The sequence below is a fragment of the Anabrus simplex genome, chromosome 4 (genome assembly GCF_040414725.1).
Source record: "Anabrus simplex isolate iqAnaSimp1 chromosome 4, ASM4041472v1, whole genome shotgun sequence".
In the NCBI taxonomy this organism is placed as follows: domain Eukaryota; kingdom Metazoa; phylum Arthropoda; class Insecta; order Orthoptera; family Tettigoniidae; genus Anabrus; species Anabrus simplex.
Window position 1 is genome coordinate 12,209,983 of NC_090268.1, and position 72,089 is coordinate 12,282,071.

The window sequence follows — 72,089 nt, forward strand, 5'->3', positions numbered from 1 at the left end:
TATTAAGGGTTCTGCTTGCATAGGCAATTAGAAGGTCTTTCCCGACAAGTCCTTGTGACAGTATTGCGCCAACCGCTGCGTTGCTTGCGTCAGTGGCAACAACGAAAGGTTTTTCGAAGTCCGGATACTGTAGTATATTTTCCTCAATTACCTTTTGTTTCAATGTTTGGAACGCTTGTTCCTGATCGTCTCCCCTTCTTCACTAACTGATATAGTGGTTTCGCGATTTTGCTGTAGTTAGATATGAATTTCCTATAGTACCCACTCAGTCCGCAGAACTGCTTGATCTGACGGCTAGTGTTCGGCCTCGGAATGTCCTTAACGGCCTGTACATTTCGCGGGTCTGGTAAGACTCCTTCGTCAGTAATCACATATCCTAGGAACGCTACCTCCGTTCGTAGTAATACACACTTGTCCGGCTGGAGTTTCAACGTGTTCTCTCTCAGCCTTTGAAATACGTCTCTTAACTTCGCGTTGTTCTCCTGGATTGAACTACCGTCACAATGACGTCATCCAGGTAACACAAACATTTTATACCTGTTAGCCCTGTGAGCACAGAGTTCATCAGCCTCATAAACGTGGCTGGCGCATCTTTAAAGCCCATGGGCATTTTCTTGAATTCGTACTTGCGCCCTACCGCAGAGAATGCCGTCTTTGGCCTGTCTTCAGGTTTTATGAACAACTGGTGATAGCCACGCGCGAGATCAAAAGTTGAAAAATATCTCGCCTTGCCAAGGGCATCTAACAGTTCCGAAATTAATGGAAGGGGATAACTGGTTCCTATCTTTATCTCGTTCAATTTTCTAAAATCGATCACGACCCTCCATTTCTGTTTCCCTGAGGCGTCTAATTTCTTTGGTACTAAGAGCAAAGGTGCGTTCCAACCTGATATGCTAGGTGTGATTATCTCATCACTTAGCATCTGGTCTATCTGAGCTTGTATCTCTCCCTTCTGTGCATCGGGAAGTCTATATGGTCGTACATTAATTGGAGGTTGATCTTGGGGTGTAGGGATCTTATGCTGTAGTACGTCAGTGTGAGTCAGTTTGTCTCCCTCAAGATGGAAGATATCATTGTACTCAGCACAAATGGCGTATATCCCTTCTTTATCTGCCTGCGTGAGGTGATCAACTCGCAGACAGTCTATTACCCGCTGTGATCGGGGCTTCTGGATGGCCGGTTCTCCGTTCGCCACTCTACTCTTCTGCTCTACCTTCCGTACTTGTGCTAGGCAGGTTTTATCTACCTGCTGTATGTGCACTCGTGGGCTGCGTAAAGTCACCTCGTTTTCAATGGTATTCATCATGCTAACCACTGCTTCGTTGTGCTCTGATTTGGTCAGGCACCCTGCGAGGTGCACACCTGGTATCACTTCTTCCTTCTCAATAATTCCCAAAGGTAGATTTTGATCTACTTATATGACAACGACCTTTTGGGTCCTTGGTTCGAGACGGATCCGCTTCGGCTCTCGCGCCCCAATAGGGTATTCTCGCCCTCTTATGGTGACATGGCCCCCCATATAATTAATTACGCTATCTGTCAGGATGCCTCGTCCAACTATACCATCCTGCGTCAATTGAAAATCACTTCCTACGACTGAAATTTGTGACTTGTATTTCCAAAGGAAAATCGCACAGTACCCTGGGTGTAAATTATACCTTTACTTACACCCATTAATTAAGTTGGTTCGCTCCTGTCGATCAGGCTTTCCTTGGGTACCGATTGCCTCTTTATTAAGCTGACATCCGACCCAGTATCTATCAAAAATCTTCACGGTCTTCGTTGGTTTGTGACCTGGATCAGCACTGTGCCTTCTATATCGGATTTCTTGGGACCTTTTCGTTTGCGGCCCTCCGTAACTGTCCCCTTGCTACGGGCCAGTTCTAGTTTGCCGCCTCCGTGGTTTTTGTGGGGTGCGTACTGCTGCCCCCTTTCTGAACCAACAGTCTTGGGTTCGGTGTGACTACCTATCACAATGTCCGCATTGGGCTCAATTTCTTACGGCCCTGTCCCTTATGCGATCACCCTGAGCTTAGCCTTTCATGGCCTTGTTACCTGTGCGTTTGTCTTGGACATTCCGGCAATTTCCGTGAATATGGCCCTGTTGACCACACGAATAACACCTACGGTTATCCATTCGCATCACAGGAGTGCGTGCACCGTGTCGACAATTCACTTGTATATGCCCTTTCTGGCCGCAACGATAACAAGTTTTGTTTTCACTGTCACTGTGTTTGGTTGTGTGTGTACTATTTGCACTGTCTGTCGTACCTCTGTTTCCTTATCCATTTGTTTCTTCCTACATTCAATTTCAATGTGCCCTGTCATCCCACAAGAGCGACATTTTAATTTACTGGTTGTGCCCCCTGCAGCTGTGTTGGAATTAGCGGTCTGTGTGGTGTAAGCCCCTTGCGTTCCTGTGTTCTTACAATTCTTTGCTATGTGGCCTTCTTTATTACAATTGTAGCAGACCACCCTAACACTAGCATATGTTGGCTTAGTACGCCACTCTGGTGCTGCACTACGCTCCTGTTCTGGTCTGCGCTTGCTAAACCCTGAGCTATGTTTGTGTTGTAGGCCCTCTCGGGCATTCTTTGACATTACTACGGTTTCTTCCTGTTGTGCAAGTGCAACTGCCTTCTCGAAAATAATGCCCTTTTGTGACTGTACTCTGGCTTGTATTCTAAAAACCCGTATACACCTCTACAGCTCTCTCGTCAGACCCAAAGTAGAATACGCAAGCGTTATATGGAATCCAGCAAACAAAATATATATTGCACGGAACGAAAAAATCCAAAAGAGATATTTAAAATACTTACATTTTAAGAAATTGGTAATTATCCACACATAGCATACAACGAACTTCTCCTAAATTTTGAAATAGAAAGCTTGGAACTGAGGGGACAAAAGGATGACATGAAGTTTCTGAGAAAAACTGTAAACTCTATTATTGACAACCATGACTTTCTATGCCTCTTCCACGTGCCTCGCTTTAATGCAAGGACAAATGTAACTTATTATAATAAAAAAGTCAGAACAACCGCTCACAAAAATTCCCCACTCTACAGGCTATGCAATGTCTACAACAGTGCAGTTCAGAAAAATAATACTTTAGACTTCTTTGTACCTCTAGACCTGTTTTTACAACAATTCACCATCTCCGTGAAAACTCGGTAATGCTGATTTGAACCAAAAAATGTATTTTAAACATTCTACATTAAGCCTTATCCCATAAATGTAACGTGTTAGAACTAGAAGAAAATAATAGTTTAGATATGAAATTAAGATTTTAATTTTTTATTTTCCTCTTTTAGGTAAAGATTAAATTCTATTAGATGTGAAATACTGTTCCTTTCTCGTTGTAAATATAATATTAGAACAGTTTAGATACTAGGCTATTAGACTGATTGAATCATTAAAGGAAAACATGTGTAAACATTTGCGGTATCATCCCAGTAATGAGGCATTGTGAATTGGATCCACAGATTTTTTGTTTTACGATCAATTTTTCATCATAATTCGTTTTAGATTTGAATGTCGGATTGGTGATACAAAGCTAGAACAGGTCGATAATTTCAAGTATTTAGGTTGTGTGTTCTCCCAGGATGGTAATATAAAGTGAGATTGAACCAAGGTGTAGTAAAGCTAATGCAGTGAGCTCGCAGTTGCGATCAGCAGTATTCTGTAAGAAGGAAGTCAGCTCCCAGACGAAACTATCTTTACATCGGTCTGTTTTCAGACCAACTTTGCTTTACGGGAGCGAAAGCTGGGTGGACTCAGGATATCTTATTCATAAGTTAGAAATAACAGACATGAAAGTAGCAAGAATGATTGCTGGTACAAACAGGTGGGAACAATGGCAGGATGGTACTCGGAATGAGGAGATAAAGGCTAATTTAGGAATGAACTCGATGGATGAAGCTGTGCGCGTAAACCGCCTTCGGTGGTGGGGTCATGTGAGGGGAATGGAGGAGGATAGGTTACCTAGGAGAATAATGGACTCTGCTATGGAGGGTAAGAGAAGTAGAGGGAGACCAAGACGACGATGGTTAGACTCGGTTTCTAACGACTTAAAGATAAGAGGTAAAGAACTAAACGAGGCCACAACACTAGTTGCAAATTGAGGATTGTGGCGACGTTTAGTAAATTCTCAGAGGCTTGCAGACTGAACGCTGAAAGGCATAACAGTCTATAATGATAATGTATGAATGTAATAAATAAATAAATAAATAATACGTATCATCCCAGTAATGAGGCATTGTGAATTGGATCCACAGATTTTTTGTTTCACGATCAATTTTTCATCATAATTCGTTTTAGATTGTATTCAGTGGATACACTTTGAAGTTTAAATTTTCATGTCGTTCACCTCGTACCATTAGGGTCCTATGAGTTAGCTGTAAGGCCCCTTTAAACAACAATCACTACCATCACGAGTGATTGTGTTGTTAACGAACTTCCGCATTATAGACCAGGGCTAATACCATGTGGTTTCCAATCTCACCCATGTTTCACGGTGGATGTAGTTATCACCAGTAACATTGGACACCTTAATTGTAAGTTAATTTTACTAATATTCAGAGACATTGAACAGTGCCATTGGAATTTGTGTGTCGTTATCATTCGGTAATTCCGACGTATTTCCTCTCCAACACCTGCCATTTCTCCAGGTTATTGTCATATTTATTAATATCACGGTAATATACTCTAAATACGTTGAGAAAAATTCAAGTAGCGTGTGTTGGTCCTTAGTGAGCTAACATTGTTTTAAAGATTACGACTGCAGACTGCTTATCTTAGGCGTCTGATTCCACTTGCATTTGCTGCCACAAGACTCCTCTTGAGGCCAATTGGCCATAGGTTTCAGTTCTATAGCTCTACGAATAAACTCGGGATATTCTGTGGGTAGTCGTCTCAGCTCTCCATGTTCCAACGACGTCGTGAGCCACAACTCGCTACGAACAAGCGTCGGCTGAAGCACAGCGCTCGTTTAAACATCAAGACGCTCCTCGGCGTCGGAACTAAATCTAGAACGTTCTCGTTATGTTGGAACCAACTAATTATTTATATTGTGAGTTTCTTTGGACTCTTTAGTATATGGTGAAATCGATCTATATTAAAAATCAACTACAAGAATTTAGAAAAGTGGAAAATATATAGCAAGTACATTGTACCTACTTCGGATGAATTTTCAGCTACTGCAGTTGCGAGGGAAGGAGACTGGAGGCACACTGAACGTTGTTCATCGAATAAGCTATTGTTTATAATCGGGAGTACTGAAAAATACAAGTATAGATTCGTATTCAGTGTGTTTGTATAATTCACCGTCGTACATAACAGACATGACTTGATGATTATGAAGGTCATGCATGTTGTTTAAAGAGGCCTAATATCTAGGACATCAGCCCCTGATGTAACGAAGTGTAATGACATATTAAAAGTGCAAAACTCATCCACTAACCAGAATTTTAAACGTGATGATGAAAAATGAATGGATGAATATGAATTTAAAACAATCAGGGGATCCAGCTTACAATACTGAAAGTTAAAAATAATTCCAAAATTAATCCACCGACTAGAATTAAAAAGGGACGGTGAACAATGATTATGGACTTAAAACAATCACTGCATTCGACCCGCAATGCCGCACCTTCCCAGAAACTACCTTAAAACAAACCTATGTATTGACCAAGGGGCTGCTTCCAAAACACAATCCTGAATAGATGATGCTTGTTGTCTAAATGGATCCAAAATCCAGGTCAACCGCCCCTCACAGTGGTGCTTATTTCTAGGAAAGTAAGAACCATGGTGTTTCTCATGTAGCGGAACTAATTATGAGTAACGTAGACTTACGGTGTTGCGCACCGTCTGGTTCTACAAACAGGTAATGTAATACGCACAGGTAACGAAGACCTGTGATGTTTCTCACATTAGGGGGCCACTCATAGCCAATGCAAACCCGTGGTGTTCCTCACATAGTGGGTACTAATCACAGGCAACACCCAGGCTCATGGTGTTTCTTACAATGGTATTTTTATTTTTAAAATCTTCCTCCACTCGGAGGCTGCCTAAGACAAAGAATACACATACAATTTCATTCAAAAATTATTTTAAAAAGTAAGGAATTAATGTCTCAGTCCGGTGAATACAACTGGTGTCTGAGTATCAAAAGAGAACCCCTGAGTGCTTTCAGCCCCCAGTCGATGGACTCCTTGGTACTGATGTTGAAGACCTTCATCAACTTTATCGTCTTCTTAGGGACTGTCCCTCTCGCACCGATCATGAGACCCCTCACTTCGTATTTGTTCTTATAGTACGGCACTGTAGGCAGGTAGATAGACCTCTTTTCTCGGTCCACTTCGTCTGGTTGGTCGGAGTGTCTTACTGTGGGGTCTAATATATATCCTTTCTTCCCTTTGATTGCGATCATATCAGTCCTTCTCGTGCTGCCATTTACTCCAATGCCATGGACTTCCTCATGCACTTGAAATCCTTCATCACGGAGCGTCTGTGCTATGGATGACCTGATGTTGTGATGTCTGGTGTTTCGAAGAGCTTCACCGAAGGCACAGGAACCCAAGACGTGAGGTAATGTTTCAGTCTCACTACATCTTCTGCAGCGGTTACCGTCAAGGGACCTTCCCCGTACAGCTCTTACAGGTGCAACGTTACATGCCATTTTCAGCGCATCTCTCCACTCCGTGCTAGAAAGGCCATCGTGGTTTCTAACCCAGCGGTTTGCAGGAAGGAACTCCTTGTACAGACACACTCCCTGACCTTTACTTCTCAACTGGCACCATTTCTCAAATTCAGATTCTCGCAACTTATTTCTGAGATTCTTGGTGTCATACTCACCGTGCCTGTTCTTCATATCCTCAGTTTTATCATTTACGTTTAACTCAGTTAAGCAGGAAGGAACTCCTTGTACAGACACACTCCCTGACCTTTGCTTTCTTCGTCTAGATTTCTAGTGGCTTCAATATATTGGTTCCCCTCCCGTTTCAGAATGTTGCAGCTGTTTATATTCTGAAGCAAGGCTTCCCAGCTTGTCCTAAAACCACCTAACACTTTGTACCGTTTATCTGAGTAAATCATAGAATCAGGAGTGTCAGTAGGAAAGGATAAGATCTCTTTTAGTGTACTCTTAACAAGTTTATCAGCATCTTCCAAAAACCGCTGTGGTATTTTACTTGCAGGAACGCAGAGGAACTGGTAAGTCAACGTAGGGCAAACTGAACAATTGAGAATTTCTGACCCGGATGAAGCCAGGGACAGGATGATAACGAGGTGAGTTTCTCCTGAAGGAGTGTTATTGATTCCTTGGAATCAAATAACATAGTATCTGCATAATTTACCCCTAAGTATCTGACACATTCGTTCCTCGAAATACATTTAATCTCCATACCTTCTTCGACTGTAATGAGCCCTTCGTTTATTTCTCCTCTACTGATTTAGATTTTTCGGGGTTTATTGTTATACCAAGTTCACGAAACCTTTGTAAAGCTACTTTCGTCAGTTCTACTGCAGAATCTCTGTTTTTTCCTACAATAACCGTATCATCTGCGCCTAATATTGTTAGAGGTTGAAGTCCGTTGGCATGAGAATAACCATGCATGTCACATAGTTCTTTTCACCGATTTCTCGAAAAATGTGATCTGTTGTGAGATTGTATAAAACTGGTGACAATGGGGATCCTTGCACTACACCACGGCGTAATTTAATGGGATTAGTTTTCTTGAAATTGGCCTGGATCTGAGTTGTATTATTCTCCTGAAGCTTGCAAATTATGTTACTCAGCTTACTTGGCACAGTTGACGTAGCCACTGTTTCCCTTAAATGTAAATGACCCACGTTGTCGAAAGTTACTTAAGTATGGTTCGTCCATTATTGGAATATGCAAACAGTGTTTGGGATCCTCACCAAGAATACCTAATAAAAGAACTAGATGGTGTGCAGAGGAAAGCAGCAAGGTTTGTAACAGGGGATTTCAGGAGAAAGTAGTGTATCAGAAATGATAAAGGAACTTGGTTGGGAAACTTTAAGTAAGAGAAGGGAGAAAACTAGACTTATAGGATTATATAGAGCCTATACAGGAGAAGAAGCATGGAGAGATATCCGTGAGAGGCTTCAGTTGGAAAATAATTATATTGGTAGAACTGACCACAAGTACAAAATTAGAAGGAATTTTAGCAGAAGCGATTGGGGTAAATTTTCATTCATTTGGAAGGGCGTGAAGGAGTGGAACAGTTTACCAGGGGTAGTGTTTGATCCTTTTCCAAAATCTGTACAGATATTCAAGAAGAGAATAAACAACAACAGAGAAAATAAATGAAATGTTAGAGGGCATTCGACCAGTGCAGGATATTGTAAATAAAAAATATGTGTGATTAAATTAATTCCATCCCCTGGTCTATGGAGTTTGGACAGCCCAAGTAGGAGACTGCCTGTAGGGGTGAAGTACAGTGGGGACTTCGAGGGCCCTGGGACCGCTACGGTAGCTGTGAAGGCCCTTCAGGAACTCTGAAAAGTGGTGGCAAAAGGGGCTCTGGCTAAGACGCAGCAGGTCGTTATGCTACTTAGGTTCCAAAATGGGTAAAATATAAATATGTAAATAAATTCAATGTTAATTTTAATCTTATACCAGTTGTATATTATTATTAGAAGTAATTTCACATACTGTATATGAGTTGACTATGTTTGTAAGATATTATAAGTAGAATTTTGTAAACAATATAAATTTATTAAGGATGATGTGTGTGTTTAATAGAACAAATTATTAGCATAAATTGTATAATATTGTATTCTAGGAAAATTTTCTTCGTCTCTTGTTAATTTAAAATGTAGTGCTTGACAATAATGTATTTTAGTGTACCATTTGCCACCGAGGTAGACACCTCATTTGCAAATAAAGAGATTTTGATGTCTAGGAAGACCAGAGTAACATCTTGTTTGTTGTGTTTTGCTGAGTTAAGCACAGATCTGAGTAAAGCGGTGTTTATGATGGTGCCAGGTGATTTGGTGAATCCTCTTTGATGTTCGCTAAATTGGATGTAACTCCTTAATCTTACGTCAAAGACCTTTTCGATGACACGACGAAGGACTGAACATATAGTGATTGGCCTCCAGTCTGACAGTTCTGTTGGATCTCCACTTTTAGGTAACAAAATGGTACGCGCCTTTGTAACAGTAATGGAACATGTCCAGTCTGTAACATTATCGTAGCAATTTTAGCTATGATAGTTGATGCCATATCATCTTTGATAGCTCTAACTAGAACTCTGTCGGGCCCGGCTGACGTGTCGACAGCCATTCTTTTCATAGCCAGGATTACCTCGTCCTTGTGCACCGTTACGTCGAAGGTTTCGTCTTGTACAGCACGTTCCCTTTCAGTCAGCAGGTCGTCGTAATGTTCGCGTTCACAGTTGTTAGGTGTGGCAAAAATAGATGAAAAATGGTTCTCAATATCCTCGATATCAGCCGTACAGTGAGTTGTTTGGTCGTTCAGGGCGTTCCTGATGGCTTCTCTTCGCTGGTTGTAAGAGAAATACTGCATTTCTTGATAGCGGTACTTATTACGTCTCTTTTCTTTATCTCTGTTTGTTGCCCTCTGCGGATTTGAGTGTCGCTTGTAAGTTGTCTGTAGCTTTGCATCTCTCTTCATTTTTCTTGCCTCAAAGTATTTTTTGCTGGGTGTTTAGGCCCTGGTAAGAGATATATGGCTTCGGCTAAAAACGCAGCGAATTCGTCGACAGACTTGTCGAACTGATCTGTGCTCATTTCATAAGAAAACTTAGAATTCCACTGATATAAGCTCTTTTTATATTCATCTATAGGTCCCACTGGTTTTTACACTCATTTTGAGAGCGAAATTCTTCCTTATTGTATGTTTCGTCACCTTGTGAAGCGGCAGAGTGGTTTATGGTAGGCTGTCTCTGTACTATTATCATCAGGATGAGATCGACTTATTTGCGTATTGAGTTTTATGTAGTGCTTGCCGCAGTGGGGACAGGGTAATCGTGGTTTTCCATTAAGTTGTTTTGGGAGCTTCCAATATGATCTACAACACTTGAAGAATCTGCTGCTTCATTACTGGTTTTCGCGAATTCCGCCTCCATGACATAGAAATGTAATACGATGTTATTAACAAGCTTGCGATTTGCTAATTTGAGTTTCATTATCAGGTTATGCTCTTATAATGTGTTAACTATGAAGTCAGTACGATTAAACTGAGATTAATAACACTATACGTAGACTGTGTAATACAACCACTGGACATACAGACAATGCGCGTTCCCTAGCCTTAAGATTTCTAACTATAAAATGATATCAACACTTCTCTGTAAAATCACAGGTTAGAAAAACAGAACCAAAACCGCTTCGGCATTTAGATTAATAACAACGAACGAACGAACGAACGAACGCCAAAAACTGATCAAAAATACTGTTACAGAAAGCTTCACATAAAAAACGTCAAATAATATCTCGCTACTCACTCCGCAGAAACCATATAAACAAATATCATAAGCACCAAGTGAAAGATAGTACTACAAATTAATTACCATAACATCGTAAAGCAGCAGAAAGAACCTTAATATATATATATATAAACTACAAACAAACCGTGCAAATAAATCCGTACCACACATTAGCGTCGGCTATATACCAATAACATAACCTTTTAGCACACGGTCACGCGTAGTAACGCAACATATGGTTGCCATGCTTGTAAACAAAAATTACAGGCAACCCATACCCACGGTTTCACTGATATAATCGTACTAATCACAGGCAACGCCAAGATCCGTGTTGTTTCTCACAATGGTACTTATCACAGGCAACGTAAGCTCGCAGTGGTCCGCATATAGTGGAACTAATCACGGGTACTATGAAACTCATCCTGATTCACCCTCTGTTGCTACTAATCACAAACCTATTGTGTACAGTGGTATTGCTCGCAAATATAGGTGCTGCGTGGTGTTCCTCGCCTGATGGTACAAATTACGACTAGTCTCATTGTTCTGATACAATCATCCCTTGGTCGCCCCTTTTAGTCGCCTCTTAAGACAGACAGGGGATACTTTGGTTGTATTTTTCATCTACGTGCCCCACGCACAGAACTAAGAAGAGACCTGATGCATTAAAGTGTGGGTTAGTGAAGGAAAGAGCAATGAAAGGTATTAAAGTGAAGGAGTATCAGGTCTCCCGAACCTATTGATGCCCTCAGTGTCTGAATAGGACAACCATTTTTCAATGAAGGTAGGATTCAAAAATTGGGAGTAGAATGATTGGCACAACTGTGTAGAATGCCTGAAACTGGAGCTCAACTCCTGTGAGTGGGGGACGCAGACGAAAAATACACCCACAGTATGCCCTGTCTGTCGCATGAGGCGACCAGAACGGGCGACCAAGGGATCGTGAAATTAGAACCATGAGACTACTTGAAAATAGTGGCATTACGTGAGGAACACCATGGATCGACGTTACTTGCGATTAGTACCACCATGTGAGGAACATCATGGATCGACGTTACTTGCGATTAGTACCACCATGTGAGGAACACCATGGATCGACGTTACTTGCGATTAGTACCACCATGTGAGGAACACCATGGATCGACGTTACTTGCGATTAGTACCTCCATGTGAGGAACACCATGGATCGACGTTACTTGCGATTAGTACCACCGTGTGAGGAACACCATGGATCGACGTTACTTGCGATTAGTACCTCCATGTGAGGAACACCATGGATCGACGTTACTTGCGATTAGTACCACCGTGTGAGGAACACCATGGATCGACGTTACTTGCGATTAGTACCACCGTGTGAGGAACACCATGGATCGACGTTACTTGCGATTAGTACCACCATGTGAGGAACACCATGGATCGACGTTACTTGCGATTAGTACCACCATGTGAGGAACACCATGGATCGACGTTACTTGCGATTAGTACCACCATGTGAGGAACACCATGGATCGACGTTACTTGCGATTAGTACCACCATGTGAGGAACACCTTACCTGTGATGAATATCACGGGTCTGTGTTGGCTGTGAGTGGTGCCATAATGTGTGATAGTACCATCGTGTGTATCCACCGAAGCGGGGAGGGGTGATTGCCTAAGAGTAGTACCACTATACAGGGTATTTCCGTAAGAGCGTGCAAACATTTAACAGGACATAGGCAATTTGAGGCAGGGAACCTGGGATCGGAGATAATAGGAATACAATTACATCACTGTGTACTTGTTTTTTTTAGTTCCGTTTGGGCCTGCTATGGACCACGTGGTTCTTATCTCTAGCAGCTTTCTTCTTTGACCAGTACTCCTTCATTCTTGCACTGTGAATGTCTTTTCGCTCCTGAGTCCATTTCACACCTCCTCCCGGACGTACTGTTTTTTTCTGTTAGTGACTGGAGAGAGTTTGATGTTCTGGTCAACGTTCTGTACCTATTCCTGTCATAAATTTCACTGGGAGCAATGTCCAATCCTTGAAGGTCTTTTCTGACGAGTCTTGCCCACTTGGCATTAGTCGCTTTCCCTCTAGAGATGGTGTGGAAGATTCTGGAGGTGAGCCTCTGATTGTCCATTCTCATGACATGACCGTAGAAGTTCAATCTCCTCTTCCTCATAGATCTTGTAATGCTCTCCAATCGTTGGTACAGTTCGTTGTTGTGCCTGATTCTGTGCTTGCCTTCTTCTTTAATGGGGCCCATGATTTTTCTCAGGATCTTCCTTTCCTTCAGCTCCAGTTTTCTAAGTTGCCCTTTTCTTACCAAGTTTAGGCATTCTGAGGCGTATAGTACTGACGGTCTCACTACAGTAGTGTAATGCCTGATTTTGAGGTTAAGGGAGAGGGATTTGGATTTGTACATACTCTTTCATAGGTGGTAGGCATTTTCCAATTTGATGCATCTGCTGTTCACGGCCTGATCTTCATTCATGTTTGGGGTTATCCATTCTCCTAGGTATTTGAAGGAGTTAGTCCTTTGTACTGTTTTGTCCCCCAGTGGGATTGATTTGGGTGCATCTTTGATGTTGGTGATAAACTGTGTTTTGTTGATGGCGATCTTCAGCCCTACTTTAGCTGCTATGTGGTCGAGAGAGGATAGTTGATGGATAGCTTCCTCCATACTGGATGCCAGGAGTGTAAGTTCGTCTGCGGAGGCTAAACAGTTGACTGTTAACTTGTCTTTCTTGTAGAAAATTCTCAATCCAGAGTCATCCTGTAGCATTTTCGTCCACTCACGAATGAGTTTTTCATGTGTACTTGTTTATTTATATTCGTTACAGTTAACTGCAAATATCATCATCGACACCATGAACTGCACTGTATCTTACTGAATGTACTGAAAATGACGGTCATCAACCTCAATGCAAGCATGACATTGGCGAACGCACCCTCACAAATATCCTTGGTGTGTTTCGAATCACGTCACAAGCATCTACAATTCTGGCCACTAATTCCCTCTGCGTATCCACTTTGGTCTCTTACACAAGTGACTTTAGATATCCCCATAGGAAATAGTCAAGGGGATTCAGGTGAGGTGACCTCGCAGGCCATGCAATACGACCTCCTCTTCCAATCCAGTGACCAGGAAATGCAGCATTGGGATGGTTGCGGATATCTACAAGGAAGCGAGGCGGTGTACCGTCGTGTTGTATGCACATCCTCGCACGAACAGCCAAGGGTACGTCCTCCAACAACTCGGGTAGAACTCTGCAAGAACCTGCAGTACAGGTGGCCATTCAGACGGACAGGTAGAATATATGCCCCAATGAGACTCTAGCCTACAATGCAGGCCCAGATGATGGTGTGACTCTACTACAGCGTGAGGGCTTTCCACAGCCCACACATGGTCGCTCAACCCAACAACTGACACAATGTGACCCTTGGTGCAAAATCAGTCACAAGCATTGCATTGACGCGTTGTTGGTGACATGGGTGTAATTGTTGTTCCCGGAGCACTCGCCACACGCAGAGCCCACTTCACGTGCAATATGACGAGTACTCGTAGTGGGGTCCACACCTCCTCTTCAAAATCGGGTGTGTGAGTAGTCCTCCTGTTGCCAGGTCCCTCGTTTCTTCTTTCCAATGAACCAGTCTCCCACATTCGTCGATCGAGAGAAATAAACACTCGTCGTGACGGATGATGCCTGTTAGAAAATCGTTCCCTGTACAGCCTTTGAGCAGCGAGAGCATTGTAGCGCACTTCCCTATACACAAGGTGCATGTCAGTGAGTTCTGCGAAACTGTATGTACCGCTCCGTTGTATTGTACTGCACTACTGTAAATAGCAATGAGTAATGAATGGGTCCGTTGGCGATTCATAGAACGTTCTATCATGTGACAATGTAAATAGGGTACAAGAGAGCGACCTTATGGGCAGGTGAAGTAAACAAAAGCTGCATCAGGCTTGTCTTTCTTGTTTCCTTGCAGGAAATAAAGAATGTAGATGTAAATAAACAGCACAGTGCGTGTAAACTTGTTCGCATGTTAGTTGTAAATAAGTTGGAAAACAGTAATGCGAGACAAAGCAGTAGACAAGTTTACTTCCACATTTCCTTAAGCCGGCTTCTCTGACCCCAGGTTCCTTACCTCAAATTGTTCAGTGGAGCATTCTCCTGTTCAACTTTTGCACGCTCCTACGGGAACACCCTGCATGAAGAACACCACGGATGTACGTTGCCTCTGGTTGGTAGCACTATGTGAGGTACACTACGGGTTTGGCTGTTGCCCGTGATTAGTACCACCATGCGAGGAACACCATGGACCTGCGTTGCTTGCGAATGGTGCCCTTATGTGAGAAACACCATGAGTTTGGGTTACCTGTGAGTGGTGCCATTGTGCGTGACATGTCATGTGTCTACGTTGCTTGTGATTGCTACCACCAAGCGAGAAACACCGTGAGTCTACATTACATGTGATTAGCACCACTGTAGGAGGCACACCATGGTTCTATGTTACCAGTGATTATTACCATTATAAGGGGGCGGTACTTCCTCTTGAAACGATAATTAACACCACCTGACCTGGATTTTGGAGCCCTTTAGATAATAAGTGTCATCCCAGGAATTGTGAATTGGATCCACTGATTGGTTTCTTTCCACGATCAATTATTCATCATCATTCGTTTCAGATTCTAGACAGTGGGAACGTTTTAAGTTTGAATTTCCGTTTCCTTCACCTCGTACCATTAGCGGCCGATTACCCATTACCCATCATCATTACCCTTTCAGGTAAATATGACTCTGGTTAAAATAGCAGAAGAGTGAACAGTGGCTTTTTAATTGAGATTTGTTTATTGTTGACGTGTGCGTAGCCTGCGGAAAAATATACATCCCTTAAGATTTTGTCACTTACTCTATGCTAATTTCTTGTAAATATGTTCTTATATCGTTTGTTGTCTACAAAAACAACAAGGTTTAGTTTTTTGTAATTGCAGTATTTACCCTCCTGAGAAGCTCTGCGGCTCTGGAAGCTACATTAGTTACTGATATTCAGAAAAATAATGCCGTATGTGTCATCCCATTTAGATGTGAGCCTGTTACCTTCGCATGCTGTTATGGCGTGCTGGTGGTGTAACCCACGGGAGTACGTGACAGCAACTCTGTCTTTCTTAATATGTTACGCGGAGAAGGTATTTGAAGCTGATATCATTGAAAGGCACAGTAACGAATTCTATCTTACTGAAATATAGTATGCCATAATGAAAGATATACTTGTCTTTAGATATCCTAATATCACTGCCGTCGAGAAGGGACAAGAGATGTTCAACAGGGGGGAGGTGATCATAATAATTATGATTGTGATGAATTCATAGTCTAGTGTTCTTCAATTATTCAATAGACCTCTCAAAATCGCAATCTTGAACACAGAGAAGAACTGCCAATGTGATGTTAATTATTTATAGTTGTTTTAACAAAATTAATAGTTTGGTCCACGTTATGAATATTTCATTAAAAAATTCTTATAAAAACCAGTGAATGATGAAGTGAAAATAGGGCATATTTACTTTCCTTCCTTTCCTTCATTACGAAAATACAGTTACGAAGACCTTGTTCAATTGAAGCGCGCTGCCTTATCTGGGTATGAGATCCCTACAGTAACCCTTAATTCTAATGACATATATCTCCTTATTGTCTCCATATCTTCCTAATAGAGCGGATTAACTTCACGGAGACGTCGTTACAAAACAAGTGATTTAACGCCCTTGGGCTTGTGGCTCATAGCGGTGATAGTCTGCTTTAACGACGACAGTAAGGAAAGCCCAGTCCTCGGCTCTAGTTTACGACACACGAGACATGAAAGAGCTACGTGCTATTGTGTGATGCATCTCCGTTTTGAATTTGGGTAATTTAATTTCTAGATTGTAACATACTGTCCGCAGTTACAGGACCTGGCCATATTGCCGTATCATTGAAACCATCGCTCATTGTTGGATATAAATACACATATTTTTAAAGTATACATTGTAAGGCTGAATACTAGAATAATGTTATCCTTGAAATACATTTCCCCTTTCACTATCACAAAATTTCTGAACTTGTAAGGTCCCTAATAGAAATTAATGGTTATTTAGCAATGACATCAACTACGTGAAAAATGTTTCATTTATTTTAATTGAATCATGTCTTGTTAAAAGGGCGTAAGTCCATAGAACCTACTTTAAGAGATATAAAAACCGGGCGAGTTGGCCGTGCTCGTAGAGGCGCGCGGCTGTGAGCTTGCATCCGGGAGATAGTAGGTTCGAATCCCACTATCGGCAGCCCTGAAGATGGTTTTCCGTGGTTTCCCATTTTCACACCAGGCAAATGCTGGGGCTGTACCTTAATTGAGGCCACGGCCGCTTCCTTCCAACTCCTAGGCCTTTCCTATCCCATCGTCGCCATAAGACCTATCTGTGTCGGTGCGACGTAAAGCCCCTAGCAAAAAAAAAAAAAAAGAGATATAAAAGACGTTATTTATCAACCGATTAATATTGCTCTTGTAAATTGCACTATTCTCAGGATTCAACCTGTAATGTACAACGTGTAGGATATATGTTATATCATTTTAATGCAATTTTACATACAGATTAACGTCTAAAGTCCTTTTAACAATTCATTCTTGATTATATGAAATAGTTAGAAACCATACAGATGTAAATATTTCATTACTCCGGTTTTTTAAATATTAATACCACTGAAGTGACGTAGATACACTTTTTACAGACCTAATGCTACGAAATAAGTTGAAAGGTAATTTCAATTTAAAGGTCCAAAATTTATCCACTGACCATAATACAAAATGCGATGATGAAGAATGACATAAGTTGTTGTCATTTGCCAGGTATTACGATATCCCAGGCTAGGGTAGTCTTCGTCACTAACATCACCTCCTCTGTCTACATTGTTCCACCACGAGTCTCCTGGTAACAGGTATCTTCTTCTGTACCACAAGGAATGTAGTATCAGCTACTTTTCTTGTGTTGATGGAAACAACATTCTGCAGGTTTGCGAAAGTCTTGGGAAGAACTATTACCTGTATTCCTGGCTTTGCAAGTCTGAATGTACGACAAACAGTACTGCTGATGTACACTGCCTTTCATATCTGCAGAGTATTTGAACTCCATGTACTTTATACGATTGAAGCTTATCTTCGCAGAATGTGGGACAGAACGTTTCATGGTTTCTGTACCGCGAGGTACACCCGCCCCGTTCATCCAAATGAAGCTCCTTGAAGAATGCCATCTGCAATATAAACTTGCAACAAATTGTGTAAGAAATTTGGACTTTTCTCCACAGATGTCTCTACCAAAAGGACGTATCTTATGCCCTCTAGTGTGAAGAGGAACTATTAACATTCTTAAGTAATTTGTTATTTTAACGTTCCCGAAACTGAGTTGATTTGTCTTTGTTTTTGAGGTATCACAGTTGTCAACAGTTCGATCACTCTCCACCGACCTCAAAATTAACCAATAGGAAATTTTGGGTATTTAATTTTCAACCAATCAGAGTTTCCTTCTACATATTTAATTATCTAATAAAATTGGGTGGGGAGTGTCGGGCCTTAAACCAGATCTCTCTCGAACCTTCCTCTCGCGTATAAAATCTGACAATATTTCGAGCTGCCTTGTCTTCTTGATCGTCCAGTATGCTGAGTGTGTGCTAATAGTGGAGGCGGGGGCGTGTCGCCCTTCATCGAGCAGTCCAGCGCAGTAAGGTAATCGCAGCCATTTAATAACTAGGCGATAGCCTCTGAAAGTTAGCTCGAGGAAAAGGTTTCCTGTCTTTAATTATGTAACCTTTAATCTCCAATCTTCAATAATGCGAACTTAATCTCAAAACTAGCCTAGTAACTTGGCCGAAATTCGGGAATAGAGAGTGTGACACCCTCTCGAGTTCCCTATCAACTTGTATTTGAGATGAATGTGTTTTTATAACCGTTTTCTATCTGTAGCCTTGTAACTTAACTTTTCTACATCTAGTCTCCTCAGTAGAATAGGATTAGCCTCTGTAACTGTAAATAGGGTATTCATGTGTGCAAATTTCAAGGAGAGCAAATGTCTGCCTCAGCATCATTTTGATTTTTGCGCCAGTAACTTTAACCTGTGTTTTCTTCTTCCCACTAAGGCCCGGTAGAATGAGTATTCGATACTCCTGTAAAATTCAATCATTTATGTTAAGTGCTTAGACTGTTGAGAGTTTAAGACACTGAATTATTAAATGTAGGTTGTGCCTCGAGAGGCCTGGAAAATATTAATTTCAATGAGCAAAGATGCTCTGGTTGCTGGAGATGGCCTCGATAAGGCAGTAACGGTATTAGGTTCCGAACTCGGTCTTCTAGGCAATACATAGATCATAGATGCTCTGGTTGGCCTCGATAAGGCAGTAACGGTATTAGGTTCCGAACTCGGTCTTCTAGGCAATTCATAGAGCATAGATGCTCTTTCTATTCTTGTAGATATACTCTGTAAATGAAATGGAGAGACCTGTCTCCTTGACGTTTGGGTGTATGGAGCAGTAGTGCTCAAACAACATGTGTAAAATTGCGAGCTTCAAGTTCAGATGATTAATTAACCAATTCTGTTGATTTTCTGATTTCTCCTGCTTGTATGTAACCTACTGTACCTGAAATCTTGTTCCGTCGTTTAGCGACTTGCTTTGTTAACATTTTGCATTTAAAAAAGGAGAAAATAAATATAACTTTAATTTTAAAACTTTATATAATCTTTGATTGTAGTAGATAGACCCGTTCATGCCCGCACATTCTTTCGCCTCTGTGATCCACGAAAACACGGTAACAGTTTGTTGTTTTCAGAAATCCTACTAACACTTCATCTCAGAAAATCATCTTCAATATTATGCTGCAGAATTCCAGGACCAGTTGTTTTAACATAACATTGTGTATTGAGGTCTGTAGAATTTAACTGATACTTAACTCAAAATCGCTAAAAACTGGACTTAACCCGTTTTAACAACTCATTTTTTCAACGTGAATCTATGCAGAAGTGCTGGTTCCATACCGAGGTGTTCTACTTTGTCCGCAGCCCCACTTGTTATTCCTCATCATGTGTTAATTTTTCATGATGTGTATTGACTTTAGCTCATTCTGTAGTCATTCATGCACGATGTGGCGTAATTTAGCCTCAAACGTCTTTGAATTGATCTGGAAATTCATGGTGATGATGCTTGTTGTTTAAACGGGGCTAACATTTAGGCCATCGGCCCCTAATCACAAGAAATGTAATTACAATTTAAAAGTCCAAAATTTATCGATCGACAAGAATTCAAGGCGTGATGATGAAGAATGGAAGGGTGAATGAGTATTTAAAATGAACAGCGGATCCCACTCATAATATTCATAGTTAAAAATAATTCCAAAATCATTCCACTGACTAACATTCAAAACGATGACGATGAACCATGAATATGAACTTAAAACAGGAGGCGGATTCGACCTTCCCAGAAACCATAGCATATACTGTCAAAAGGGCTGCTTCGAAAGATTATGCTTGTTGCCTAAAGGAGTCCAAAATGCAGGTTAGCGGCTCCTCATAATGGTACTTATCGCTAGTAAGCTAGAAGCAGTGAATTTTTTCATTTAGCAGTACTAATCACAAGTAACGTTGACTCACCGTGTTCCACACATTATGGTACTACTCACAAGTAATGTACACGGCACAGACAACGCAGACCTATGGTGTTTCGCACAAAGTGGCACCACTAACAGGCAACAAAACCCGTGGTATTCCTCAGATAGGTACACTCGTACTATCCCGTGGTGTTCCTCACATAGTGGGTACTAATCACAGGCAACGCCCAGACCCGTGGTGTTTCTCACATAGGCAGCGTAAGCCCGTGGTGTTCCTCATATAGTGGGTACTAATATCACAGGCAACGCCCAGACCCGTGGTGTTTCTCACATAGGCAGCGTAAGCCCGTGGTGTTTCTCGCGTAATGGTACTAATTACAAGTAGCCTTATGGTTGTAACTTAAACATCACTTGGCGGCCCCTTTCAGTCCCCTTTTACGACAGGCAGGGAATACCGTGGGTGTAATTGTAATTGTAATTAGAATTGTTCTTGCGAATTCATTATTACATCATCAACAGGAGACACAGGATTGTCTCAAATACAATACTCGTAAATCCTACCAGTAGTATAATACAAGGATTCGGGCGCCACCACCTCCTCCGGGCTCCCAGGGGTCCCTCCACCACCACCACCACCACAGGCTCCCATGGGCCTCCTCCACCACCACCACAGCCAGAGGCCTCCCAGAGGCCTCGTCCACCACCACCACAGCCAGAGGCCTCCTAGAGGCCTCCTCCACCACCACCACAGCCAGAGGCCTCCCAGAGGTCTCCTCCACCACCCGCGGGAAATTTGAATTTGTAAAGAAAGCCACGTGCTTTTTGACAGCTATCATCGACAACAACACATCGCTAACCTCAGTACTGCCATCTTGAGGGGCCTAAACCTCAGTAGTACCAACTTAACCTAACTAGCGCGAGATAAACAAATCCACGTGTTTTTTGACAGCCACGTGCTTTTTGACAGACAACAACGCATCGCTAACCTCAGTACTGCCATCTTGACAGGCCTAAACCTCAGTAGTACCAACTTAACCTAACTAGCGTGAGATAAACAAATCCACGTGTTTTTTGACAGCTGTCATCCGCCATCTTTAAACTACAGAGCACCGTGCTGCCCTCTTTATCGCAGTAGCTGCAAATTCGTCACCTGTCATCGGCAGTGCTGCCATCCCAGGCCTAAACCTTAGTGCTACCAACTTAACCTCACTAGCGTGAGGTAAACAAATCCACGTGCTTTTTTGACAGCTGTCATCAGCCATCTTTAATCTATAGAGCACCGTGCTGCCCTCTTTAGCTACTTACCTTTGAAATGTGGTACGTCACAGCTGTCATCCGCCATCTTGCATCGCAAACCTCAGTGCTGCACTCTTTAGCTAGATACCTTTGAAATGTAGTGGCGACAATTTGAGAAATTCTTTATGCTCTTGTTTGGAAACAAAGCCACGTGCTTTTTTGACAGCTGTCTTCCGCCATCTTTAATCCAGAGAGCACCGTGCTGCCCTCTTTAGCTACTTACCTTTGAAATGTAGTACGTCACAGCTGTCATCCGCCATCTTGCATCGCAAATTTCAGTGCTGCACTCTTTACTAGATACCTTTGAAATGTAGTGGGGGGGGGGGCAATTTGAGAAATTCTTTATGCTCTTGTTTGGAAACAAAGCCACGTGCTTTTTTGACAGCTGTCATCCGCCATCTTTAATCCAGAGAGCACCGTGCTGCCCTCTATGTGGTGAAAGTAAATTCTACACGCTCTTGTTTGGAAACAAACCCATGTGCTTTTCTGACAGCTGTCAACCGCTAGAGAGCACCGTGCTGCCCTCTTTGTGCCGGTGGCAAATTCCATGTGCTTTACAAACTTACGTGCTTTTTGACAGCTGTCATCCGCCATCTTGCATCACAAACCTCAGTGCTGTACTCTTTAGCTAGATACCTTTGAAATGTGGTGGCGGCAAATTCCACGTGCTCTTGTTTGGAAACAAAGCCACGTGCTTCTTTGATAGCTATCATCCGCCATCTTTAATCAATAGAGCACTGTGCTGCTATCATGCGGGTAATTTCGACAGCTGTCATCCGCCATCTTTAATCTACAGAGAGCCGTGTTGCTCTCTGTAGTAGCGAGCAATTTGAAAAGTTCTGTTAGCTGTCATCCGCCATCTTTAATCAAGAGAGCACCGTGCTGCCATTTTTAGCTAGATACCTTTGAAATGTAGTGGTGGCAAATTGAAAAATTCCACGTGCTCTTGTTTAGTAAACAAACTCACGCGCTTTTTTGTCAGCTGTCATCCACCATCTTACATCGCAAACCTCAGTGCTACACTCTTTAGTTGAAATATGGTGGCGGCTAATTTAAAAAGAAAACTCCTATAGCAGCCATCTCTCGACGCTTAATTCACAAGATGGTGGCTATACATGACTCCTTAAAGGTGCTTATACAAGATGATCGCTATACATAGGTTCTTATGAGACTCCCTTGGGATGCTTGCGCAAGATGGTGGTTATACAAGGATCGTTATGAGACACCCTAGGGATGCTTGTGCAAGATGGTGGTTGCTCTTATGAGGCGGCTTAAGGATCCTTGCACAAGATGGTCCACCATCTTTAAACTACAGAGCACCGTGCTACCCTCATGCGGGGCAATTTCGTTAGCTCTCATCCGCTATCTTTAATGAACAGAGCACCGTGCCACCCTCATGCGGGACAATTTCGCTAGCTGTCATCCGTCACCTTTAATGAACAGAGCACCGTGCTGCCCTCATGTGGGGCAATTTCGTTGGCTGTCATCCGCTCGCATACCCGCAGTGACGCATGTTTAGACTTGAACACACACATACTACTGTTCAAAACTTATTACAACTTGAACTGCATACTAGTGTTCGATGTTGTTGAACACTGCATTGTATAACTCGAATCGAGCTCTGTTTAGAAAGAAAAACAAAATATCTTCTCAACATACTTACTAACTGCTCTTCTTCCTCTATCAAGCTACATCTCTATCGAACGTACATTGCAAAAGCAAGAGTATTGCAAGTTTAGACTTGAACACATACTACCGTTTATAGTTCGATGTTGTTGAACACTGCATTGCAATCAAACACTGTTTAGAAAAAGAATTCTCCTCTCAACATGAGCTAGACAATAACATACTTACGAATCTGCTCAACACCTTCTTTCTTGCTTTTCTTCTTTGAGTAATAAACAAAAATTCTATCTTGCGAATAAGGAGCGGGAGGAAGGTAATACCTAACCTAAAATAAAAGAATATGCCAATTCTACATTATTTATTTACATCTTGTATGTACAAGTTTTATCTCGAATCATTTTACCCTAGTGATGTTTGCGTACTTCTCGATCCAATTCTTGTATGTACAAGTTTAAACTTACCGTACTACGCTCTCAGCGTACCTCTCCCTACAATATGTACAGTGAATTGTGATGTAAGACAGCGTAACGTAAGTACACACCTCTAGCATAATGTTTACACACACATCTGCTTTATGTAAAGTAGTACCGATCAATACTACTATGCCCCCCAGGCTAGAGTGTTGGTAGAATTTGGAATGACAAACCGTTTGCAATCATCGCTATTAAGGGCTACCTTACTAATTAAATGAGTGTACAACTGGTGCTTCTTGCTTCTAATGACAGACATTTGCTTATGCAAAACAGGTTGATTACTTTTAGTGCAATTGTTATAGTTTTCAAAACTTAGCTGATTCTGAACGACATTCTTTTTAACCCCCTTCAATCTCTTTATTTGTAATTCATTTAAGAGTTTTATGCAATATGACTTGGATTTAGTACCTAAAAATGAATCGATAATATTCCCAGCACATTCATCTTTCATTTTACCTAGAACCTTTTTGTTCACTAGCGGTAGATGATATTGATTATTTGCAGGATAGTTACTTGTATCAAACCTACCCAAGTCTGGCTTTATATCATTGTAATAGTCATCAGTTTTGATTTGATAAATAAACGAATCGATATCTGTGTAGAGCAATTGCGCATTATGCACGTACTTCTTCATCATATAATCGTAATGGAATTCATACATGAGTGTTTTAGCCAATTCAAGTACTGCAAAGCCGACGTAGGTAGGTTTGTCATACTTAACCTTAACACGATTCATCTGTATAATAACTAAATTCTCATGTATGATGGTGCAGCTGTGGAAATTTGGTTTACTTATTAAATAGTTAGCACCATACCTTTTCTTAATATTATCCCAGTTTGTAATCAATTTTACATCAACGCGTTTGTCAACATTTTCCATAGTCTTACCAAACACACTGTTATTCATGAGCTTGTAGAAATCTTTTTCAAACTCGTTAACCGCATTCGTTCTTAAATTATTGTTCAGATCGATATATGGCTTTAGCCACGGTGACTGATTACATTCTATTACGCGATGAATTTTGGATAACTTCAAACCATGCTGCAAACACTGTTTTAAATTTCGGTAATGAATGATATACTTAGATTTATCGCATAAATTAGCAATTAGCATTTTCGTCGTTGATGCGATGTACGGGGGCTTCATATTTTCAGGGCAGAACGGTAGGTCATTATGAGAAGTGTGTAACTCTTTAGGATACTGTAAGTCAACTTCGAGGAAATAGCCTTTATCAGCTTCATCGCCTAGGGCGTGCAGCTGTAAAGCATCAATTTCGCACAGCGTTAGCCAGCGGAAACCACTCACCGGTAGATGCTGACTCATCGCCCACCCATACTGATTATTAGCATCGAGATAAACGATTCCTGACTAGAATCGAAACTTGGCATGTACTTATTATTTGCCTTGGAATTCCGCCCGCTGCACTGAGTTAGACCACCTCGAATGGATGATTTTATAAAGTGCACCATATCAATATCAGTTAGCAGTTCCAAATTCACCTGCGTGTATTTTAACATCACGTCCCAAAAAACCCAGGCGCAGTAAAATACTGACATGGGTCAAGGCTGTAGGTTTTCTTGCAAACACAGCGAAAATTTTCAAAAACATCAGCTAACAAAAGTACATCTGTCTTTAAATATAAATCGGAGTATTCACCCAGCGTTTGAATGTGGAACTGCTCCCAGATATGTTGTGCATGTAAATAGTCATCATCACTAATATCTGCTGAATTCAGCGAGCTGTAAAAGGATTGTTTCGATGGTAAGGCACGTTCTTCGAGGCGTTCTAAGCAGTCGAGATATTCATAACAAAAACACCCTTACGCCGAAGTAAATTAAACTGCGCTTCTTCGGGAAAAACGCGTCGAATTTCCGTAAATTGTTCAGGCTGTAAATGACTAGAAAGTTTATCGAGGCTACTCGCCATAAAGCGAAACGAGTCAAGGAATCTCAGCTTTATAGAATGCTCGGCATCTACTTTTACAGACTTTGCAAACGCAATGTACCGCTCTTTATTCTGAGGGATTATATCTACTTTTTCATCTGAAGCTCCAAATTGTGAAATGATGAAATGAGAGTCGTAACCAGAGAAGTTATGAAAAATTACAGGGATAAGTTTAGGAACTCTATACTTAAGATTACAGCTATAATGAGCGGTACATCTGTAGAAACCAGTTAAATGATCATGATCAAAAACTTTAGGGTCATTTTCGGAAAATCCCCCATCACAAATGCTACACTTTGTAGCACGTTCATGATCATTTAACTGAATTTCGGTGAGTGGCTTCATAGGAATATTACTATTTAGAATATGACCAAGACGAACTGCACCACTTTCAAGTCTTTCTAAAAATACTTTAGCAGCATCCTGTCCTCGATACAGCTCTAACTTGTTAAGCGTACTATCGTAACTACACTTGATGTAATACAAGAAGCTATACGGGACTTGCATGTGCGTAGTATTAGTGAAAGAGTTGTCAGGATTAGGTGAGCATGTGTTGCATGGCGTGAGGATGGCTTCAAAGTCTGCATAAATCACGAACGGTACCCACATCTGCTTGTGAAAATTTGTAAATTTTAAAACATTATTGCCTGTAGTAGGTATCTCTGTACGTACATGATTGCAGTCATTCTTGGAATGCTTCGTTAACTGATCTTCAGTTCTAAAATACTGCAAGCATCCATCACATAGCCACTTTTTACACCTTTCTTTGGATAACTGACTACCAACAAGTCTACTCAGATTTTTAATCCAGCAAAAGTGGTTATTTTCACTGTTTTCAATATAGAGTAAGTTAACATGAGTACTCTTCTTATGACATGTATAATACAGAGGACCTAATGCAGACTTTTTCTCTACACCTTACACATTAATGCTAATGCTATTTAGTTCCTCAAAGCGCTTAATATCTTTTAACTGCACAGGAAATTCTATACTATCGAAATTTAGTTGCGTTGAATAGTGTGGATACGATGATATTCTCTTAGCTACGTCTGATTTCGCAGGATTTAAAGCCGACATCACCGCCCATGCAAAACATGCTTCGTCATTGTTTTGGATGTTTACAACAGCTTTTCTTTGCTGAATCCATGTCGGCAGCTCAATGTGCGAAGATCCACGCATAGGATTGTACTTATTGATGTTAACTTCTAGATACATTATTTCAACTAAAGCCCACCCTGATTCCTTTTCCTGAAATTCCTCGCTCTTAGTTGAAATAATGTTAGAGACATCCCTAAGTACATCACCAAAATTAGTCGACTGACTTATGACAAAATTCTTCGTATTAAATGATTTAATGTCCGTTATTTCGGATTCATCCGTGCTTTTAATGTACAAGGCGAAAAGTTCAAAATTAACTTTAAATAAATTATGATTGGACAAAGATTTAGCAAGAAGCTGTTGTACATCCGGTTGAACGCAATGTAAAAATTTTGAAGTGCTCTGAAACTTTTGACTAGTGCGAATTCTGTAACTAGCAATCCTACTTTTAAATGCTGTATTAATTTCCTCGATGTTTGCGTTACTACCACTTCTGCATGCATTATTTTTATGTGCATTACTCCGTAAGTGTGCCTGAAAATGCGAAGATGGTACATCAGTGTTACAGTGCTCGCAGTGAATAGTTTGAAGTTCATTTTTCCTAGGTTTTTTACTACTAGTACTTTCTACAGCTATATCAGTAGCTGCACGCTTTTTCCCTACTACTACCTGAGGGCAAGTAGATATTTGATGTACCTCTACTAAGTGAGCCTCGTATCGCTCTACGTTAGCGAAATACACACTACAAACTTTACATAAAGCAGATGTTATGCTAGGGTGTTTTGATTTCATACGGCGCATGAAGTTATCTCGCATTGTAAACGTTACATTACATTCCTCGCAGCAGGGGAACTTCTGAAAAGAGAACGACCGATAGAGATTAGGCGAAAGTTACGATGTTCGGAAGAAACCAAGTTTCAACGTATAGAGGTCGGACATGGCTGTGAGTTTGAAATTATAAGATTAACCTCTTCTATAGCATGAGGATTGAAGAGAACGACTATTTATGAATAGACTAAAGTTACGATGTTTTAGAAGAAACCAAGTTTCAGCCTGTTGAGGTCAGACGTACCTATGTGTGTGTTTGGAATTATAAAATTAACCTAGCCTATAGCATGAGGATTGAAGAGAACGACTATTTATCAATAGACTAAAGTTACGATGTTCGGAAGAAACCAAGTTTCAATGTATAGAGGTCGGACATTGCTGTGAGTTTGAAATTATAAGATTAACCTCGTCTATAGCATGAGGATTGAAGAGAACAACTATTTATGATTAGCTTAAAGTTAAGATATTCGGAAGAAACCAAGTTTCAACGTATAGAGGTCGGACATTGCTGTGAGTTTGAAATTATAAGATTAACCTCTTCTATGACATGCAGATTAAAGAAAATAACTATTTATCAATAGACTTAAGTTACGATGTTTTAGAAGAAACCAAGTTTCAGCCTGTTGAGGTCAGACATAGCTATGTGTGTGTGTTTGAAATTATAAAATTAACCTCGTCAATAGCATGAGGATTGAAGAGAACAACTATTTATGATTAGCTTAAAGTTACGATGTTCGGAAGAAACCAAGTTTCGGCCTGTTGAGAACAGACATAGCTATGTGTGTGTTTGAAATTATAAAATTAACCTCGTCTATAGTATGCGGATTGAAGAGACCGACTATTTATCAATAGTCTAAAGTTACGATGTTTTAGAAGAAACCAAGCTTCAGCTTGTTGAGAACAGACATAGCTATGTGTGCGTGTTTGAAATTATAAGATTAACCTCGTCTATAGCATGAGGATTGAAGAGAACAACTATTTATGATTAGCTTAAAGTTACGATGTTTTAGAAGAAACCAAGTTCCAGCCTGTTGAGGACAGACATAGCTATGTGTGCGTGTTTGAAATTATAAGATTAACCTCGTCTATAGCATGAGGATTGAAGAGAACAACTATTTCTGATTCGCTTCAAGTTACGATGTTTTAGAAGAAACCAAGTTTCAGCCTGTTGAGGACAGACATAGCTATGTGTGCGTGTTTGAAATTATAAGATTAACCTCGTCTATAGTTTGAATTGAAGAGAACAACTATTTATGATTAGCTTAAAGTTACGATGTTTTAGAAGAAACCAAGTTTCAGCCTGTTGAGGACAGACATAGCTATGTGTGCGTGTTTGAAATTATAAGATTAACCTCGTCTATAGCATGAGGATTGAAGAGAACAACTGTTTATGATTAGCTTAAAGTTACGATGTTCGGAAGAAACCAAGTTTCAACGAATAGAGGTCAGACATACCTTAAAATCTTCGCACTGCAGACTGTTACTCGGATGAATAAAATGCGTACTTTCAAGCCTGTAACTCGAATGATAATATTCTGGTCGTGCCTAAAAGAAAAGGACAAACATATATGAATGTAGTGTAGGGTACATCAGTTAGCCTAGCTATCTTTACAACTCAAAGTTCGAAAACATACCTTAAAAATGCACGTGCTGCAGACTGTTACTCGGATAAATAAAATGCGTACGTTCAAGCCTGAAACTCGAATGATAATATTCCGGTCGTACCTAAAAAGAACAAACATATGTGAATGTAGTGTAGGGTACATCAGTTAACCTAGCTATCTTTACAACTCAAAGTTCGAAAACATACCTTTAAAATGCATGTGCTGCAGACTGTTACTCGGATGAATAATATGCGTACTTTCAAGCCTGTAACTCGAACGGTACCTAAAAAAGAAAAGAACAAACATATATGAATGTAGATGTCTATTACCTAGCGTAGAAGTTGCTTTGCAAACAGTAACTAACAGTTCTAGCTTACCTTAAGATAAAGGCTGAAGAATAATATTCACAGCAGACAGTACTTAGACGGGAGATGTGTACGTAATAAACGCATACAGAGAACTGTGAGCGCTTCACGCAGACTGCAGTGAGTAAATATGCTGCTTGTTACCAAGCGGATGTGAAAATCGCTGACAACTGCAGTACAGTCGGAACGAAGTGTTTATGCAACAAGAGCTCTCCTGAGGGTCTTACACTGAGTCCAACAGGCTGACGTATTTAAGCCGGAATCGAACCTCCTGTTGATGCCGAGGTGTCAGAATTTAAGAGTTCTGCAGCGGATCGAGCCTTGGAAAGTTAGCGCGCGATCCTCGACTTCTGGAGTTAAACGGGAGGGTACTAAGCTACATCCGCGGTATTCCTTACCTGTAGGCACTTAAAGGTATTGAGCTAAAACTACATTTAGCTAGATCATGTAATTACACGTTATGACGATCGCGCAGGCCCCTCGCCTAGCATTTGCTATTTTTTACGGCTTCCAACAGTAGGATTTCGAACCCGCTATATTCCGAAGTAGCGAGAATTATTGAAGATTGTTGAGGGTGATTCATTTGTCGGATGGAGGCGTTAAGCTGTGTGCAGGCTTCCTCGGTAGGAGTAGGCTATGTACCGGTACCGGGACATCTAGTTATAAAACCCGCTACAACAAATTTATCGCGTATACTGCGATTTAAAATCCTAGTCAGGAAGGGTAACCGGTCGTAAAACTATGGTGTATGATCTAAGAGGCGGGGTGTGCAAAAAGCCAGCAATAAGTAAGGGCTGTTGATGGGGACGTTAAACCTTGTGCAGACTCCTTCGAAAATGATTGTGAGTACAAGACGTTGATGTCATTCATCCGTCGGATGGAGGTAATAAGCCTTGTGCAGGCTTCTTCGGTAGGAGTAGGCTATGTGCCGGTACCGGTACATCTAGTTATAAAACCCGCCACAACAAATTTATCGCGCATACTGCGATTTAAAATCCTAGTCAGGAAGGGTAACCGGTCGTAAAACTATGGTGTATGATCTAAGAGGCGGGTGTGTAAAAAAGCCAGCATTAAGTAAGGGCTGTTGATAGGGGCGTTAAACCTTGTGCAGACTCCTTCGAAAATGATTTTGAGTACAAGACGTTGAGGGTGATTCATTTGTCGGATGGAGGCAATAAGCTGTGTGCAGGCTTCTTCGGTAAGAGTAGGCTATGTGCCGGTACCGGGACATCTATTTATAAAACCCAATACAACAAATTTATCGCGTATACTGAGATTTAAAATCCTAGTCAGGAAGGGTAACCGGTCGTAAAACTATGGTGTATGATCTAAGAGGCGGGGTGTGCAAAAAAGCTAGCGTTAAGTAAGAGCTGTTGATAGAGGGGTGTTAAACCTTGTACAGGCTCCTTCAACAGGAGTAGCCTACATGCTGGCGCCGTGCAGGCTCTTTCGATAGGAGGGGGCTATATGGTAGCACTGTGTGTTTTAACCTCTCCGTACAATCATGATAATTTGTGTTAGGAGCTTACACGGGCTACGCGAGTTACAAGTCGCTCATCAGCATGCAGTGTCTTCGTTCAAGGTTACTACAGCCGGAAGCCGAGTATACAATTTCAGCCAACACATGCATTCCATACGTCGCTCTGAATGACTGCGCCGATACAACTTCAAAGATAGTGTTCTATGCAGTAGAACAAAAACTGTAACCCATAACCCGTTCCTAAAGCTTAAAACTGTAAATGTTTGAAGCTCCTGTTTTTACAGCTAGATGTGGTTCCTAACGTAGCAGGGCCGGGATTAAAAATATGTTTAAAGCCGAGTGCCTCCTCCTGACGCATGAGTTTAAATCGCAAGAAATCGTTTTACGACCGGTTGCCCTTCCTGACGCGAGATTTTAAATCACAAGAATCCGTTTTACAACAGGATGCCCTTCTAGGATTTTAAAAAGCAGTATCTAGCCTCTTACATCATACACTATTGTTTTCGAACGGTTGCCCTTCCTGACGCGAGATTTTAAATCACAAGAATCTGTCTTACAACTGGATACCCTCCTAGGATTTTAAATAGCAGTATCTAACCTCTTACATCATACAGTATTGTTTTCGACCGGTTGCCCTTCCTGACGTCAAAGAACTGGGATTAAGAATCTGTTTTACAACTAGATGATCTTTTTAACATGAGAATCGGGGTTTTACAGCTAGATGCTCTTCTTAGATTTTAAATCGCTGTATCACGAACTATTGTTTTACAGCCGGATGCCCTTCCTGACGCAAAACTAAGATTTTTAAATCGCAAGAATTTGTTTTAAGACTAGTTGCCCTTCCTGACGCAAAACTGGCAGTATCTAACCTCTTACATCATACACTATTGTTTTCGACCGGTTGCCCTTCTTGACGTCAAAGAACTCGGATTAAGAATCTGTTTTACCACTAGATGCTCTTTTTAACACGAGAATCGTGGATTTACAGCTAGATGCTCTTCTTAGATTTTAAATCGTTGTATCACGAACTATTGTTTTACAGCCGGATGCCCTTCCTGGCGCAAAACTAAGATTTAAAATCGCAAAAATTTGTTTTAAGAGTAGTTGCCCTTCCTGATACAAAACTAGCAGTATCTTGCCTCTTACATCATACACTATTGTTTTCGACCGGTTGCCCTTCCTGACGTCAAATAACTGGGATTAAGAATCTGTTTTACAACTAGATGCTCTTTTAAACACGAGAATCGGGGTTTTACAGCTAGATGCTCAAAGCAGTATCTAGCCTCTTACATCATACACTATTGTTTCACGGTATGGCTGGTTGCCCTTCATGACGCTGAAAGACCGGGATTTAGCCAGTTACCCTTCCTGACACAACAAGACTAGGAATTTTTTTTCTAGACTGCACTTGGCTAGAAATAGCCACACGAAATTATTATATAGAAAGAGAATTGCTAGGCGGATGACAGCTGTCAGAAAATCACATGGGTTTGTAAAGCACGTGGAATTTACCGCCACCACATTTCAAAGGTAAGTAGCTAAAGAGGGCAGCACGGTGATTAAAGATGGCGGTTGACAACTGTCAAAAAAAAAGCATGTTGATTTGTTTCCAAACAAGAGCACGTGGAATTTGCCGCTACTACATGGAGGGCAGCACTGTTCTCTCTGGATTAAAGATTGCGGATGACAGCTGTCAGAAAAGCATATAGGTTTCTAAAGCACGTGGAATTTACCGCCACCACATTTCAAAGGTAAGTAGCTAAAGAGGGCAGCACGGTGATTAAAGATGGCAGTTGACAGCTGTCAAAAAAAGCATGTTGATTTGTTTCCAAACAAGAGCACGTGGAATTTGCCGCTACTACATAGAGGGCAGCACTGTTCTTCTCTCGGGATTAAAGATGGCGGATAACAGCTGTCAGAAAAGCATATAGGTTTGTAAAGCACGTGGAATTTACCGCCACCACATTTCAAAGGTGAGTAGCTAAAGAGGGCAGCACGGTGATTAAAGATGGCGGTTGACAGCTGTCAAAAAAGCACGTGGCTGTCAAAAAGCTCGTGGCTTTGTTTACCACACGCTAGTTAGGTTAAGTTGGTACCACAGAGGTTTAGGCCCGTCAAGATGGCAGTACTGAGGTTAGCGATGCGTTGTTGTCTGTCAAAAAGCACGTAGCTGTCAAAAACACGTGGATTTGTTTACCTCGCGCTAGTTAGGTTAAGTTGGCACTACTGAGGTTTAGGCCCGTCGAGATGGCAGCAGTGAGGTTAGCGATGCGTTATTGTCGATGACAGCTGTCAAAAAGCACGTGGCTTTGTTTACAAATTCAAATCACGCGCCAAAATTCAAATCTCCCGCCAAAATTCAAATCTCCCGCCAAAATTCAAATCTCCCGCCAAAATTCAAATTTCCCGCCAGAATTCAAATTTCCCGCTGGAGGAGGAGGAGGCCACCGAATCCCTGCATTATACTACTGGTAAGTATGTTGAGAACATAATTTTGTTCCCCCAAAAGTGTTTGATTCTAGTCTTGCAATGCAGTGTTCTACAATATCGCACTATAAACGGTAGTATGTATTCAAGTCTAAACCTGAACACTCTGGCTTTTGCGATGCATGTTCGATAAAAATGTACCTTCGCAGAGTAAGGAAGAGTTGCAAGCTGTTCAGAATTCTACTCTAATTTTTTTTCTTAGAACAAAGGTATACCCCAGACATGTTGTAAACACATCCACCGATGTTCTGATCATATGTAGTATCGAGTGCAGTGTTCGATTCTAGTTTTGATCACTTATCTAGTGTTTTGAATACATCAATTAATCTTCTGTTCACATGTTAAGGTTAACAACATCGAGTGCAGTGTTCGATTCTACTTGTTTAGTGATCTGAGCACATCAATCAATGTTCTGATCTCATGTTAAGGTTAACGACATCGAGTGCAGTGTTCGATTCTAGTCTTGTTATGTTTCAATCTAATTTTCTTAGAACAAAGGTATCCCCTAACATGTTGTATTGAGTACAGTGTTCAGTTCTACTTGTTTAGTGATCTGAACACATCAATCAATGTTCTGATCACATGTTAAGGTTAACGACATCGAGTGCAGTGTTCAATTCTAGTCTTGTTATGTATCAATCTGATCTTCTTAGAACAAAGGTATCCCCTAACATGTTGTACAGCGTTCGATTCTACTTATGTAGTGTTCTGAACACACCAAACAATGTTTTAATCACATGTTGAAGTTAATGGCATCGAGTACAGTGTTCGATTCAAGTCTTGTTATGTTTCAATCTGATCTTCTTAGAACAAGGGTATCCCCTGACATGTTGTATCGAGTACAGTGTTCGGTTCTGCTTATTTTGTGTTCTGAACACATCAATCAATGTTCTGATCACATGTTGTATCGAGTACAGCGTTTAATTCTACTCTTCTTATGTTTCGCAAGTCTAAACATGTACAATAATGTTAGCGTTGTATACGCTTGCCTTCGCGATGCAGGTTTAAACTTGTTCGATATAAAGCTATGCCTTGACATAAGAGGCGGAGGAGAAGGAGGAGGAGGAAGAGGCGAATGACAAGGTCTTAACAGCCTATGTATAGTCGTCATTGTTTAAAGATGACACCTGTCAACAGAATTTTTCTAATTATCCACCACCACATTTCAGCTAAAGAGGGCAGCACGGTGCTCTCTAGCGGTTGACAGCTGTCAGAAAAGCACATGGGTTTGTTTCCAAACAAGAGCGTGTAGAATTTACTACCACCACATAGAGGGCAGCACGGTGCTCTCTGGATTAAAGATGGCGGATGATAGCTGACAAAAAAGCGCATAGGTTTATTTCCAAACAAGAGCATAAAGAATTTTTTCAAATTGCCGCCACTACATTTCAAAGGTATCTAGCTAAAGAGTGCACCACTGAGGTTTTCGATGCAAGATGGCGGATGACAGCTGTGACGTACCACCGATGACAGGTGATGAATTTGCAGCTACTGCGATAAAGAGGGCAGCACGGTGCTCTGTAGTTTAAAGATGGCGGATGACAGCTGTCAAAAAACACGTGGATTTCTTTATCTCACGCTAGTTAGGTTAAGTTGGTACTACTGAGGTTTAGGCCTGTCAAGATGGCAGTACTGAGGTTAGCGACGCGTTGTTGTCTGTCAAAAAGCACGTGGCTGTCAAAAAACACGTGGATTTGTTTATCTCGCGCTAGTTAGGTTAAGTTGGTACTACTGAGGTTTAGGCCCCTCAAGATGGCAGTACTGAGGTTAGCGATGTGTTGTTGTCGATGATAGCTGTCAAAAAGCACGTGGCTTTCTTTACAAATTCAAATTTCCCGCGGGTGGTGGAGAAGACCTCTGGGAGGCCTCTGGCTGTGGTGGTGGTGGAGGAGGCCTCTGGGAGGCCTCTGGCTGTGGTGGTGGTGGAGGAGACCCCTGGGAGCCTGTGGTGGTGGTGGTGGTGGTGGAGGGACCCCTGGGAGCCCGGAGGAGGTGGTGGTGCCCGAATCCTTGTATTATACTACTCCTACCAACATAAAGCTCATTTGAGTCCACTAACTTGAGAGTAGAAGACTGTGTTACTGCTCACTCGAAATAAAAATACAAAAGATTATGTTTTGTTTTGTTTCTTTTTTTGTTTTGCTTTGCTTTGCTTTCTTTGTAGAACTGAAACAGGTAGTGTACCCTACGGGGCACATTAATACTGCAGGATGATACCTACCTGCTCTTCTTGTTCTTGCATATGGGCACCAGCTCAGCTACCATCGGCAGAAAAGGGTCGTTAATTTTGGGTTCTTATGACGAGAGGATCATGGGGAACTCAATACTACATTAAACTACGAAATGAGGAACACAAACGCACCTACTGACATTTTGAGCACAAGTTGTGTATTCTTAACTCAACATTTCTTTTCTTTTATATTACAATTTATTGCACTAATCGTGCTAAAATGGATGCCCAACAGGCTCATATCATAAATAAGATAAACATCAAACAAAAAAAAATTATTCGCTATCTGGTTGGTTTGTCGTGCTGAGAATCGATAAGTGAATCCAAGAAACAAATGTGTCCTTACTCGGAACAGCCACGCTGTACCTGCACATAACGTATATGATGCTAGGGTGAGAATTTGTCATGCAGAAATAACGCCACTAAAAGATCCCCACACATATTTGGGAAAATGCGCACACAAGATAATAAGTTTGAACCTACAACTACAGACATAACCTTTCTAGCCTCGCATGAAATATCACTCCTTTATGGATATGAACCAAGGTCCATTCAAACAAACGTTATATTTACAAAATTTACTGCTTAAGCAAGTTTTCTTAGTGCCTCGTTCCATCTACCGCCCTACCATTTATAAACAAAGTTAATAAAGTATGAGAGAAAGCAAGGATGAATGAATGAAACCCTCGTCACATGCTTGTCTCGCCTGCGGGAAGGAATTCCAGCCCTCGTCTTGTATTTTAAAAATGTCTGCGAGACTCCCTGCGGTGCAGGCAAGGGAAACGACCTCCAAGACATAGGCCGTGAAGCACCCCTCGCACAAACAAAACAAAAACATAACCTAGTTTCCAAACATGCGGAGCTCAGCTCTACCTTGACCTTGTCTCAACACATGACGAAACTCGCCACAATAAATAAGTGAGGAAATCAACATACATGTCTGCACTATCCAATGTCCGTGACAGACCGCCCTGGGTCTCGATTCTACCACCTGGAGTATTACCCATAGTTATACATATCCATCTCGCCGTCCGCCTAATGCGACGTGTTCCAATTGACCCTCAAGTCTTGGGTTCAATCCCTTACTTGGCATAGTACAAAGGGTCGCAAATATATGAGACATAGCCTACGGGTTATATTCATTACCCTCACATTCAATCCAACACACTCTAAACATGGAGTAGACACTTAAATTCTGGCCACATGCGTGCTCTACATTTTGCAGACGGATTCCCTTCCCAATATAAGGTACCCTATCATGATTAACCTATAAATACAAGCAGATATCGTCTGATGCCGGGCACTAAGAAACGTTGATTTAAGCTCGTACATAAGCTTCCCTACGACTATGTGTACCGTCATACTATCATAAACTACCTTAATTCTTGCTTACTATAGACAATAAAATAAAAATGTGTATGCCTTAACCTAAATTATATAAAGGAAATACCTTAATAAATGGCCTAATGGGCCGTAATCCTACTCCTTACTATATTTACAAATTAATCACCGTATTTCTGCATAACAACCCCCAACCCTACACATATATTAATTACTGTTCACTTATCTATCATCTTGGAGACCTCTTTCTCCCTCCGTCGGGGTTAAGCTGCCTGCTCAGCCCATCATGGTAGCGATGTGGTCCTGGGTCGATTCTCTGCGTCCAGTCTCCATGGGTTGCTCGTTCATGAAGCCGTCTTCTTGAGGGGTGGCTCGTTCATGAGGCCTTCTTCTTGAGGTTGTGGTCGGCAGGTCTCGTATCACACGTCTCTCGAAACACAGCACGAGTCTTCACTGGAATGAAATGCCTAACTTATTAACAGCACAACATTCCCAGTACTTTTACTTAATTTTCGATGCAAAAATCAGTACTGGCGATCTGCGACGTTGAAGTCAATGTTCCCCTTTAACTACTTAACCGCGCACGAATGTATATAGGCAATATCTACTATCTGAAATCAGCAACCTAATCGGTCGAACAAATTGTCATTATCTCATGCTCGACTGATTCATACCCATACGTATAGCAGGAATAACACAGATGACTTTAGTTTATACTTGCACTTCTCCCGCACTTCACACTATGTTTACGTGGTTACCCGTACCTCTTCATGATGAAGTCTACACGTACGGCATTGTCTACAGTCGGTTAATTAGGCTCTTGCGACCTCACTGTGAAACTTCTAAATACACTCGTATGATTGAATAATTACTGAAAGGTTTATGGATCACCGATTCATTGAATGAACATTAGCGCAACTGCATTAAAGTAATCACCGTCTTTGTCATAAACAAAGGTTTCTGGCGCGAGTATCAGCAGAACGCGACATACACGGACAGCGGTCTTATCATGGACTGATCACCTCCTTCCACCTTTCTCTGCTCTTATAGCATCCAGGAACCCACGCGACTCGCTGGGAAGTCCCGGGAAACAACTTGAGATTGGCATGTGGCCTCGAAACATTTTCTCACGGCAGTCGGCCTCCCACGTAGTTATTTATTCAACTATATATTAATAGACTTTGATGTATCTATGGCTTCAGAAAATTCTGGCACCGATTCCCAACTTATTACTTTCTTGTAAAACCTTCAAATATAGGAGTTATGACTCAATTTCCATAGCGTGGTGAGCCTGTCGGTTCCCGCTGAAATTCTCTGTTAAGGTGGCATGTCTCTCCCCCAGACAACTCCCATCTCTCTTTCTTTCTTCCTCACATATTCTTTCTTCGTCGCACCTGACCACGCCTTGCCTTGGGAATCCCCTTCTCGATTCCCGCTCTCCATATAGCATCACGCCCTCACAGTTAGCGTCCTGTTGCGCATTATTTTATCAGCGTTAAATATCCATTCTTATAACTAACAGAATGGTACATTTGCTTCCCCACACACTAAAGAAAAATATGAAAAAATCTTATTTTTTTGTATTTTTCTTTGCGTCTGATATTTAACGCTCGCGTGGCTTTTTCATTCATTCCGAGCCATCCTGTGGCGTTTTCCGAACTTGTTCCAGTAGCTCCTCACGCTCCTTTCGAATTCTATAGTATGTATCCAACAACGCCAAGAATTTTCTATTATTTCCCGAGCATTCAGTGCACTCCACTGCAGCCCTTCCTGTTATTGCGCTGCTCTGCGGTGAAACATTTTCTATCTTTCCTACGTTTAGGGATACTTCATTCGGATTGTGGTCAAGGCTTTCATTTTCCTCGTCGTGTGTCTCCGGTACTTCGTCTGCACATACCACGTCTTCTTCTTCTTCTTATTCATCATCTTCCACCACATCGTCCTCTTCTCCCTCCATCTCTTCATTCTCGATGCTGTCCTCGATTGGCATTTGTCCTCTGGGAACATAAATTTTAATATTGGCTGCATTGAATACCTTCTCAGTCCTACCGTCCAAGCTTCGTACCCTGTATGCATTGTTATCGTAACACTGAATTATACGATAAGGTCCCACATATAATTCGGCAAACTTGTGATAAAATCTAGCTGACGGTTGACTGGGAGCAGGGCGACGAATGAGCACTAATTCATTCACTCGCAATGGGCGGTGGAAACGCCTCTTTCTGGTTCGCCTCATTCTACGTTTCGCCTGTGCCTTCAGCTGTTCGGCCGCCCTCCTCACACATATCTCTTGTGACATTCTTGTGTCGGTGGGGCACGGAATAACACTTTGCCACGGGCGACAAGGGAAGGTGTTGTGATGTAAAACTGAAGGAATTTGTGCCGTGGATTCGTGTCGTGTCGAATTGATGGACTCGGTTATGATAGGTATCACGCTTAACCATTTATAATGTTCTCGCGGACAGTAGATACGACAGTACTTAGCAATTTCTCGCATTATTCTTTCACTTGGGTTTGCTTCAGGATGCCGTATGCTGGATAGCACGTGTTTGATTCCCAGGCGTTCCAATTCCCTTTTAAAAGTCTCAGAGGTGAACTGTGCACCATGGTCCGATAACAAATTCTCAGGTTTCCCCATGGAAGGAATTATCTTGTTTTTCAGCTGATTTAGCGCCGTCCGGGTATTCGCCTTCCGTACTGGACACAGCGTTACGTACTTACTGAAAACATCCATGCATACTAATATGTATTTCAAGCCTCTGCTCGCTGCAGGAATTGGCCCATACCAATCTATTGCGAAAAGTTTTCTTGGTTCCGTAGGGAGTAACGGTTTCGGTCTTTGCTTTAATAGGTAGGGGTTTGGTTTCACCCGCTGGCATATATCGCAGGTCTTAAGTAACTGTTGAACTGTAGTTCTCAACTTAGGCCAAACGAAGGTTTCTTGTAGCGTCGCAGTAACTTTATCAATACCGGCATGTCCTGTGGCATGATGTGTAAGCCAAATTAATCCTGTCTGTAAATTCGAAGGTACCACTATCCGTAGCCGGGTGTGCTCTTCGTCCACAAATTTGTGCAACATGCCATTAAGGAAATGGTAGGATGCAGCCTTCTTCTCTGCCTCAAAGTATTCTGGGTTCCCTTGTTGCAATTCTTTCTTAAAATGCTTCACCATGAGACTAGTGGCAGGGTCTTCTAATTGCTCATGCCCTATGTTTCGCAGCTGGTCTAAGACTTCCTGATCTTCCTGTCCCAGTGTTGTCAAGTTTATTGAGACTTCTTGCATCCAATTATAAAGTATTTACAGGTAATTATATCTATGGTAACCTTTCATTTACATATGATACACGTTAGCCTCGATCCCAGTACTCTTGGTCTAGTTTATCTTCCATTTATCCTTTATCAATTCATGACAAGGGCTATAATTTAACCTCCGTGGCTTCCTTTTCTTGAGCTTAGAGTTTAAAGTTTCCATTCTCTTCTTCCGCTTTCTACCGGAATTCCCATAATAATATCGGCCTTTCTTGTTCCGTAATTTGGTCCTATGTTTCGCGCACGGTACCAGTAACCATCTCCTTCTTCTTCTATAGAGCCGCCTTCCTCTTCTCTGCCGTCTCATCTTCTTACTTGACCATCGGTATGATTTAGAGTAACATCCTTTCAATGTAAGTTGCAGACCTTTCTTCCTTTTCTTCCGTCGGCTAGCGTTTTTGTGTGGTGTGGGTTGTTTTGGATTCACTTTACAGCCTGCCGTCATCTGTTTAGTGCGCTGTTCAGCTGGACTTCTTTCACGCCTTAAATTAACTCTGTCGGCCTTGAACTTCCCTTCCAATTCTGTTCCGTAGAGGCTGTTACCTTCATCTGTCATCGTTGCAGCATTAGTCGTCTCAGACATACTGGCGCTGTTCTCCCCCTCGTTGGTTAACTGAGAAGCTAGGGTCGCTTCGCCTTGCCTTTCTACATTAACTGTGTCCTCAACATTCCTCACACTTGCTATGTAGCTGGGGTGTGTATTTTCAACTTTCTGACCTGCTTCTACCACACTAACGAGTGTCTGCTGATTACCGACCGTTATCGAGTCTAATTGTTCTACCCGAGCTTTCAAACTATCCACCTCTGCTTTAGTCCCTTCAATTGCACTCTCATTATTCATCGTCCTTTCTTCTAGCACTTCAACTGCCTTCTTCAGTGCAACGACTTGCTCTTCAGTTTCCTCTTTCAAGTTTGACACTTGCCTTTTCAACTCCTCTGTATTTTTCCGACAGCAAATGCGTACATTCTCTAATTTCTCATCTAATTCCCCGAGCCGCGTCTGCGTCTGCTGATTGTCCGCCATTAACCGGTCTAATTTAGCATTCGTGTGTTCTTCTAAAGCCGTTAATTGTTCTTTCGTACGAGTTTCTAGTCCTATTAACTGCTCCTCAGTTTTATTTATCTGTTTTTCACTTACGTCAGTAACCTGTGATTTTATCGCAGCTACCTGAGTCTCTAACTCGACTTTCTGCTCCTCAATTTTACTCATCTGTTTTTCACTCACATCATTAACCTGTGATTTTACGGCAGCTATCTGCGTCTCTAACTCGACCTTTTGCTCCTCAATTTTACTCATCTGTTTTTCACTCACATCATTAACCTGTGATTTTACGGCAGCTATCTCCACCTTCTGCTCTTCCCTGACTTCAGCGATCTGCGCTTTGACTTGTCCTAACTCCTCCATCAATAACTCCCGAAAACTTTCAAATGTCAGCGACATTTCTATTACAATGAGAATACGCCAACCCTTCCGGAGAGAAATCTGAGGTCTTTCTCCGCACGACACCATAACTCCAAGTTTCATTAAATTTCTATCCATCAACTTATGCTCTGTCATTATACACATGAACCACAAATTGACAAATTTTGAATAAATGCAAATAACAATTATAGTTTAAAATCTACATAACAGTGTGTTGCATAGCAATGGTTAATTACCAGATCACAGTCCTGAAAAAAAAATCATTCTCACTATGATTACGAAATATAAGACAGAATATCGACACCAAGACATGTACAATATTCACTGTTAAAAAAATACCGCACTGAAAATTTGAACAGATTTATTGCCAAACTACTGGCTTCTCTGTTTCCGTTCCTCATTTATCAAAGAAAAATTCCTACCTAATAGTCCACCTTCATTCAGACACGTTTTTGTATCCTATCTTGGATATTCATAGCGTCTGCATCTATACTCATCATACACAATTAAAGGCAGATTACTACATTATGGTGGATATTATTATCCTTCCCCCATGGACACTCTCGCCACACGCCTTTGGGGGCCATTTTATATGTACCCTACGGGGCACATTAATACTGCAGGATGATACCTACCTGCTCTTCTTGTTCTTGCATATGGGCACCAGCTCAGCTACCATCGGCAGAAAAGGGTCGTTAATTTTGGGTTCTTATGACGAGAGGATCATGGGGAACTCAATACTACATTAAACTACGAAATGAGGAACACAAACGCACCTACTGACATTTTGAGCACAAGTTGTGTATTCTTAACTCAACATTTCTTTTCTTTTATATTACAATTTATTGCACTAATCGTGCTAAAATGGATGCCCAACAGGCTCATATCATAAATAAGATAAACATCAAACAAAAAAAAATTATTCGCTATCTGGTTGGTTTGTCGTGCTGAGAATCGATAAGTGAATCCAAGAAACAAATGTGTCCTTACTCGGAACAGCCACGCTGTACCTGCACATAACGTATATGATGCTAGGGTGAGAATTTGTCATGCAGAAATAACGCCACTAAAAGATCCCCACACATATTTGGGAAAATGCGCACACAAGATAATAAGTTTGAACCTACAACTACAGACATAACCTTTCTAGCCTCGCATGAAATATCACTCCTTTATGGATATGAACCAAGGTCCATTCAAACAAACGTTATATTTACAAAATTTACTGCTTAAGCAAGTTTTCTTAGTGCCTCGTTCCATCTACCGCCCTACCATTTATAAACAAAGTTAATAAAGTATGAGAGAAAGCAAGGATGAATGAATGAAACCCTCGTCACATGCTTGTCTCGCCTGCGGGAAGGAATTCCAGCCCTCGTCTTGTATTTTAAAAATGTCTGCGAGACTCCCTGCGGTGCAGGCAAGGGAAACGACCTCCAAGACATAGGCCGTGAAGCACCCCTCGCACAAACAAAACAAAAACATAACCTAGTTTCCAAACATGCGGAGCTCAGCTCTACCTTGACCTTGTCTCAACACATGACGAAACTCGCCACAATAAATAAGTGAGGAAATCAACATACATGTCTGCACTATCCAATGTCCGTGACAGACCGCCCTGGGTCTCGATTCTACCACCTGGAGTATTACCCATAGTTATACATATCCATCTCGCCGTCCGCCTAATGCGACGTGTTCCAATTGACCCTCAAGTCTTGGGTTCAATCCCTTACTTGGCATAGTACAAAGGGTCACAAATATATGAGACATAGCCTACGGGTTATATTCATTACCCTCACATTCAATCCAACACACTCTAAACATGGAGTAGACACTTAAATTCTGGCCACATGCGTGCTCTACATTTTGCAGACGGATTCCCTTCCCAATATAAGGTACCCTATCATGATTAACCTATAAATACAAGCAAATATCGTCTGATGCCGGGCACTAAGAAACGTTGATTTAAGCTCGTACATAAGCTTCCCTACGACTATGTGTACCGTCATACTATCATAAACTACCTTAATTCTTGCTTACTATAGACAATAAAATAAAAATGTGTATGCCTTAACCTAAATTATATAAAGGAAATACCTTAATAAATGGCCTAATGGGCCGTAATCCTACTCCTTACTATATTTACAAATTAATCACCGTATTTCTGCATAACAACCCCCCAACCCTACACATATATTAATTACTGTTCACTTATCTATCATCTTGGAGACCTCTTTCTCCCTCCGTCGGGGTTAAGCTGCCTGCTCAGCCCATCATGGTAGCGATGTGGTCCTGGGTCGATTCTCTGCGTCCAGTCTCCATGGGTTGCTCGTTCATGAAGCCGTCTTCTTGAGGGGTGGCTCGTTCATGAGGCCTTCTTCTTGAGGTTGTGGTCGGCAGGTCTCGTATCACACGTCTCTCGAAACACAGCACGAGTCTTCACTGGAATGAAATGCCTAACTTATTAACAGCACAACATTCCCAGTACTTTTACTTAATTTTCGATGCAAAAATCAGTACTGGCGATCTGCGACGTTGAAGTCAATGTTCCCCTTTAACTACTTAACCGCGCACGAATGTATATAGGCAATATCTACTATCTGAAATCAGCAACCTAATCGGTCGAACAAATTGTCATTATCTCATGCTCGACTGATTCATACCCATACGTATAGCAGGAATAACACAGATGACTTTAGTTTATACTTGCACTTCTCCCGCACTTCACACTATGTTTACGTGGTTACCCGTACCTCTTCATGATGAAGTCTACACGTACGGCATTGTCTACAGTCGGTTAATTAGGCTCTTGCGACCTCACTGTGAAACTTCTAAATACACTCGTATGATTGAATAATTACTGAAAGGTTTACGGATCACCGATTCATTGAATGAACATTAGCGCAACTGCATTAAAGTAATCACCGTCTTTGTCATAAACAAAGGTTTCTGGCGCGAGTATCAGCAGAACGCGACATACACGGACAGCGGTCTTATCATGGACTGATCACCTCCTTCCACCTTTCTCTGCTCTTATAGCATCCAGGAACCCACGCGACTCGCTGGGAAGTCCCGGGAAACAACTTGAGATTGGCATGTGGCCTCGAAACATTTTCTCACGGCAGTCGGCCTCCCACGTAGTTATTTATTCAACTATATATTAATAGACTTTGATGTATCTATGGCTTCAGAAAATTCTGGCACCGATTCCCAACTTATTACTTTCTTGTAAAACCTTCAAATATAGGAGTTATGACTCAATTTCCATAGCGTGGTGAGCCTGTCGGTTCCCGCTGAAATTCTCTGTTAAGGTGGCATGTCTCTCCCCCAGACAACTCCCATCTCTCTTTCTTTCTTCCTCACATATTCTTTCTTCGTCGCACCTGACCACGCCTTGCCTTGGGAATCCCCTTCTCGATTCCCGCTCTCCATATAGCATCACGCCCTCACAGTTAGCGTCCTGTTGCGCATTATTTTATCAGCGTTAAATATCCATTCTTATAACTAACAGAATGGTACAGTAGGCCAAATCATTTCAAATACTTAGGTAGTGTATTCTACAAGAATCATAGTATACTAAGTGACATGCAATTTGGGTGTAGCAATACTAATACACTGAGCTCACAATTAGTGGCATTCTGTATGAATCGCTCTGTTCTCAGGCCGACAAGTTGGGTGGACTCAATGATATGTTATCAGACATGAAGGTAAGGAAAATATTTGCCGGTATGAACATAATAATTATTGTTTTATTTAGCGTATGGCTTTTCGTGCCGGGAGTGTCCGATGACTTCTTCGGCTTCCGTGGCAGGTCTTAGTATTTAACGAACTACGCGTCTGGGTTTCTGGAGGTGATGAACGAGGGAGAGAGTAAAGCCCGCTATTCCTGTCGAACAACACCAAGGCTTAACTTTTCCATCCACAGGGCGAAACATTAACTATAGTGTCAAATTCCCTCCTTCCATTTGAATACTGTGGATACATTTGGAATCGACTCCAGGCTTTTGACACGGAATCAAATCATTACAAATTGCATAGCCTACCACCACCTCTCCTACCTGACGGTCAACATTCTGATGGTAATTTTTTCCACCAGCGGGTTTAAAAACCAGCTAATCACAGTGCGAAATCATTAACGTTTTGATGCCTTAACGATTATACAAACACAATTGCAGGGGGCCGATTCACAAGGCGGATTTCGGAATAAATTCGATGGATGAAGCTGCGGGTATGACCATGTTACCACGAACCTACTACAATGGCGTAGCAGTGGGAGAGGTGATACTCCAACGTAGTGCGTCCCAGGTGGCAGCTTGCCGACGGACTTGAGGGAAATAAAATACCTCGCGCGGACCAAACACACAACCCCCTGTGGGTGAGTGACGCAGATGAATAATACACCCACGGTACCCCTTCCTGTCGTAAGAGGCGACTAAAAGGGGCGACCAAAGGATTATCAAGTTAGAACCATGATACTACTTGTAATTAGTACCACCACGCAGGGAACACCATGGGTCCCTTTTACTTGGGCGTTGTACTACTGTGTTAGGTACACAATAGGTTTTTCATTAGTAGCGACAGTGCGTGCTCAGGATGCATTTTACAGTACCTGTGATTCGTACCGCTATATGAGCGACACCGTTGGTGAGCGACACCATGGTTCTGCCTTGCCTATGATTTGTACCCAATATGTGAGGAATACCACGGGATAGTGCGAGTCCCTGTGGTTAGTCCACTTATGTGAAGAACACCATAGGTTCCCGTTGCCTATAAATAGCGATACAATGTGCGAAACACCATAGGTCTGCGTTACATGTGCGCAGTACATTACCTGTGAGTAGTACGCTACTTTTGTTTAGTACCGCAACATGACAAATGCCATGGTTCTACTTTCCTAGCGATAAGTACCATTATGAGGGGCCGATGACCTGGATTTTGGACCCATTCAGACTACGAGCATCGTAGATTCAGGATTGTGCTTTAGAATCAGTCTCTTGGTCAGTAATACTATCGTTTAAGGCTAGTTTCTGGGTATGTGGGACATTGCGGGTCGGATCCACTGAAAAAAAATGAAATGTCGTATGGCTTTTAGTGCCGGGATATCCCAGGACGGGTTCGGCTCGCCAGGTGCAGGTCTTTCTATTTGACTCCCGTAGGCAACCTGCGCGTCTTGATGAGGATGAAATGATGATGAAGACAACACATACACCCAGCCCCCGTGCCATTGGAATTAACCAATTAAGGTTAAAATCCCCGACCCGGCCGAGAATCGAATCCGGGACCCTCTGAACCGAAGGCCAGTACGCTGACCGTTCAGCCAACGAGTCGGAAGGATCCACTGATTGTCTTAAATTCATATCCATCCATTCATTTTTCGTCCTCACGTTTTGAATTCTGGTCAGTGGAGTATTATGGATGTTTAATTGTCCTTACATTTTGTCTCATTTCGTGCTTTTTGGGGCCGATGACATAGATGTTTGGGCCCTTGAAATAGCAAGTATCATCATCATCATCATCATAACCAAGTTAGGTGGTGGAGTAATGTGAGACGAATGGAGAAGGATAGATTATTTAGGAGAATAATATGTAAGATTATGGAGGGTAAGAGAAGCAGAAGGGGACCAGTTGAGTGTGGTTAGATTCATATTTTTATGATTTAATTATGCGAGCTCTGGAAATAAACTAGTGGCAAATATAGCTATGGAGGCGCTTAATTAATTCACTGAGACTTACAGACTGAACTTGAAAAGACATAATAGTCAAAAATGAAGATGAAGATGGAAGGCATTTATTTAAATTAGCTGTGGGAGGGAATCCAAACCTCAAGTTTAAGGCACGTTTCGGTGCTTGTGATACTTTTCCTACACCTGGAGCACAAAAAATTCAAAACTTAACAGAGCTAATGATCGCGATTTCCATACGTGGTAAGATGACTACGTCATCAGTTGGTTTCATATCGCAGACGGTTGACCACTTTTACATGGAAATTGCTCACGTGACACAATTTAACATTACAGAAAACTTTGATTAATACAACATACTAATCCAACCAATTAGTTTCCATTTGTGGACATTTCGCAAATAGAATTCATCTGGAATCCAAATTAATGGTTCTAATTAGGAGATACATAAAGTGGCATTGTTTGAATTGTCACGTCCCCGCAGTCAAGCTGTGCTGATGGAACATTCACTGATCCGTCAGGGAGTATTGATGAGAACAAGTGAACATTTGTTCCACTTTACAGATCGACTTTCCTGTACCGAGCGTGTTTAGTAAACAACTATGTTACATTAATTCGAACAAAGAAAGTTGGCAACTTCAGTCCTTGGACGTACTAAGTGATATACAATTAGAAAATGCATTATTTATCTCATTCATTAAACCAACAGGGCATCCCTGTGGGTGGGGGCCACCGACCAGCAATACACCCACGGTATCCTCTGGCTGTCGTAAGAGACGACTAAAAGGAGAGATCAAGGGATTATGAAATTAGAACCATGACACTACTTGTGATTAGTACCCTTACGTGAGGAACATCACGGGTCGACGTTACCTAGGCGTCTTGGCGTTGTCTGTGGTTGGTAGCATCGTGTTTACCCCATTGAGGCGGGGGCAGAAAAGGTGCCGTACTCTGCGCTGGAAGGTGTCTGTTCCCCAGTGCTCAAAATCGGTCTGCGTTATCTGAAACTAGTTCCATTATGTAGGGAACACCATGGATCTGTGTTACCTACGGATGGTACCATAATGTGTAATACGCCGTGGGTTTGCATTACCTATGATTAGGATCACTAGGTGAGTGTCACCAACAGTAATTGATGATGATGATGATGATGATGATGCTTGTTGTTTAAAGAGTCCTAACATCTAGGTCATCGGGCCCCAATGGTACGAAATGGGACGAAATATAATGACAATTTAAAAGTCTAAAACTCATCCATTGACCAGAATTCTAAACGTGATGATCAAGAATAAATTGATGAATATGAATTTAAAGTAATCAGCGGATTCAACTCACAATATTGAAAGTTAAAAATAATTACAAAACTAATCCACTGACTAGAACTCAACAGAGAGACGATAAACAATGATTATGAACTTGAAGCAATCAGTGGATTCGACCCGCAATGCCCCGCCTTCCCAGAAATTACCTTAAAATAATGGTTCATACTGATCAAGTGGCTGCTTACAAAGCACAATCCTGAACCGATGATTCTTGTCCAAAGAGATCCAAATCCAGGTCAACGGCCCCTCAAAATGGTACTTATGGCTAGGAAGGTAGAATCATAGTATTTGTCATGTTGCGGTAGTAATTATGAGTAAACTCACGATGGGGACTGGGAAGTAAACACTCGTGGCCTTAATTAAGGTACGACCCCAGCATTTGCCCGGTGTGAAAATGGGAAACTAAGGGAAACCATATCCAGAGCTGCCGAGAGTGGGGTTCAACCCATCAGCTCCTGAATACCAGCTGACTTAAACCGTGTAGCCACTCGCTTGGTGAAGTACGTTAAGACAAGGAATAAAGGAAACTTAAGAATTAGAAATGACACGACTGGTGTAACATAATAGTTCAAAACAATCGCAAAATTAATTTAACGCAAAATAGTCCCTTACATCCACAGCGTGTTTACAGTTTTTAGCAGCGATGAGAGGAACTGTGCCGGCTGCCGAAGCCTGTCCCACTCCCTTGGGGCAATGATTTAATGACTGGCAGATGAAATGAAGTCGTATCGAGAGTGTTGTTGGAATTAAAAATGAGAGAGGAAATCGGAGTATCCGGAGGAAAACCAGTCGCGCCTGCACTTTGTCCAGAACAAAACTCACATGGCGTTACCGGGATGTGAACTACAGAACTACAGAGCCCGGCATGCTGCCGCCTGAACCACGGAAGTGAACGCTTAAAAATTCGCCGAAGATGTATGAAATAGTACAAGACGCTGATGCAAATTCACACACAGTATTAAAGAAAGTCGGTTCCGGTTTGTCTGTCTGTTTCAAATCGCTAACCTCAGGAAGTACTGGATGGATTTTATTCAAATTTTCACCAATAGATAGAGTGTTTTTCGAGGAACATTTTTGTGTATAATTAATACGTATTATATGTTGTACATTCTGAGATGTCACTGATTTTGTCAAGCAAGGAAGCAAGCAAGCAAGTCGTATAGTTTAAAAGTTGACCGCTGGTGCTGCCTGTAATACGAGATCGCATCATGAGAGTTTTGTATCTTGAACTGAATGGTCGCGCTGAGCAATGATGTAGATTGTGATAAAGTACGAAGTTGGTTTTGTTTCCTTTGCGATTTCATCCTGCCTCGACAACGTGCTAATACAGGACGGCAAATGCTCAGAGACCGCGAAATAATGAATGTTGTAATGAAAGAGAATAGACAGAGAGGTAGGGAAACATCCCTTGAACGAAACGGTAGGTTATCTCAATATCATGAAAAACATAGGTCTCAAAGGGAGGTGTATGTTGATAGAGGACAGAGATCGCTCCTGACAAGCACAACAATAGCATAATGTGGTTAGAACACGTAATTCTAATCATTTATGATTATAACGTTCAGCGATGAATTACGACTCTACCTTAAATTTAAAAAAATATCCTATAGTTTCGATAGGAATTGTCTGTCAATACTGTTCAGCGTGAAATGACCTCGAAAGAAATTTGTTCGTGTTGGTCGCAGATGGAACTTCACGTAAGGTAGTATATACGGAGATATTAAATATGAAATGCCACCCGTGCGATGCCAAGGCGGGTCTTTTAATATGACCAATGCCTCAACACTTTGACTTTAACTTAATAATGTCTGTCTGTTAGGTCATCAGCCCAGAGGCTGGTTGGATCCTCAAATAGCACCACCAAGGGTTATGCGGTTATAAGGAGACCGCAAAAACCAATGGCAGCACCAAAATGAGGCGTACTAGGCAAGACGAGGAGTGAGGTAGTTTGCCATTGCTTTCCTCACTGGGTCAGAAAGTGCTATTGCAGCACGACTGACCCTATGAACAACACCTTTCATAACACTGATGCACTAGTCGTGCTCTGAATGTCATTACTCAGCACCACTATACCCCAGCAGCTTCCATATTGCCACAGCCATGGATGAGACTGGGACTTCGGTAGAAGCTACACTTTACTCTGGCCCATGCCAAGAGATGGATACAAAAGTACTGTATCCATCAAATTTAATCAGAGAGAGTTTCAGGCGGAGTGTCCCCAGTAGTTACTGCAAGTTTGTTTCCCTGATTATTGAGCATATATTTCTGTAAACAGCTTGGTCTGAATAATTACACGTCACGATTTTTGCGTTGTTGGTTCTTCGTTGAGGGTTAGTACATCTGTCGAAACCGTAGTATGCAAGGAAGCAAGCAGTGTTGTTCCATCAGTATCCACTGTTTCCACAGTATTTCATTAGACAACCACGAGTGCTGTGTTATTTTCTTTCAGGTCGAATACGTTGAGCAGCACAGTGCACATTACTTGGCATCGTACCGAGCGGAGTATTTTTTTTTTTTTTTTTTTTTTTGCAAGTTGCTTTACGTCGCACTGACACAGATAGGTCTTATGGCGACGATGGGACAGGAAAGGGCTAGGAGTGGGAAGGAAGCAGTGGTGGCCTTAATTAAGGTGCAGCCCCAGCATTTGCCTGGTGTGAAAATGGGAAACCACGGAAAACCATCTTCAGGGCTGCCGACAGTGGGGTTCGAACCCACTACCTTCCGAGTACTGGACACTGGACGCACTTAAGCGACTGCAGCTATCGAGCTCGGTACCGAGCCGGGTGGTCGTGCGTTTAATGCGCTAAGGCATTCGGGAGACGAGTGGGTTCGATCCCCTGAGAATGGTTGTCGGTGGTTTTCCATGTTCACTTCCAGGCAAAGGCCGGGACAATTGATATTCATAGACCGCAGCGATTCATTCGTTCCTTCGCCTTAACTAATACCGTTCACCATCACTAATGTCATCTTCATTAGCTCCTGTCGGTAAAGGACGCAGATGAAGAATACCCCACGGTATCCCCTGCCTGTCGTAAGAGGCGACTAAAAGGGGCTAGCAAGGGATGATTGAAATAGAAACATGAGACTATTTTAATTAGTACCATCACGCGAGGAAAACCATGGGTCGACTTCACTTGCGATCAGTAGGCTACTAAATTTGCCTGGTTGTGCTCCTCTTAGAGTAATAATCACTACTACTTGAGGAACTCGTACCGCTACTGCTTCCAGCTGAGCCTGTGATTAGTATCATCGGAGGAGGATCACTATGGCAAGAACAGCACGGGTCTCTGTTGCCTGTGGGTAATGCCATGATGTGTGACACACTGTGGGTCTACATTTCCTAGGACTATGCGATCAACACTATGAGTATTCATAACTCATAACCTCTAATGAGTACCACTATGAGACCAACACTACGGATCTATCCTGCGCCCGTTATTACTACCACTCTGTGAGGAATGCCACGGGTCTGTGGTCCTTGCGAGTAGAACCATCATGCAATGTACACTACTACTACAGGAGAAGCACCGTGATTCTGCTTTTCCCCTTCGGACAACAAGAATCATCCCAGAAAATAAGGCACTGTCAATGGGATACACTGATTGTCCTGGATTCATGATTATTTTTCATCATCATTCGTTTTACATTCTAGACATGGGATATATCTTTTTGTTTTAGTTTTCGTTTCATTTCGTTACACCTCGTACCATTAGGGGCGGATGACTTACCTTTTAGTCCCATTTAAACAAACAAACATCATCATCATCATCATCATCATCATCATCATCATCATCATCATCATCATCATCATCATCGCCCTTCAATTGAGTCTGGCGTCGGGAAAGGCATCGGCCGTAAGGAAACGTGTAATTCTATCTCAGCTCGTTCAAACCCCGTATCAATGAATGGGACTATGGGGTGGCCACCTTCTGGAGTGTGGTGTAAAGGAGTGCCTCTTCATGATGACTACTTCCTTAATTCATGCTTATTCATCTTGGTTTATAAGAAACTTAAGATCGAAATTGCTATTGAAATATATTTCGCATGACACCTTTCAGGCCCATATTGTGCGTCAGTGTAAGACATCAAAGTCATGAACGAATCCGGTCATTATAAGTTCCTGATTCAGAATTGAAATTGCACGTTAGCGGTTGTTTGGAGCGTAACCGCATATTAATGATCACGTCCTGTGAATTAGACGGAAGGTTTTGCACACCTTTGTATGTATGTATGTAGAGCCTATCTATATCTATACTAATATTAAAAAAGAGGAAACATTTGTTTGTTTGTAACGAATAGGCTCAAAAACTACTGAACCGATTTTAAAAATTACTTCGCCTATAGAAATCTACATTGCCAGTGAGTAACATGGGCTGTATTTTATATTCGAAACAATTCGAGGTGGGGAGCACGGCGGAGATATAAAAATAATGGGCTAACATAGGCAAAATATAGAATTTGTCGTATAAGGACGAGACAAAGCTCAATTTAATTCTCTTAACGAAAAGAACAAAACTCGGTAAGCCCTACGGGCCTGGAAACCATGTTTTAAGGCCCTAAAACCAACCGTCACGGAGATATAGGCACCACAGTACCTCTCCTCTAGGAATCGGATAAAGTAATGAACTGGCGTAACCATGGCAACGTCAGCTCCAGGATTCTATAGCAACGAAATTATCTTCTTCTTCTAATAAATAAAACCGTGTGTCTGTACATTGATTATTTTGGCGAAATTTCCGTACAGTTATACGTTTCAGGTGTAATAATGACAATCTGCATAATTTTTAGCTCTGGTGTCTGTCTGTTTGTCTGTTTGTCTGTTTGTCTGTTTGTCTGTCCTTCTATAACTTGAAAACTACTGGATATATTTCCACCAAACTTCATATTTAGAATCCACCTGTCCTTGGGTAGGTTTTAGCACAAATATCGTTTCTAAATCCCTGAACTGAGTGGGGATTTTTACGAAACCGAAACCGTGATTTTGCAATCCCTCAAAGTATACACAACCGAACTTAATGGAAATCTACCTGCCTTAATGAAAATTAATTTCTAAACCTTTTTTTCCCATGTGCATCATTTCGACAACAGGATTTAATAAGGGAGATATCATTAACGGACCGTTTTTCGGTACAAATTCCAGCGGACAAGAGCGGGTGCATGTAAAGCGTATTTCTTACAACTTGAAAACTACTGAAGATATTTGAACCAAACTTTATACATAGCATCCATCTGTCCAAGGGTAGGTTTCCTTGGTGTCTGTTAGTTAGGTAGTTTGTTTGTTTGTTTGTTTGTTTGTCTGTTTGTCTTTCTATAACTCGAAAAGTACTGGATATATTTCCACCAAACTTCATATTTAGAATCCACCTGTCCTTGGGTAGGTTTTAGGGCAAATATTGTTTCTAAATCCCTGAATTAATTGGGGGTTTATACGAACCGAATCCGTGATTTTGCACTCCCTCAAAATATACACAACCAAACTTAATGGAAATCTACCTGGCTTAATGGAAATTTTCTAAACCTTTTTTTCTCATGTGCATCATTTCGATACCAGGATTAATAACGGAGATATCATTAACGGACCGTTTTTCGGTACAAGTCCCACCGGACTTAACGCAAGAGCGGGTGCGCCTAAAGCGTATTTCTTACAACTTGAAAACTACTGAGATATTTTAACCAAACTTTATATTTAGCATCCACCCCTCCAAGGGTAGGTTTTAAGGTTTATGCCGTTTCATATTCCAGAAATGGACTGGGATTTTATAGGGGAGGGAAATGGTGATTTTTACTCTCCCACAATATATAAAGTACAAGACCAACCTGACTGGAAATTGATCAAACTGTTTGGAAATCCAATTCTAATTTCTTTTTCTCATGTGCATTTTTCAACAGGAGGATTAATAAGGGAGATAACATGAAAGGTCGGTTTTCAGGCTAAGTCTAGCGGACATAGCCCAAAAGGTGTTATACGTGGAGCAGATTCCTTATCTATCTAGATAAATCATATCGTAACGACCGTGTGTCTATGCATTGACTATTTGGGCGAACTTTTCGTACAGCTTTCCCTTTAAGGGGTAATAATGACCATCTGCATACTTTTTAGCTATAGTTTCCTGGAAGTATTAAATTTTACCCCCCCCCCTCGCCTAAAATCAAGATTGCCTCACAATCTGCCACACGAGCTGAATAATTGAAATTAAGCAAATTTATACGTTTTAGCCGGTAACCTACGGAAAACGTCCAAGATCTTAAAATATTTCACTTTTTATGCCAAATAATATCGAAATATAGGCAATTTAATGACGGTGCAGACCTTCGTTTCGAGGTATTTCACGGCTAAATGGTAAGACCTATCACAAAACGGATGGCACGATCTCCGTTCAATTTCGAGTGATCTACAACTTTGGTCCTATGATATTTTGTCGTCTCTCTCTCTCTCTCTCTCTCTCTCTCTCTCTCTCTCTCTCTCTCCCTTTTAGGGTAGATTTGGCTGTATATTTCGATGGTTCGTAAATTTTGTGCTTTTTACACGTGTATTACTTAGTTTGACACACTTATAGGAAAGGTAGAGTCATCAAATTTGGCACGCACATTGACACGACCAATGGCTATATGCGAACCCAATTTCATGGATGAAAGTATGTGAAAAATAATGTAAAATGATGAAAATGTACCCAAATTTCCCCCCATTCAAGTATCGTAACTCAATCGAACTCATAAATATGTGAGATACGAGAAAATGTTTTAACACCAAACATCTAGAGCGATGTCCGGCTCCATGGCTAAATGGTTAGCGTGCTGGCCTTTGGTCGCAGGGGTCCCGGGTTCGATTCCCGGCAGGGTCGGGAATTTTAACCATAATTGGTTAATTTCGCCGACACGGGGGCTGGGTGTATGTGTCGTCTTCATCATCATTTCATCCTCATCACGACGCGCAGGTCGCCGACAGGCGTCAAATAGAAATACCTGCACCTGGCGAGCCGAACATGTCCTCGGACACTCCCAGCACTAAAAGTCATACGCCATTTCATTTCCATTTCATGTAGAGCGATAAAAGGGACGTCTGAGAGTGAAAACCGTTTGTTGGTATGATGTACCGTTTAGGAGCAGTAAATCTCGAAATGAAGGTTTGCACTTACAAACGAGCCCATGCTTATCCGTCATCTATATAAATATAATCGCAATGACCGTCTGTCTATACATTGGCTATTTTGGCGGAATTTCCGTTCAGGTATCCGTTTCAGTTGTAATAATGGCCATCTGCATATTTCTTAACTTTGGTGTCTGTTTTTCGGTTTGATTGTATGAGTTTTTATAACTTGAAAACTAATGAATATATTTCTACCAAACTTGATATTTAGAATCCACCTGTCTTTGTGTAGGGTTTAGGGCCAATATTATTTCTGAATACCTAAATTTACTGGGGGTTTATTCAAAACCGGAACCATGATTTTGCACTTCCTCAAAATATGCACATCCGAAATTAATCGAAATCTAAAATCCTTAATGGAAATCCATTTCTAAAACTTTTGTTCTCATGTGAATTTTTCGACAGGAGGATTAATAAGTGAGATATCATGAACGGTTGGTTTTGCAGGTTAAGTCCAGCGGACGTAGCCAAAATGTGTTGTACGTGGAGCAGATTCCTTATCTATCTATATAAAAAAAATCGTAACGACTCTGTGTGCCTGTACATTGACTATTTTGGTGAAATTTTCGTGCAGATACCCGTTTGAGGAGTAATAATGATCATCTGCATATTTTCTGGTTCAATTTCCTGAAAGTCATAATTTTTACCCCCTCACCCAAAATCCAGATTGCACCTTAATCTACCAGACAAGCAAGAAAATTGAAATTTGGCAAAATCATACGTTTCAGTCTGTAACGAACGAAAAACTTCACAAATCTTTAATTTTTTCATTTTTTATCCCCGAAGAATATCGAAATATGGAAGCAATTTTAATGATGGTGCAGACCTTCGTTTCGAGGTATTTCGTGGGATAAACAGGAAGTCCTATCACATAACGGATGGCACAATCTTCGTTGAATTTGGAGTGATCTTCAAACTTGGTCTTATGACTTTTTGTCGTATCTGTATCGCTTATACGTTAGATTCGTCTCTATTTCTCGATTTTAAGTAAATTTGGACCCTTTACCTATATAATTCATACTTTCAATCACTTACAGGAAAGATAGTATGATCAAACTCTACACGAACATTGGCCCACCCAGTACCCATATGTGAGCCAAATGCTATGTCACATAATTATCCGAAAAGTAATGCAAGGTAAGATAATCTTACACAAATTTCAACCTATTCAACGTTTCCGACTCAATCTTTCCCATTAATAGATGAGATGTGAGAAAATATCATAGGACCAGCCATTTAGATCGCTAAATACTGCGCCTTACGGTACAATCCTTTGTCAATATGACGTACCGTTTAGCAGTAGTTAATCTGTAAATGAATGTTTGCAATATTGTAAACATGTATATACTTTCGTATGTCCATCTATATATATTCATTGATGTCGATTTGTAGCGATCGAGAAAGGGTGTGTCTGCTATTGTAATCAGTACTCCCTATACCGACTTTGACTGCTGGCAGTATGAATGGGGTCCTTCTCCAACTCCTGTGTAACTGGCATTAGTAAGGAGGGCCTACAATTTTAATGAATAATTCACTTCTCGATTTGTCTTGCAGAAGGCAAGGGATCATGCAGTTTTGTTCGAAAGTCCCCTACCCTATTGAGTTTGGCTCTAGGCCAGGGTGCCCGCCATTATAAACAAATGTTCCGATCTAAAATTTGACTAGCATTAGGCATAGTGGCCTGCTATTTTAATGGAAACTCATTAATTCTGTGTGACTAGCAGTAAGCTGGCTGGCAGCAGTAAAAAGGGCCTGTCATTATAATGATAACTGCACATCTGAATTATTACTGGTGGTAGGGAAGTTTCCTGCCATTATAATAAAAACTCCTCCATTTGTAATATGTCTGGAAGTAGGAAAGGGGGCTGCCATTGTAACGGAAACTCCCCAAATCGATTGTGACTGCGCAGTAGGCAATGGGGCCTACAATTATAATGTAAACTTGCCAACTCGATTGTGAATGGCAGTAGGCAAATGAGCCTGCCGTTATCATCACAACTCCGCAACCCTCACTTAACATTGGAAACAACGTATGGGGACCTCCCCATGCTATTTCTCGGATAAGGCCAATAGACATGCAATTTTAAAACAATCTCATTTTTACACGGACAGACTTTACGTCGATATTGGTATACAATGTAGAATACCGTAGCGAAGCACGGGTACATTTGCTAGTCTACAATAAATCACAAAAACCTAACATGTTACAGGCATGAAAACTGATGTTTGGAATCCCCTTTTAAAAATAAAAGAACACAAATATTCGTTTCCAGAAAATCCACTTAAGGGGCGGGGGGGAGGGTGAAAAGAAGTGAGGAAGGAGTTGAATTTTTTATATGAGGATAGATATATCTCAAAAAATGAAGATGTTACAGACCCTAAAATTGGTACTTGGAATCTCCTTTAAAAATGAACACGCTCTTTTTGAAAAATCCACTTAAGGGGGTGAAAAGAATAAAAAGCGGGTGAATTTTTCAAATTAGTATCTTCTTCTTTTATCACTTTACCCACACCTGTGGTGTTTCGGGCGCGAACTGTGTCGCACATGTGGATTTGATCCTGTTTTACGGATGGATGCCCCTCCTGACGGCAACCGTATGTGTAGGGATGTAATCTATACTTCTATACTAATATTACAAAGAGGAAAACTTTGTATATTTTTTTTTGTAACGGATAGACTCAAAAACTGCTGAACCAATTTTAAAAATGACTCCACCCATAGAAAGCTATATTGCCAGTGAGTAACATGGACTGTATTTTATTTTCAAGACAATTCGAGGGGGGCGACGGGGGAGATATGAAAATATTAAAATAATAGGCTAATATAGGCGAAATCGAATTTGTCGTACAAAGACGAAACAAAGCTCTTTTTAAGCCCCTTGACGCAAAGAACAAAACTCGGTAAACCCTTCGGGCCCGAAAATCATGTTTTAAGGCCCTAAAACCAACCGTTACGGAGATATTGGAACCACACTCTCCCTGCTCTAGGAATCGGATAAAGAAACGAACAGCCGTAACCATGACAACGTCAGCTCCAGGATTCTACAGCAGCTAGATTATGCATGTACGTTTGGCATAGCTGCCAACCAAAATTGATACACATATGACTTCCTATCTGGAAAAAATAAACTGTTGTGTAAGACGCTCATAGCACTCCTTTGGGCGGGGATGGAAAGGGAGTGAAGTATAAAAATAACAGCCCCGGAGATCTCCGTAGTACAGCGACCAGCGGTTGCCGACGGGCCTCCGTTCCCACGTACTGGCTTAGGTTTCAGCATTTTGCGGAGTCTGTTACCTATAGTTTAAAGTACTTTCGATCAAATCATGGAGTAGTAGTATCACTGATGTTATTAGTGCCGATATTTTGGTCCACTTCTACGATCATTGTAACCATGAAACCTATATACTGTACACAATTGTCAAGATGACTTGAAAAAATTTCTCAACATTTATACTCAGATTCATTATATGATGTGCGACATGTGTGATAAGCCCTGAGAATTATAATTCTCGATAATTATAGTAGTTTCTTTTATGCATCGCCTATTTCCTTGATAATTTGTAATAGTTACGAAATGTCGGATCAAACAGATACATTCAATAATATTTATATTTGTGATCCTATCTAGCGGAAGTATACTTACACTAAACCGGCAGCTTTGTGAAGGGAGCAGGTATATCCAGGTGGGAATGAAGGAAAAACACTGTAGCATAAGATCTTAGAGGTCGAAGCTAATTACGAACTAATATTTAGAGGCCCCCATAAAGAAAAAGAAGAAGAAGATACACTATAATTCCTAACATGACAAATAATTTCTACGTACTTAAGTAAATACACCAGTGATATAAATATCTAATGAATTCGCTCACACCGATAGAACGAGTAACTAAAGCCGGTTTCTGATAACCCGTACGAAGAACGAGGACTTCTGCTAGTGTGTAATATTGCGTTCATTAAGTATGAACACTATCGTAAAAATTCACTTGAGAGTCATGAAATTAAGAAATATTTTTCATTTGTAAACTTGCACAGAGAAATAAACTTTACTAGATCAACCTACATAGCAAAGCTCTAGGCTTCACAAAGTTCTAGGGGAATTTAACTAAGGCGAGATTTTATCTCGTGGATCAGGAGTTCAATATAAATGTTCAGCAGTAAGTAAACGTGTGATCATGTCCTAATAGTAGAAGAAATGTGTGTATGAATAATAATAATAATAATAATAATAATAATAATAATAATACCGGGCGAGTTGGCCGTGCGCGTAGAGGCGCGCGGTTGTGAGCTTGCATCCGGGAGATAGTAGGTTCGAATTCCACTATCAGCAGCCCTGAAGATGGTTTTCCGTGGTTTCCCATTTTCATACCAGGCAAATGCTGGGGCTGTACCTTAAGTAAGGCCACGGCCGCTTCCTTCCAACTCCTAGGTCTTACCTATCCCATCGTCGCCATGAGGCCTATCTGTGTCGGTGCGACGTAAAGCCCCTAGCAAAATAATAATAATAATAATAATAATAATAATAATAATAATAATAATAATAATAATAATAATTTCGTGTGGCTATTTCTAGCCGAGTACAGCCCTTGTGAGACAGACCCTCCGATGAGGGTGGGCAACATCTGCCATGTGTAGGTAACTGCGTGTTATTGTGGTGGAGGATAGTGTTATGTGTGATGTGTAAGTTGTAGGGATGTTGGGGACAGCACAAAAACCCAGCCCCCCGGGCCATTGGAATTAACCAATAAAGGTTAAAATCGCCGACCCGGCCGCGAATAGAACCCGGGACCCTCTGAACCGAAGGCCAATGCGGTGACCATTCAGCCAACGAGTCGGACATATGATGAAATGAACTGGTGACTAAAGAAAGATTTGTCAGTAACATAGAAGTCTGAAAGTCCATCGAGATACTGGAATGTCACGCTGTTATCCTGGAAAAGGATGTCATTAATGTGTCAGTAAATCTACTGATCAAGCTCAGATTAAAGCGCTCTGAATTTCTTGTCCCTCCGTCTATTCCGTGTCCCAGTTGGGAGGCCATAATCTCAATACCACATTCAAGAAAATGAAGTCCCACAGGATCGGTTCTTAGTGTCGCTCTGTTCGCGATTGCCATTAACGGTATTGCCGCCGCTGCTGGTTCAGCAGTAAAACCGTCGCTATATGTGGAGGATTTTGCTCTGCATCATAGTTCACAAAATATGGATGTCGCAGAGCGACAATTACAGCGAGCTATTAGGAGAGTTTAACAGTCTTCGAACATGGCTTATTTTTTTTTTTTTTTTTTCAACTGCAAAGACATCTGATGTACACTTTTGCCAGAAGCACAGTCTTCACTCCCATCCTGAGCTTTATTTAGCGAATGTCGCCTTTCCTGTAGCTGACACCTATTTTAGGGCTCCATTTCGATTGCAAATAATCGTGGGAGCCACACGTGCGGCAGTTAAAAGAGAAATGCGTTAAGAAGTGTTATATCTTGAAGTTTCTAAGCGGCGCTAATTGGAGGGCTGACCGTACGGAGCTCCTGCGATTTTATAGAGCGCATATTTTATCCAGGTTAGACTACGGCAGTGCAGCATATGGATCAGCAAGGAAAAGCGTCCTAGCCCAACTGAATAGCGTTCACTACAGCGGAGTTAAGTTGGCAACGGTAGCTTTTCATACAAGCCCCATTGCTAGTCTGCTCGCTGAATCTGGTGTGCCGCCTTTACAACTGAGAGACCAATAAATACTTTTGTCCTATGCTTCAAAGTTGCGACAGATGCCACTTCATCCGAGCTATTCTTGCGTATTCCACAATGTAAACCGTCGGCTGTACGCTGCTTATCCTCGAGCAATGTAGGAATAGTGGTCGGTTTTATCTGTAAAGAAGTAAATTTTATATTAGTCTCTATTTTATTGTATACAACGGTTTTATTCCATTGACTCTATTTTAGTTTGTGTTTGGAATTTTTAATGTGTTATTTTAACTTCTAACTTGTGTTATATATCACTGTAGTTCCAGGCATTGCCTTATTCCATTGTAATCTGTATTTTCTCTGATTTTACCACAAAGTAAGCCATTGAGAATTAGATCCACTGATTATTTTAATTTCATAATAATTTCCCTAGTACGCTTCTTCAGTGATGTCTAGGCTATCTATGACAGCTGATGGCGGAGCTGTTGAGGATCCAACCAGCCTTCGGGCTAATGACTAAACATGCACATACAACCAGTTTTCATCACTTTTTAAATTCTAGTCGGTGGATACATTAAAAAAATTGGGTATCATATTATTTCGTTCCATCTCTTACCATTAGGGGCCGATGACCTAGATTTTAGGCGCCTTTAAAGAATCATAATTGTTCCGGGGTTTTATCCGTGGAACGCAGAGGTGAAAGAAGGTGTCGGGGTGAATGGGTCTAACTACAATGTCAAGAATTGAACGTAAACTGAGGGTTATATTTTCGAAAAAACAGCAACTTAACAAATTTTCACTTAGTGAGATAACAATGACATTTCAAGTACAAAATAGAAAAATCCAAGATTTCAGAACTTTAACACTCTTGGGCTTCATGCCCCTAGTTTTAAAATTTTTGAGCTCCCAGCTCAAATTTACAAACGAGCACAAATTTGTTCAAAGGGCAGATATCCCCTAATTCACGGAGCACTTGCTCCCAGAATACAACATCTAGCCTTCAAGAGGCATACTGTAATCTTACTTTGAAAAAGAGCTAACAGGCTCTCAGTTTTCCAAGCCTATTCAAGGCAACATCAACTTACAATTTCTGGATTATGCAGGGGTATTTATTACCCAACCTACTGGGCCTTCATGGAATAAGAATAATGGCTAATTAAATGGCCCGAACACAAAATGAATGGAGGCGAATACTTGCACTCCCGCCTCCTGCTTGACGCACACACTTAGTTAGATGACGATCAAATGGCCAAGAGACGTGGTATGCCGCAGTTTATAAACCCTCGGGGAAGGTTCGAGATCATTCATGAAAGATCAAGACACACCCACAGAATTTTATTGGTTGAGTTCAAAAGTGACACTCAGAATCGGAGAAGAAGCCTGTGATAGGTGGAAAATTAATTACAGACATTTGGGATTGGCTGTATTCAAAACTGGAGGAAAGAAAAGGTAAATTTTGCCAAACCAAAAATAAATGACCATCAATTAGTAAAAAAGCTTATGATTACAAAACTTCTTTAAATCAAAAGTTCTTTCACTTTGCACCAGGGTGCATGATCATAGTGGCCAAACAAGTATACTGCTCAGCAAAGGTTAAAAAGGGCCCAAGAATTATTTGTGAAAACCTGCTTGGGACCCATGAAGATATTTCACGAGTCCAAGACAACTTAGTTCTCTCCATTAAATAAATGCATGATCCTGTCCCTAAATCATAGGAAACGGGTCTTTGATAAACTGAGTTCCGATAAATAAGAAAATTCTTGTTCAGTCAATGCACAAGATATAAATATTGCTTTTCTTTTTTTGCTAGTTGCTTTACGTCGCACCGACACAGATAGGTCTTATGGCGACGATGGGACAGGGAAGGGCTAGGTGTGGGAAGGACGCGGCCATGGCCTTAATTAAGGTACAGCCCCAGCATTTGCCTGGTGTGAAAATAGGAAACCACGGAAAACAATTTTCAGGGCTGCCGACAGTGGGATTCGAACCTACTATCTCCCGAATACTGGATACCGGCCGCACTTATGCGACTGCAGCTATCGAGCTCGGTATAAATATTGCTGAAGGAGAAATAACACCAGTACATCACAGTATGACGTGCATATCCTAATGTGCCCTGAAAAGGAAAGGAAATGTATTGGTCAAGGCTACCATGGGATTCCTAAACCTTGCATTAATCAGAAATTAAATGTCTTAACGTAACGTCTTAGAGATGGCTTTTTTTTTTAAATACAAATATACTTATTCCAACTCCTGGGCTGAATGACCAGTATAATGCCTTCATTTCAGAAGGTGCAGGCTGAGTGGCGAAAAGTCACGGGAAGGGGTGTGCCATTAGAAAATGTACCGTGTATGACCCCTGAGCAGTCTGTCACAGACACCAGTGTCGTGAAGAAGGCAACACGTCACAAGTTAACCGACTTTGAACGTGGGATGGACATCGGCGCACGGCGCATCGGTCATAGCATTGAAGAAATTACACGCGAATTATGGTTTCCGAGGTCTACAGTGTCGCCTCCGCAGAGCCATTCTGGGTGCTCGACGGGATACTGTGAGTCAGATCACCGCCCGGTTGAATGTTTGGAGTCAGCAGTCCACTTCTGCCAGGACTGTAAGGAGGCAACTGCACCGCATAGGCTTCACCAACCGACACACACCTCGACACACAACACAGCAACGACATGCATGTTCCCGCGAACATCGGCAGTGGACCATGGAACAGTGGCGGCGCTTGGTATGGCACCACGAATTGTATCGAGCTGAGAGTGTGGCGTATGATCCCTGAAGCTGTGGATCCTGCGTGTCAACAAGGTTGTGTCCAGGCAGGTGGTGGCTCAGTTCTGGTCTGAGCGTCATTCTCATGGTTGCAGTTAGGTCCCATTGTCCGCCTGCATGGAGCGCTGACAGGTGCACGTAATGTGGATATTCTTTCTGATCATCTGCATCCCTTTCTGGCCCTAGAGAACCCTGATGGAGATGCCATGTTCAACAAGACAATGCGCCATATCACAGCTCTGTGGTGGCACGCAGGCGGTTGGAGGAGCACTCCAGTGAAGCTACGAACATGGATTGGCCCTCCAAATCCCCCGATATTCATGGAATGCTGTCAATGCTGTTGTACGTTCCATGAACCCCGCACCAATCCACAAGACCAGTTGTGGGTAGCAACGCAAGATGACTGGGTGCAGATCTCTCCAGAACGATACCAACATCCTTTAGAGTCGATATCTCGCTGTATTGAACCCATAATTCTACGGTGAGAAAATTTTTTTCTCTCAAATATTTATTTGGCATTCAGGAACTACTGTATGTTTGAGGGCAGCCATTTTGCGCTCCCAAGAGCCCGATGTTGCGTGGGGAGGTTCTTCCTTACGGCGAGCTCGTGAATTGCCGGGACACCTCGGCGGGGCTCGAGTGCCCAACAATTCTTTAAATTAATGGAACTCTGCACAACGAGGGATTTTGATAATATAGTAAATGAAGAAATAAATGAGCAAAATTATTCATACACCCTCTGTGAAGACAGAGCCCCCAGGGAAAACTTTAAGTGCAGTTAAGCCCAAGTACATGGTAGCGTGAGACCAGCGAACTAGCTACACGTGCCAAGGTCATGGAAGGAAGAAAACGCGCGAAGCGCACGGGCAGAAACAATTTATTTCTCCTGTTGTGAGTGTAGAAAAATTATAAAATTAACATCGAACATAAGTGCAAGTCTGTCCGGAGTTCTGGGACAAATCTTATCAAAATTGGTCTATTAGAAGCAAATTTGGCAGATTTCACCACCAAGCCTCATAGAGGGGATAGCGTCCTCCGGAAATTATAAAAGAAACCCCCCACCGTAGATTTTTCAGTGTCGATCTGGAACTTGAAGCCGCGGGAGCTTGGGCCCGTCGTCATTAGAATTTCGCGCCAGATTGACTGACAATAATTCAATACATGTTCGTGGCTAAGGTCCATATACTTAGTTAAGAAGAAAAGTGATTGGAGAAGTTCCGAACGTTTGCAGATGAACTGGGAAGGTGTAGGCTGGTTGGAAAATACACAGCAGATTTTATTGTTATCATTTCCTGTACTCTTGTAAGTGAAGAGGGTCTGGGGGAAGCGATTCAAAATAGTTCTACTCCCTTATCGGCCGAACACCTGTTCTTGTTGAAACAACGGGGAGAGAAACCACTCTGGGAGACGCATCAGACAGTTATAGTCGACTGCAGAACGAGGGAAGTTCGTGGTGCAAGTTACAGAGAAAGTGCATTATTTATATGGTAATTTTAATCTCGTGTGTGTGAAGGGTAGTGTTTGGATGAGTGAGTTTTTGAAAATGAAAATGTTATCTGTGAAAATGAGTGGCTAAGTACGAGGTTGCTGGAGATGATGTAATCAGAATGCTGAGAATGTCACCAATGTGCAGGTCTGTCTATTTTATATTATGTAGTTAGTTAGTTAGTTACTGTCTGTCCTAACCAAATTTTCCAGATGATTGTCGGGTGATATTCGTAATTATCAGGCGAAAGGCGTTGTAAATTTTGGTCAGCGTGTGAAAATTTCAGTGTGTAAAGTTCATGTCAAGAACGGTAAAATGCGACGCTTAAAATTTTGTGTTGAGATGAGATATCATTCAAAGTGCGGATTTGTGAACGTTATAAGTGTAAATTTGTCGTGGCGAATATTGTAATTTCAGGTGTCAGTTGCATTCAGAAATGCTGGTCGATAATAATAATAATAATAATAATAATAATAATAATAATAATAATAATAATAATAATAATAACAATAATAATAATAATAATAATAATAATAATAATGGTTACCGCGGGATAAGGAAATTCCTCTCTGTTAAATTACATTTAACCAGTTATTTTTACAAGGATCGTAAGCATATTTAGATAATGTCAATAAAATTTGTTAGAGTCACAGTCGTTAATGGGAAGGAAATTTTGAGACATCGTGTATACATGAATTGCGAAAGGTCGATGTGTGCTCTTGGATTCTTGAGGTCCGAAAGTCTTAATAATAGTAAAGTAAGAGATGTGTTTAATAATGGTTGTCGTTTTCACCAGGGGATCGATGTATGAAAAAGGATCTTGAAGGAAAAGGAATTGAGAGCGATGAATTGATATGTATGTGGAGACGAGATAGATGGAAGTAATACCGCTGGAAAGCGAGGAGAAAGAGTGTTGAGACAAGCTGTATTTTTGTAGAGGAAGTATTTAGGAACAGGCTGTGTGAGGCAGGCTGTATTGTTTTCCGCAATCATTCCGAATTTGAGATGACTATGATGTGAAGCATTGTGAAATTTATAGAAAGATTCCAAGTAAAAACGACTCTTGTAAAATGTTAAAGGCTGGGTAGTACACATCCAATGATCTATGTTACGTAAAGCCCGCATGGATGATAAGAGAATGAACGATCTTCAGGATCAAAGAGCACTTTGGACACACGGTTGGGTTATATTTAATTTGTTCACTGGAGAGGTCATGGATAAGATGGTTGGAATTGATGATAGGCGATCTGAGAATTTCGAATGCGATGGTGATGATTATTATTTTGAAGGCATCCACTAAAGGGTACATGTGTGTTGGGAATTTTCATTTGCTTCCCTAACACGTCAGTGCACAGGCTGAGATTGTGTTCGAGGTGGAGAACCGTTCGTCACGTCTATTTATTTTTGAGTTCACATATTATAATGAGGTAGACACTTACTGTATTTTTCGAGAGGTAGACACTTGCTGTATTTCGACTTGCATTCTTTTGATAATAGAGACGTGGGTTCCGTCGTGCGTATTTGTTTGACGAAATCTAGTGTTAAATATCAGAGTTGTTTGAGAATTGCATTTCGCCTGATATGTTAAGGGAGGCGTAGTACGACCCACTTTGACGCCCGACGATAGATTTAGGACGTCACGTGTTTATTCTTGGAGTCATTGATGATGAGACGTCCTAGGTCACGCCCGACGATAGAATTTGGAAGGCATCATGTGTATACTGATTAGGTTTAGGGTGTACAGATTTCAAGTGAGCCCGACGATAGGTCTGGGATGGTAGCTGTACACACTCAAGTCTCGGTTAAGATGTTCCTTTTGTTTGTTCTTTTGTGGAAGTGGCCTGGTTGAAGGTAGCCGTTACAGTACGATATGATTTATTGTAGAGGGTCTATGCGAAGCTCTCATTGAGATAACGGGACTGCTATCAGACGAGTTGAGGGCTGTCCAAGTGTGGGACATCGACCCGATCTAGATTAAATATTTTACTGTGTTTCTTCGTGCGTGTTAAGCTGTATGACTTCGAGATGTTAATTTATTTTTACGGACTTTATTGTTTCCTCGTCTTGACGTCCGTTTTCGTTGATAGTGTGCATATTGACACTCAGTGTTTTAGAATGAGACTTGAGTTGCGAATGCGGTTTCGATTCGTCAGCCAGTAATTTATATTATTTTCATCTTGTCGTATTTTCATTCTTATTCTTAGTTAGAATAAGTAAGTAATCACTTTACCAGTAGTGTGTTGGGACAGACAGTAAATAGAGAGATCTGTACTGGTAGCATTGTTGTCAAGGGAAGGAATTCCTTAAAATTGTAGTAAATTTTAGCGTGGACTGGTAAATTTATTAAGCATAATAAACCCATTTCTAACCTGAAAATCGGTTCAATAATAATATTTTCAAGTGACTTTTCACTTTTTGATTAACTTCAGTGTTTGGCATTTCTTCTAAATGCATGATTAGTATTTGTTTCCTGCATTTCGCAGTTTTGTTCCTTTAGAACGACTTAACGTAAGATCCTCCCGGATCATGTTGTTGTTGGTTCCTTCCGAACAGCTGTTTGGGGTGATGCACGTTTAGCATCGGGATTACCTTATCGCTTAAGGGTGTCATGAATGACAAATACATGGTGGAATTTTATTTCAATTGTGAATGATGCCATTAACTTGTAGTGAACACCATGCTTTCCCATAATATTTCGCAACCTATCCAAAGCAACTGATAGTCAGTTTGGTTCGATTAAGGGTCCATTCGGCGGATGTTCCGTATCCGTGAAGGGTATTTGACTGGTGGATAACCTTAATTAAGAGAAAATCAGGCGTTCTAATTGTTGAAAGTCAGATTTTCCACGGATCGTGTGGATTAACTCTCAGTTCTCGTTTGGAATAATAGGTGCCCGGTTTTCAGGTCTTCCCTTTTTCAGTTTTTCAGTTTCGCTGTCCACTAACATATTAGCTTCTCCGAAGCAACTCTTCGACATTGGAAGAAACGAAGTGACGTTATGTAATGTGACTGTGTTTGGAACTTTTCAAAAATCAATAATTAAATCCTTTTATATTTTTGTGGCAAGAATGCATATTAAATTAACGATGTTATCGTGCTCTTTCAGTTTAATAAAAGTTAGTAAGCACATTTTTGCTCCTCATTTCAAGTAGTTAGGCTCTCTTCTGAACCCCATCGTTTGGTTAAGATCGTGACCGAATTTATTCCCGCAACGACCCAAGATTTTAGAGTTCTAAATTGTTCTACTGTAGCAGCCGTGGCCGACCAACGATGGAATGGTAAGTTCAAGGGTTCAGTATTGAGGGTTCACGGAGGAGCAACTCGTTTTTAACACCACACTCAGTGTTTCCCCATGACCTTTGGCCGCTCAGTGTATAACATACCGCCCGGATACATCGTTTTACACCTTGCCGGCCGTGAAACTGGGCTTAACCCACACACTAAGGAACTGTCCCGCGGGCTTATAAGGGTTTCTAAGACTTCCATACTCAATTGTTTCCATTGTTTCAGCTAACCTCCCACTGAGCGCGCGAGTCGACACAGCGCCTTCTTAAAGTACACGCACGCACATTAATGGTGTCCCGAAATAAACAATCAACACTGCCCCACTCCAGTACTGAAAAGGAGGGGAGGGAGTAAAGGGATAGTGTTGAAGGCCACTCCAGTACTGAAAAGGAGGGGAAGGGAGTGAACAGGTAGTGCTGAATACACAGTGTGTGTATTCCGGCGTTATACTGTAACATTGTAATAAGATGGCTCCTATCCTATCGCAGGTGAATCGAGGCCGTATTATTGGCATGTGGGAGGCTCACATGGTTCCCCAAGCAATAGCACAAGCAATACCATGCAGTATTAAGACAGTTTGGAGATGGATAGGAATATGGCAAGAACGAGGTGAAGAAGGATTGGTAGACCCGATATAACGCAGCTACAAAATATTCCTAACTAGTACAAAATACTTTTCGGTTAAAAACCTGCTTTACCTCTTAATACTGTAATTATCAGAGTAGGTTACTTTTTAATTTTTTTTATGTTAAAATGCTGTTTGTTCGGGGCGTCGACCTATAGAGTTCTTTTGCCCCTACTTGCACAATATATCAACCTGCGGAAGTGTTGAGTGTTGAATGTGAGAAACGTTAAGGACGACACAAACATGCAGTCCCCAGGCCAGGGATATTAATCATTTACAATTAAAACCCCCTGACCTGGCCGGGAATAGAACCCGGGGCGGCCGGACGCGTTGCCCCGTACACCGCGGGGCCGGACGAGTAGGTAACCTAATGCTGTACTTCAATACATCCGCCACTGTGCCCATTTCGATCACAACGAAGTCTTGTAGCGGGCTGTCTGCATGCAGTCCATGCAGCAATGAGTTAAGCGAGAAGGTGAGTCAATGTGCCTTCGACACTACCTCCTTCACTCCCTTCCCCCATGTTTTGTACTAGATTGGCCTTCAACACTAACCCTTCACTCTCTCCCCTTCTTTTCAGTACTGGAGTGGGGCAGTGTTGATTGTTCATGTTGGGACACCATTAATGTGTACGTCTGTAGGATTCCACTGCCTGCGGTAAAATGTGACATGCAGCATACGGCTTGCTGTCAAAATATGTGGTATGCTATTGGTATATGTGTTACTTGTGGACACGTGTCGCCACCACCAAGCCAACAGTTCCTTACCCGACTTGAGCGAGGAGGACGTCTTTGCAGACTATTGTGGCAGCAGCGAACATTGTTGTTCAGAACGGTCGTAGGAGAAAACGGCCCCTGTGGCGGAGGAGAGAATTACCCGTTCGGTCAAATCAAGTACAGTACAACGTCAGTTATTTGTGAAGCTCTTGGCCGACGACAAAGCGCATTTCAAAATTTGTACACGGATGAGCCAGAAAGAATTCGATTTTTTGTTAGAGAAGGTTGGACGATGATTGCAAAGTGCGATACAAATTTTCGTGAAGCAATACCGCCGAAAGTTAGACTGTTGGCTGCTCCTTGATGTACTTGTTTCGAGTTTCTAAGCCTAACATCTCACGAATCATGGCGCGGAGTGATCCAAGCTGATAAAGCCATGAAGCCTCAGGGAAACAAACTACGTCGGAATTCTCGAGAGGCGAAAGCCATTACGGATGAGCTTATGGAGTACTTTGTCAGACGGAGGCCTTGTACCATGGCAAGATGGGTGTGATAATAGGTACGGAAAGTTTCAGAAGATTCTTGTACACTGGAGTTTAATCCTAATGTTTAAAATCATAATGTATTAGTTTTAAGTAGAATATCCTAACCATATTCGGATTACTTTATCACTTACAGTTTACATTTCTAACAAACTTATACCAGAAGAATGAGAGATAAGTCGTGCAACTACGACAATAAATTGATATACTGAGGAAGAAAAAGGGTGTGTTGAAACTGGGTTGGAACACGTTGCGAAATGAGAGTAGCGGCGAATGAATTTCTAAATAAAAAAAGGAATAATTGTTGTGTGTTAACAGTATAGAAACGGGAACGTTTTGTTGTTATGCTGTTAAACGATGTATTTACCAGAAATCCATAGGCATGGCAATGTCATACGATTTTGGTACGTAGAATATATTATTATTATTACTATTGTATAATAATAATAATAATAATAATGATAATAATAATAATAATAATAATAATAATAATAATAATAATAATAATGACTGAGCCAGGATCGAACCTGCCAAGTTGGGGTCAGAAGGCCATTGCCTCAACCGTCTGATCGACTCATCCCGGAAGGCATTGAATAAATCAAATCTGACTTTGAAAGGTTCGTAAGCAGTTAACTTATTTTATTTATTAAAAGGAAACAGTCGCTTAAAAGCAATTCACCGGGCAAGTTGGCCGTGCGCGTAGAGGCGCGCGGCTGTGAGCTTGCATCCGGGAGATAGTAGGTTCGAATCCCACTATCGGCAGCCCTGAAAATTGTTTTCCGTGGTTTCCCATTTTCACACCAGGCAAATGCTGGGGCTGTACCTTAATTAAGGCTACGGCCGCTTCCTTCCAACTCCTAGGCCTTTCCTATCTCATCGTCGCCATAAGACCTATCTGTATCGGTGCGACGTAAAGCCCCTAGCAAAAAAAAAGCAATTCACCTCACGTTCCTCATTGTCACCTGACGTTGAATAAGTTGTCCTGGGAGCATCAATGTCAAGAAGAAAGGTAAGTAGATTATACCCCTACTAAATTTTCCTCTCAATGGAGATGCATCACAGTTTTCATTTTCTAATCCTTTTACGTTCTCGGTGGAAAGCTGAAAGTTCTGTTCCTGGACAGTACAGTCATATTTTGTGCGAGCCGTTTCAACTAATCCATCTTAATGATATTGTTTTTATAATCGCTCAAAGTTATATTCCACAACTCCGGGGCATTGTGGTAAACCTCAGTTAAATTAACAGTATTTTCA